This window comes from Hetaerina americana, unplaced genomic scaffold, assembly GCF_022747635.1.
Source record: "Hetaerina americana unplaced genomic scaffold, ioHetAmer1.1.p SCAF_3, whole genome shotgun sequence".
Classification (NCBI taxonomy): domain Eukaryota; kingdom Metazoa; phylum Arthropoda; class Insecta; order Odonata; family Calopterygidae; genus Hetaerina; species Hetaerina americana.
In genome coordinates, this window is record NW_027286874.1 from 6,810,810 (window position 1) to 6,882,898 (window position 72,089).

The window sequence follows — 72,089 nt, forward strand, 5'->3', positions numbered from 1 at the left end:
TTTAATCATTGTATTGATATGAACAAAAATTTAAAATGAAAAACTTTGCTACTCTGCCATTCACCAATACTTTAATTCCAATGAATGACTTGATTAGTGGTTTATGGATTTGATGTAAAAACCACACCTAATTATAACAATTTCTACACACCTTAGTCTTAAACTTTCTCATTTTTATGAGTACCAAATCATTCTCATTTCACACTACTTTATGCTTCTTTCACACTCACTGTGCACTTCCTCTACACTTAGGGAAGTAATTTCACACTCCATGAACTCTTCATGCACATATATCAGTACATTTTCCAGATTGAATTGTCGCCAGGGTTCTTCCCAGCCCTTGATTCAACCCACATTGTTTGTATTTTTTCCCTGATAAAGTTCATTTATGGCTTGAGTGATCCATAACAAACATTTTCACACAATTAGCACCAAGTAAACTTATCGAAAGAAACTTGAGAGTGCAAGTAAAAACCTCATAAGTAATCTCCTTAAAGTCATCTTTCAAACTAAAGCAGGCAAAGGGATGCTGTATCAGCTGTTCTGGTCAAGTGTACATTTGTGCTAATAAATGCATTTTAATTCATATGTTTGGGCTAAAAATATCAATTACCTTATGATTTCGATCCCCTGCATATTCTTACCCAGAAATATTGACATGTATTCATCTAGTTTTCCAAAAAAATTGGCCAGTTCTAAAATAGGGATTGGTGAATAACATTATTCAATTCAAATAATTAAAAAAAATGAAAACTCAATCTTAGGCTCTCTAGAAAACTACTGTGGAATCACATATTATACTTTATTTTATCAATTATATCTGGTCTCTTCTAAGCATGCCGAAACCAAATTCGCAAAAATGTGAAGAGATGATTTTATTCAGCCTCTAAAAATAATATTTCACATAACTACTTACTTGAAAGAAACGTCCGAAAGCCTATTAACTCCTGTAGGACTTTCCCAAAGTTGATAAAACTTGGAATTAGTTACAACAATCTCAAAAGCAACAAATAGTGTTAAGGAGGGGAAAATCTTGAATTGTCAAGAAAAATTTTGAAATACCCCAAAGAAAGAAATAACGATTCCATCAAGATGACTTATAGCTTCCCATTTTGACACTCCGGGTTTATAGATTACAGTAAATTGAATTAATATTAAAAATTAATTTGGAGAAATAACCACTTTTTGGTAGTGAGATAAATTTAAGATGAAATGAATATATTTTCCAAAATACCTCATTTGCATTAAACATCCTCAGTGGGAATATTCTTCGATCTTCTCAGATCCGAAAAGTAGTAGCGGACCAAAGTGCCATTTGCTGCAATGTTTGAGTGAAACCAATAATACGAAATGCATGCATACATGATCAACGGCAAATCAATCAGGAAGTGCTAGTTGCCAATCAATTCATTACAAAGTTGCTTTTTCCGTGTAATATGCACTTTATTCATCTAAAAATTGTCATTAAATGAAAATCATCCGTTAAATTGTCCGAATTTACCCTTGATGCTGCTGACAATCGTGAAAAATACTCTTAAAAACACCATTTATCATAAAAAAATATTCAACACACATAGTAATGGGTCAATAATAATTATAAAACGTACAGTTGCCAAAATAATTACTTAATACGTTTCTTTAACCAGTAAATGCGAAATCAGCAAAGCTCACCATCTCTCATCCTCTTCATTTTCCTGTGCTTATAACATTCGATTCTCCTCTGAAAATGAGAGACTTTCTCACTCAGATAACGGGCTCATAACTAATTATTATTTTGCAATAAATTATATTCCATAGATTCCGGAAAAATGAGCGCTCGGCTGGCACTTTCGAACCCTACCAAGAAAATACCGAATTGACAAAAATCAAACCGTCCGCGAATGGCGTCCTTTCCGCCGAACTTAACGGAATTAGCCGAATAGTAAAGATTACAAGAGACCATTTCGAAGAGGCCAATTCATGCTTTACCACACATAATATTGCATTTTTGATACTTTAATTAAGAGAAATGAAAGAATAAACGCAAAAATTATATTACGAAAACCAGGAAGTTATTTTGTCTCATTGAGACCATTCTGATATTTAAGGACCAGTCCTGGGATCTGAAGTTAAAAATAAGTTTCCTCTTTTAATCTTTGCAATTAAATGCGTCTATGAAAATATTAATGTGCGTGTCCAAGAAAATTCCTTTCAAATACCTGGTTTTAATTAATTAACAGGCGTTATGCGCGAAGTCAACTTTAGAATAGCATTTTAAGTAATGGTGGCTGCCGATAGATGGTTAAAAAAATCGAAACAAAAAATACTCAAGTCTCATGAAAAGTTGCTAAGGGTTATCTATAAAGTACCAACTCTAAATATTCATGAGAGTCATAGCTAAATAAATGTTCGGAGAGAAGCGGTTTCATTCTTAAAATCAACTTCTACATTCTGATGAATTAAATGAAAATAACTTTTCCACATTGCACTCTATTTGCTATCCGTGACATTTAAACGAAATTGGAAAGAGTTAACGGAAAGTTTTCATGAAGAGCAAACTCCGGTTATGTTTATCAATTAAAAACAGCTTGATGAAAATTTCTACGGATTAAAGACTCTCATAGACGTAGAGCCAAAATTTTTAATGAAAAATAAGTCCCAGATCATGGGTCATGTGTATTGAAATATCAAATATTATTCGTAGGTAAATGCATGTCTTCCACCAACAGAAAGGTCAAATAATCATGAAGGCGATGTAACTATCTAAATGTTTACATCACTTTCACAGGTCGCTACCCAAGGTAGTTTCCAGGATCCACATTTCTGTTGAACATTTTGGGAGTTCACCATCGATAATTCTTTAGCAGATATGCTATGTGAAGCAAACATATCTATTATTTGAATTTTAAGATTAGGTAGGTTTTACAATAATCAGTTATTGTGCAGAATCAGAAGATCTAGCATACTTTAATATATTCTTTTACTCTTTGCTAAGCCAGCAAGAAGTTCTCATTCACTATTGTTCAATTATTAACAAAATGGTTTCCAATGGATATGAAAATATGTAACTAGGAAGTATTATGGATGGTGGGCAGAATTATAAGGATGTTAAAAGAAGAACTGTTTCATGCAATGATGCCTTAACAAATAGGTGGGAGTTGACGACAGGCACACAGGACTCCTTGAGAGAAGATGTGAAGAAACACTTGCTGAAAACTTAAATTTGGAATTTAGTCTTGTACGGCTCAGACACTTAGTTTCTACAGCAAGAAGATAATGGTAGATTCGAGGCATTTGAATGGCGTCAGAGGGGATGACTGGATAAAATAACATGGGTATTGACAAATAAATGCTAGGCAAGGTGGGCGAATAGAGATGACTGTAGGGAGAAGTTCAACAAAGGTAGGGCAAATGGATGGATGCAGGAGACACTCTGAGGTGGCAGTAGGATGCTGGATACTGTGGCAGTTAGTGGAGGATACTGGGAGACTGATGGAGATTATATGCATTTTGGGTGGATTTAAGGGAGATAGTAAGTATGCAGAGCTAAAGAATGAGTTTCTTTAATCCAGAGTAGATATACATTTAAGGACATCTTGTGTTATGCAAGTTGGAGCTTACCTAACACTACTGAGTATGCGATGCCTAGGTCTATCTAAAACCTACCCTAAGCAGGTAAACTTCCCATAAATAAAAGGAAAATAACTAAATAAACTTAAAATTTTCACTGCTTGATCAGAATCTAGATATTGGTACAACTAGAAGTCAAAATATCGATTTGGTTATAGATGGCATCTTAGAACTATAACACAATTCTAAGGTCTTCTTAAGAACTTAAAACTTCTAGACATCGTTTAACAGAAAAAGTTTATGCATTAATAATGAACACAATGCTGTATACTTTGAGACAACGCACTCTTTTCCTTCCCAAAGGAACATATTTACATTCACGTAGAAAAGCCTTTAAAAAAAATTAATTTAAGAGGAATCATTCTGCAAATGAAAAATATGCATTTGAATGTCCCGTCATCACCACAAAGAGCAAGTAATGATTTCCCATACATAATCATACCCTGTGGGAGATTCCAAAACCAAACGTGAAAACAGTGGGAGTCAATATGACATTAATTCACATGCAAATAAATGTCCTGGGATCCAAAACATTACACACTTGCAATATGACTATGGTTTCATTAAATGCATCCCATTATTGCAATACTGCCACATATCAATATCATGCTTTCAAGTTCAACATATATTCTATGTAAGCCCCAAGATGAAAAGTTAGGAAAAATAAAAAAAAAGAGATGACATCATTGAGACTCATTTGGAGTCCAGAAAATAGTTTCAAATATTTATGCGGTAGATAAAATGGCATATGCCAAAGAGAAACTTCTTCTGTAGTGAATCAGACAATATTGGTGGCTTCCCTAGAACCAATGGAGGTAGCAAAAGGGCCAAATATTTGGAAATACATCTAATGTTCAAGCATTGAGTTATTAAAATATATAGAAGCACATACATAACCAATTATGGGCATGTACATCAAAGAGCTAATCATAATGTGGTATGGGGGATGGGATACACAGGGAACTCTTAAAACAGTTCACCTATTTAAGAAAGGTATCACAGGTTGGGGAAACTGATGAGGTAATTCAAAGAATTTGATACGGCAAAAAGTTTTTAAAAAGAGAAGGGAATTGATGACGTGGAGCATAATTAATGATGCAAAGAAACGACCTGTGAAAACTTTGATAGATGAGAGGCTTCAAAGATGTGGATGAATGAAAAAATGAAATGGAAGGGAACAAACAAGGAGTCTGAGCATTGTGGTGGAGGAGAGAATGCTGTTGGGAGAAATTCAAAGAAGGAAGGAAAAATGGATGCAGTGATGATGGAATCTTGACTGCAATCGAGGGGAGAATGTTGGGTCAACGAAGTTGAATACATGCATGTTGGATGGAATCAGGGGAGGCAGTAAGCATGAAGATTTTAGATGTTGGCTTATTGTAAAATACAATTTTTTCAGGGTGGTGCATAGAAATGTAGCAGTGCTTAGGCAATAAGATCCATTAAAAACCAAGTAAATTTCTCTTAGCAACATTAAATAGTTACATATGCTCATAATATTTCTGGGTGCGACTAAAGGGCAATACTGTCACAAATGAGATCATTAAATATCTGCATTGACTATTTTAAAGAACACTCAATATGGGTCATAGACCTTAATCCATGGCTTACATGATATTCAAGAGCCAATCACCTCGGGTAGGTACGAAGGAAAGATAAGTTTTTTATAAAAAATAATTAAACTTATCACAGAGTTAACAGTTTTATTTTATGAATGACTTATTGAAATGTTACAGTTAAATGTTTTTTCTAATTTTTTAAACCAATTTCATGTAGTTCCTTACATAATTTTTTTACCTTAATTCGTAACATGCTCTTTTCCATAGGTTTTATATGTATTTGCGTTACTTTTATATCTTTACTTAAATTTATGGGTTCCATATTCATATGTAAACCAAACATCTCCAGGCATATCAATGCATTGTACTGCACCACAAACCAACCTTTGGGTTCCTTAGTGTTGATCCACTGGGAGCCAGATGGGTCCCTAATTTTCACCAAGTTCCTTAAGAATTAAACCCCATAGATTGTACCACTTATACTCACAATATACACATTTGCAGAGGAACCTGATTCCGCAAACAGTTTATTGCCATGCACATATTTATCAATTGTATTTCAGCAACAATATCTGGATGGAAGGCTAAAATTGCTTACCATTTAGCAGAGACAGAAAAAATAAACAGACAAGTCTGTGTTAATGGTACAATATATGGAATACCTCATTACTCCATACTGGTACTCAACTATATTTGAACCCAATATACAATCCACTTTTGACCAAAATGTAACAAGAAACTGGAGCAAAATGCCATAAATTATATCAACCAGAAATTTACATAAAGCAGATCTAATAAGCCGAAGAATATAAGTTTTGATAATTCAGCAAACTTCCTTGGTATGCCAAGAGCATTCTAAAAGGATGAATGTTGCCCTATTGCAGAGAGCAATTGCATTGGTGCATTTTCAAGGTGCATGCAATAGCTCATGATCTGTGACAGTACATGGAACTAAACAAAAATTCATCAGACAGATGATAACAACATTGGGTTACTAATGAGTCCAGAGAGTCATCAAATGTTGTTAGACTTGAAGCTGATATCAGCCTACACATATTTGCATTGTATAAGTCTATTGCACTTCAGCAGTCCTGTGTGTACTAAGGGCAATGAGGGGTTTAGTGTGGGCATGTTACTAATAGTGTGCAAACGTTGTACACAGACCATGAGTAGTCAGTAAAAACAAAGGGCGCAAACGCTCCTGGCCACACAAAAGAAACTAAATTAACCTTCAAAAGGCTAAGGCACAAATCCACGCACAGGATTTCTATGCCTCTTCCATTCACCCTCTCCACAAAATGTTTCCCAGACCGAATTTGCTTAAGAGTATAGAACGGCACACATCCCCTGACTAACCATTTATCAGCCCCTTCCCTGATAGAATAATGGACAGAAAAATTTCCACGATGAAAACGTATTTATGGCCAATTCAAAAACTTCTTCAGAAACAACCATGGGAGGCAGTCGAGTTTATGACGAACACAATAGTATATAATAAAAATAAGGGTAAATAACACAAGTAAGGTTGACTAAACCAAAATAATTTGGATATATAGGGAACAAGAGTAATTGGCATTTACTGGTAAGACTGTAGGCCAACTTACGCCAATCGTTTGGTTGGAAATTAACGATGAAGATTCTTAAATACAAATGCATTAGAAACATTTTATTCAAAACAAACTTTCTTTCAAGACGTTACATTCTTTAAATATTAATCCTTGAGTAAATGTAAAAATAAGGGATGTAAGTCGTATTATGCATGTATGTGTAATTCTTGAATTTTTGAAATAACGGAGAATATTCATCAACTCCATACCTGTAAAAAGGTACTTGATATGCCACATGGTTAAACAGGTTAAATCTAGTCATTAGTTGGCACGTGAATATTTTGTGTTAGCACAGAAACCCACATTTAATGTCATTACATTCACATCGGTCGTTTATGATATAATGATTGATTCCATTCCGTTAATTCAATGCGTGTTAAGTTGAACTTTCGTATTCTTTTATGAAACAAATTCGCTCTGAGCACAATAAAGACATAAATACTTAAACATAGCAACGATGCATCTCACTAGCAAATAATTTATCACGCGTTCATGGCTGCCTTCACTTGCATGTGCTGAAACTGTTGCTGGAGTTTATTCAGGGATTCTCTATGCAGGTCCTGCTTCCTATCCAAGTCTTGCAAAAGGTCTTCTTGCCGCTTCCTTAACAAGTAAAAATAAAAGTTTGAGATCATAGAACCCATATTCAATCAAGCTGAAAACAATTGCTGCGCAAAACTTACAATTCTCCTTTTATGTAGTCCATTCGCTTGGAGACAGTTTGTTTCGATTCTTCTAAACTTTGTTTCACTAAGACCGGTCCAATTAACTTGAACACTTCTGCACCGGGCTTAAGCATGTCTAATTCCTGCAGAGAAACAATTACCTGTGTCAGTACATAACCTATATAAATCGATAAAGTAATAAAAATTCCATAATTACACACGTTCCGTACATCTTTCACCAATGTATTTTCGCTGAGTTGCCCATCAAGTTGTTGTCTGATAGAAACAGCACGTTGGTAATCTTGGGTGAGAAAGAAATTATGCTATTACTGTCATTATACAAGTCGCGGTAGCATTCACCTGAAAAATCGAAACAGGATTACATTTCAAAGTATACTGACCTTTTTGAACTTGCTTGAATTTATCTAATTCTAGTTGCATTTTCCTTTGCACCTCTTCCGCCATGATTTCTTACACAAAACAATAGATGAAGGTAAAAAAAACTTCATAAAGCAGTTGAAAGCGAAAATGAATAAAACAAAGTAAATACGAAATGCGCCTTTCTTATTACCTGCCGCTGTGTGTATAAACATAGGAAATGTATATCTTAAGCTGTTTAGCTCTGCGAATACAATCTCAAAGACTAATTATGTGCTCTAAAATATCTAATGTACACAGCAGAAACGTGGGTATTGGGTCAGTTTAATAAAAATTCCAGTATAGTTAATAATGTTTCAGTGAATCATGTTGTACTTTATACTCTCAATTTAGGCGTTTCCCCTATTCCGAAATATGAACTTCGGATCGAGAACTTCTTTTCAAAGACAAACCAGCTATGCAAAGGTTGGATATAATCAGACTGGCCGTAGTAAGGAAAAGAACTTGGGACCTATGGGATGGTTTTTGCTGGTAACCACCAATGATTTTTTTCGCAAATCATTGTGTGATAACCCTCTTCTTTGATCCCACAATCATGCTTAGATACTTTTATGTCGTGTATTATTATATCTGAGATCTTTTTTATCTGTAGACAGTTCCAATTTCCACATTTCTGCTTGGAACATGGCAAGTCAAGCGGCGAAAGTGGAAATTAAAGCTCATTGATGAGCTAATGTCTAAGACATCCGCTGATCCCACTACGATGCCCGAGGCGTGAGTTTCATGCGCATGATTCATGAGGACTATATAGCGTCGCCCGAAATACATGATCCGATTTTTTCGCAGAGTAGAAGAATTGAAAAGTATGGAGTATTGCCCAGTGAAGGTTCGTGGCACCTTTATACACGAGAAAGAACTTCTTATGGGTCCAAGATCATTCATAGAAAGCGCGGATAAAACTATAGCGGGAGAATCACCTACATTTGCTGCTACAAAAGGACAAGTTGGATGGCTGGTGATTACACCTTTTCAACTGAGTGATAGAAAGTAAATATGCATCTTTAGAAATAGATATCTTTTATAGAAGATCAATATGAGCAATAGGGTGGAGTGATCAGGAGCTGAATTATCCTTTGTTGTTCGAATAAAATCCTAGGTTTTGTATCTAACACCCAATGGTAGTTTAAGTCAAACAATTAGTACACCTGCCAAATATTTATTATAAAATGGTTCCCTGTTTCAAACAAAGGACTATATGTTAAGAGGAAAATAATGGCCAAACTATGTAATTCGCTCTCCCATGGACTACAACCTTGACGTGGTGGAAGGGCTTGTGCATTCCCATGACCCCTAGGACTGCTGGCAGGAGTAATAATAATTAATCCTGCTAGGGTCACCCATGCCAGATAGATCGACGGTAAGGAGCCTAACGAAAGGTAGTCCACGCAGCGTCTGTTCCTCAGTGAGGTGGCTGCAAAGGCATCTGACCCCAATGGAGTGACCATTGAGTGATGGTGTCACCTTAAAAACACTATTGAGGAAGGCAACGGGAAACCACCTCAATTATCATTCCCAAGAAAATTATGATGGACAGTTTAGTGAATATCAGTCCGGGCAACTATGGGACTAAGTGTAATCTAAGCCGTGTGTCGTGCCTGGCAGCGGGAGAGGCAAGGCTTCCACGGTCATCATCTCACGAAACCTTAGCAAAGAATAACAGACAACAGCAGGACAGAAGACTGAATTAGGTAGAATAGGAACTAGCAATGTTAGGACAATGTCGAGGACAGGGAAATAAGAAAATATAAAGAAAGAGATAGAAACAGGAAATAAAGACATTTTAGGTTTATGCAAGGTGAGATGGAAGGAAGGTGGGGATTATTGGAGTGATAGTTATAGAGTAATATACAACGGAGGGGATGACAGCCTACGAGGGGTTGCTATAATATTGAATAAAAAGGTAGGAAGAAGAGTAGTCAACATTGAGCAAGCAACAGATAGAATATTAATAGTAGAGATAAAAGCAGGACTGACAAAGTTGGTCTTTGTTCAGGTATACATGCCACCAAGCAATCATGAGGAGGAAGAAGTTGATAGGATGTACGATCAGTTTGAGGACATAATGACGTGTGTTTCTGATGGAAAACATTTGATGGTGATGGTGGATTGCCACGTGATGACAGGCAAAGGAAGAGATGGTGATGAGGTGGGAGACTACGATTTAGGCACAAGGAATGACCGCAGGGAGAACGCAACTGAGTTCAGCAGGAGACAAGAGTTAGTCATCCCCAACACTTGGTTTAGACACCACAAAAGATGTAGGTATGCATGGAAAATGCCAGGTGACTCACACAGGTATCAGCTAGATTATGGACATAAGTTAGCGGGGGTTCAGGTAGTGGAGGAAGGGTGGAGAGAAACCTAGTGTTAGCATTAGCTTACTCTAATGAAAGGCACAAAGAGGTCCACAGTTTAATGTCCCATGTGATAGTTGACATACTTCAATTGCTATCCACAAACCACCCACAGTACTGATTGGGATACCACTAAAAATTCTACTACCTCTGGGTTTTGAACTGGAGGTAGCGGAAGAATATTTATTTCTATTCCTTCCTCTTTGGTATTAAATTAAGGAAAATACAATCTTGTCTACCCTGTATCACCCATTACTTCATTCAAGGGCAGCTAGATCACTGGAAAAAGATTCTTTCACAATCAAACTTTTCCATGGTTTCATTAAGGGAATGTTACTTGAGTGAATACCCTTATTTATATATATATATAGTATATAGTATATATATATATATATATATATATATATATATATGTATATGTGTGTGTGTGTATATATGTATATATATATAATGTATGTGTGGGTCGCAGTAGTCCAGTGGGTAGAGCGTTGGGCTGCTGACCAGAGGGTCCCGGGCAAGGCACTCTGGGCACCTGTAGCTTCACCCAAGCTAAAGTGATTTTTCGGGTACCAGGTCTTCCTGGGAAACCATAACTGGCACAGGGAAAGGAACTGGCCCCCCTACCCTGATGTGTGAATTTTCACACGCCGTATAGGGTGTGTTAATACTGGGTGATCTCTACCATCACCTACTAAACCAACCTTCGGGTTGATTACTGTGTATATCATGTATAACACACAGCCCTAGTGGACACAGACAAAACATAGAAACACACAAAAAAGAGACTCACTAACTTTCGAATTTTCGGTGGTCGCAGCCACCTTCATCAAAGAAGAGAGTGATAGAACTGAAGAGAATACGAGGGCTGGAGCGATGGATGGAAGGGGAAGGTAGGAGAGAATTCGGAAGGGAAGGGTTTGGAGCGGCAGCGTTAGAAGGGTGGGAAAAACATAGAAGGTGATGGTGGCGGAGGGGGGATGAAAATATGTTTGGAGCAGGGTAATTAATATTTTTCGATGACGCACAAATATATAAAAACACATTTAGATTTTTAAACCATAGAGACACAAAGAAAGGACACTTACAATATGTTGTTTTGAAGTTTCGACGGCTCGGCTGTCGTCTTCAGAAATCAATTTCTGAAGATGACAGCCGAGCCGTCGAAACGTCAAAACAACATACTGTGAGTGTCCTTTCTTTGTGTCTCTATGGTTTAAAAATCTACATCTGTGGTTATATATATATATATATTAAATTTAATGCGATATTACATTTCTTTACATTACTTGTGTATTATTTCAAGAAAAAATATATGTATTTTAGTATTGCCATTATGGTGTGAGACTAGAGAGTGCATAAACAGGTTAACCAGTCCACACTATTTAAGGTAAATGACAAACAATGCATGATGACAAAATTAAATGGTTAAAGAAGCAGGCCTCTAAAAATATGATCAATAATGTTTGGCATGTCAATCTTTTGCATGGTTTAGGTTGACTCTGATGGCATAGTTTGTTTTTGGTTATTCACATTCATAATGCTTTGCTGGTGATTATCATATTTCAGTTGTAATTATATTTCTCCAGTTTAACAATTTTGGTGAATCGAGGTTGGGTACCAACTAAATATAAACGGGCAGAGACACGCCAGGAGGGTCAAATTGGTGGAGAAGTAGAGCTTGTTGGAATAGTGCGTGTTCATGAGGAAAGAACGCCTTTCATGCCACAGAACAATCCACGATCAAACTCCTGGTTCTACAGGTAAGTGCTTCGATATTGAGTGATATTTCCATGGATACCGTGTCTATTCACACATTACACTAGTAGAGGTTTAATGAAATTTTCTTCAGTTTTATAATTTTAAATTATGTATAGAAAGCATCCATTTGCAATATTTGTTCGTTGATTGAAATTCGTATTTATTTACACATAGGTTTCACAACAAATATTTTGAAGTAAACAATTGGTTAATTGGAAAAGTCTTTGTCTCTTAAGTTTTGGGCAATTATGTCAGAATTCTTTGAATTCCAGGAACTTAAACGAAATGTGTCAAGCGACTGGCAGTGATCATGTTTTCATTGATGCTACATCTTCAAGCACGGTGAGAGGAGGTCCAGTGGGTGGCCAAACATGCATCTCACTGCGAAATGAGCACCTTTCTTACATTTTCACATGGTATGTTTTCAGAATAAATTTTCTAATCCTTGCAGACGATTCGGAAGGTCAAGACGCTTCAGTTAGGGAAAAGCAAAAAAAATAACCCAAGAGTTGTCTTGATAATTGAGGGTAAAGCTTACGTAATATGTACTAAGCTCAAGGTGACTTTCAGGTCATGAATTGAAAAGGTAATAAGGGGGAATAGACCTTTCCCTGTGTGCCACCTACAGAATCGCAGGAAGATCACACCCAACTTGGGTGGAGCTGGGGATGCCCAGAGGCATCACCCAGATTTGAATCCTGACCCATATAGTATATACATATTATGAACATTGTATGTATATTATAAGCTATTTATATATATATTTGTTCATATGAATGCAGATACAAGGAAAAGTACCCTCCCCACTGTTCCTGTGTTGGTCTTCTATGTGTTCTTATCCCTTCTTATATCTGTGCCAATGATTTTGTTCCCTATTTGGTGGGTTTGAATGTGTATTTGGCCGATGTGGCTCATTTCTTTCTTCTGAATATAGGTGCCACAAAATGCTATTTTTCTTATTGTTAAAGCCGTTGTATGATTGCCTTCCCTACTATCCTTTCCTCTTGTGTCCTAGTCCATTTCTTCTTTGGTGAGTGACATAGCTCCCAAATGCCATTTGGCCAAAGAATCGGGGCAAGTGATTGCATTAACTCCCCCCAGATTTCAGTGTAATTTATGTTACCTTGATAGCTTAATGGTCCGAGCATTGGCCCAGCAAGTTGAAGATCCCGGTCAAGGAAACTTTTTTATGCTTATGATGTGCTTGATTCCACCTTCCCCAACTTTCTTATGCTTGTCTTTTATTTGTGCTCCTATCCCTATTCCTTACATCTGTATCCATGTGAATGAATGTGTGTTCGCCATGTGGTGGGTTTTGCCTTATGGCGAAACATATATATAAATTATATATATTAACTATATAGGCACTAGTATATTGCAGATTAAGTATAACAGGTTTTGAGATAAAATGCACATGCCAATATACTTGTATTATTTGAAAAATGTGAAATCATTTTTGACTATATGATTAAGATTTTATTTCATGGAACTTAAAACCTATCTTAATCTTTTACAATGGGAAATACACCTGCTTAAATGCTATGTCTCCAATCTTAGAGGTTCGATGTCTCTATTTCTTTTTGTATATCCACATCTTCTCCATGAGATGAAACTTGTACCTGATGATACCATAAGTTGGTACCTTAAAATAAATTCCGTGAAAAAGTAAAAAAATCCTTTAATATGGATATAAAATACTTCCTCAAATTCAAGCCTGAAACTGTAGAATATATGTATTTGAAAACTGGTGTGTGGGGAAAAATATAACATGTGCAATAGGTTTATCAAGATCCCAGTAGGCACATGGATTTTCCCTAGTACCCATAAGGCAAATAGAATTTAAAAAGGAAAAATATGAAAAGCATAATTATACCCTATTATTTCAATCCTGAAAGATTGGTTTACTGAAGCCCTCCATTCAGTGTTAATTCTCTCACCCCTGTTTGCTTATCTGCTTTATATACTTTTAAATCAGCCCTAGGGACTATCCTGGTATGTGTATTATTAATCATATCATTGTTAAATATTATTTGTGTGGATGTATTAAATATATTTTTTTTCCATTCAGGTACACACTGAGTGCGGTGACAGGATACTTGTGGCATCGACTCTACATTGCCAGGAAGCCACTTCTATGAATGCATTTCTCAGGAAACTTGCCTTTAAGTTTAAATTCTTCATTTTTCTCAAGAGTATATATAAATGGTTAATGGGTTATCAGTTAATTGAATCAGTTTCAAGTACAACATCTACATGATATATTAAACCAGTATGACTGCAATCCCTTTACATTTATAAAATGTAAATGTGATTTTTAATGCATATTCTGATTTCAGATATGTATCAACCAAATTGAGTCTGGAAGCCTTTAAGGTGTGGTCATTACATTACATTGAAGTATTAGCAGAACATCATAGTAATATTTCAGTTGAATAAATTTATTTATAGGGTGTAAATGAAAGTTTTACTTCATTGCTGTTAGAGAATATTTCACCTACATGAATATATCTGTAGTATTACAATATGGAATGCTGAATTTTTGGTGTCTCTTTACACCAGATTCATCAACAATGATAAGAACCAGTTTCTAGCAGCTCTTGTCAGACTGACCTTTTTCTATTGCCAAAATTTGCTGGTTTGATTTCTGTAATGAGTCAGCTCTTACTGCAACTTGCACAATGTAGGTTCTGCATACTGAAAGATGTTTTAAAATAAAGGCTTCACTATGGATGAGAATGTGCCTGCCCTTGAAGAAGTTCCTGAGAGGGACAATTACCCTCTTATTCTGAAGCTACAAGTCTCACATACAAAGACTTGGATAGTTCCTGATATTCTGCTTATGGTGCAGTTGGTTTGAACTTATTCAGTAATGGCAATTTTATTGACTTTCAGTCACACTGCTAGCAAAGGAGAAATTTCTGAATCGAGAATATGATGGTGGTGTAATTTACTCAAAACAATAAATGCATTTCTTTTAGAAGGATTTTCGTACATTTTTTCCTGATATTTTAGTTTAAAGTGGCACCAAAAGGCTGCTTTCATCCTTGTAAAGCTTGGAAAAACATCCGTTAAAAGAAAACAAAATATGTTGAATCTTGAACAGATTTTAGGCCATAATAGTGCTTTTAATCTATTTTAGTTTCGTGTTAACAATGGGTAACTATCACTTGGAACCAGAGTAATGTCAAAAGGAATCAGAATATGTAGAATATAATTTAAAATAAATGAAAGGGGTCAGTTCCTCAAAATTTTAGTTTTCCACGAGTACGTATTCAGAGGAATGTAGAGGTCTCACAAACTGAAGAGTATGCATGACTGTGAAGGATTTACAAATTGATTATACGCTATTTCCAGATCTACTAAGTCAATTAACTGATAAATTTGTGACATCCAATTGCTTTGTGCATCGTGGATATTAATCATACGATAGTTTTGCAATTCTTATAATAACTTTAAGCACATGCATTCCTTCGATCATGACATATGACACCATAGTTCTATTAAAATGAATACAATCATGCGCTATAAGATCGCCACACTTTTAACTAAAAACGTCATTGCCATCTTTCTCAGCATGCTGAGTGTCTAGTTGTTTGCCACTAGTCTACCTTAACACCCGGGATGTATAGATAGCTTTTTTTGGATCCTTGAGTCATTAATGGAGAGTTCGCAAATGGTCTAAAGCAAATACGAGAATCTCTTTTGACATCGATACCGAAAACGTGATCAAAATAAGTTTTCTCAAACTCGTATTACCACCGTCGGTGATTCATTCGAAGCGCTGGAATAAAACATATAGAGCCTCTTCGCTTAGGTCCTATCGACGTCGTATGAATGATGAATAAACTGCGTACATTAAGTACTAATAATAAACATGTAAATAATACTCGCTTCCTTTCTGCCTGACATTAAAATCAAATTATATTTTTTTACCGCAATTATAAGAGCCATTTACTGGAATACTTAGCCTTGAGAAGAATCGACCTTGAACTACCATCGGATTCTCCGTTTTATCTTAACGAGTCGCAACATTAAATAGACGTGAATGACATTCCCGAACGCCACTCATTTCACGGATCAATTGCAATCACTACGTCTAACATACCCTTGAAAAGATACGTGATATTTTTGCCTACACTACGAATTATAGGGAGGGATGGAGTCATCGAATGAGTGAGCTCCTTATTCACTGCACTGGCCCTGTGACGCCTGTGACCAAGCGTCGACACACGTAGGCGAGCGCTCAGTATAACCATCAATCGGTCAAGCGTGTACACGGTTAGGAAGAGTAGCCACGGCTGAGCTGAAGAAATGACAGACACGTTGGTAGAAAAGGTAAGGAAAAACATTTTTGTTTCAAAATATAATGTTTTGTCACGTATACTTATAATTTTTAAACTACAAATATTTCGAAAAAGGTACCTGTGTTCATCAAATTCAGATATAATACTTAAAGCAGCGGTGGAGCTTTACATGTGTCGGAAAATGATAGCAGAGAATCGTAGATTTTAACGTATAATCCCATTGAACGCTAGCCTTAAATTTTCTATGAAAAAACTAGAAAATCCCCAGTCATACCTTCATGTGTAGAATGAACTATTTTGGTCTTGCGTTATTCACCTTCCAAATTCTCATTGCGATTGAGACATCCGCTTAAGAAAAGAAGAAGCCAAGCGTTTAACTCCAAATTCATTGTGCAGCGTCAATTCATAGCTTTAGAAGGATTAACAGTAGGATAATGTTTCCGAGAATCGATGATTGAAGCAGAAAAACAATTACCTTAAAAGGTAAAATCCCTTGGCGCGGAAACAGCTGTGTTTGCGTAAAGAACGTACTTCCGAATCTTTCGCAACAGATGGCACCTGCATAGATGGAAATTGAGCTACGTTTAAACGTATCTTTATCTGTGAATAAAGCGTAAATGAATGCCCTACATGTTAATACACATATTGAGGACAAGCTTTGTCATTTTTTTTAACGTTTGCACCCAGTTTTCGTTTACAATTTGTTAATGCACGTGCTTTTATCACGGAAATTATAATTAACGATTCTTCGTCTGAACTTCGCTCACGACGGTTTTTGTCATCGGGGATATTGTTCCCCTAGCTCCTGCGGGATAGTTTGCCAAACTGGTGATCATCACTCAGAAATGTATTTGCAGTTGTGCTCCATTCACTGCCACGGAGAAATTTTATTTCTTCAATTATTGAAGTGTGACTAAATTAAGTCATCCGTTGACTTGATATGTATATTTTCCAAAGATGAAAAGAAACATATCGAGGATTCTAGGCATCAGATATTAATTGCAAGTCAATATAAACGAGTGAAATGATGATTAAGCTATGCATCCTATTTTTGTGGCTGATTGTATAACATATATACAACATTTTCAGTTAGTTGCTTGATATTTATTTACGCCTTAGGAATCTTTTAATTACGTCGAGTCGGACTTCAATTATCTAATTTTCATTTACATGGACAACGAAAAAATATTTCTGGTGTTTTGTAATGCTTATCATTTTATGTGTAGGGTTAAGGGCTTTACGTTAAGGGTTCATTTGTTATTTCCTAAATATATTTTTAGACAAAATAGTCACTGGTGACCATCACGAGGCTGTAGAGAAGTAGAGAGTATTCCATTTCCACCTGAAATTCTTTAACGGGGTCTCACAGCCTCGTGAAGGATTCCAGTCAGGATAGTGTGTGTGGTCCCTGACACAGATTAATTTTCCGTGAACCACCACAGAGGATATTCTGGTCGAGAGGTTGTGGTTGGTCCCTGACGTGGTTCCCGTTAAACCAACGCAACATTTGGTCTGACGAGAGTTGTGACTAATTATTACGGCCATTGGAGTTTCTTACCCCCTCTTATTTTAACTGAGAGGCCGTAGAGCTCATTATTTCTTGCTAAAATGATTTTTATTTAAACCATGGGTCCCTTCCTAAATCTACTGGAATTCAATGGAACCACATCTTAAAAATGTCAATAATAAATGACTCTCCAAATAACTGTGAGAAAATCATAGGGCTTCTCTCCAGGCAGAATATTTAAGTATTCCAATGTACCACCAAATTAGTGAAATAGTTGAGTACAAGATATCACCATTTTGCATTGTTTAAAATTCTTCTGGAAATCGTCAAATTTGAGAAAATGATTCACATGAACGTGGCAGTTAAGACTTTGAAAGATTTACCTTAAATGCCTTTTTTCATTTTCTAATCCGTTTGAATTTTTTTTCTTTGAATGATTCAAGTTCCTTCAAGATGGCTTTGTAGTTCTTGAAGACTTCCTCAGTAATGAAGACGTGGATGAGCTCAGAAAAGCTGGAGAGAAGTTAGCAGAGAACATTCCAGATAATCACACTCATGTATTCAAATCTGGAGATGATAAGGTATGTTTTTAATGTTAAATTAAGAGAAATGTTGATACCCAATCCATACGACCACCCTCTTAGATTCAGCCATCCCTCTTTAATTCCAACACTGCGACTGAAACATTATGAATATCACATGAATTCAGTTATTACAACTATAATATGAATGTATTCAGAGTCTGCTTTGAACATACCTGGTTCATGCTCAGTAGTCTGCACTATTATGTGACCCTGTCCCAATTTATGCTATCACGTAGAATGGAAAAGCAATGAGGTCTGAAGACAAATGCATCACTATGCCTCACATGAATCCATTAATTTTAGAAAGGATAATTTTATTTTCTAATTATTCTTATATCTGGGGCATCTTGCTAGTGTCAATTCCTGTTGTTTACCTGAAATATTTGGCATTTGGCCTTAGTATTTTTTTTAGTCCCCATAATTAAGTTTCATAAGTCCTGTAAGTGACTTGTAGAGGTATAGGGCTAGTCAAAATACAAATAGTATTCCAGAATGGTAGAAAAATGGTAACAAAGAAGTACCCAGTACCAACAATGCAAATGACTTAGATAAAAATGCACAACCCTTTGAAGGATAATGGCATTAGAAAATATTGACAACCAGTATATATCTTGACACATTACATGTATTATTTAATTGTTCTTGGCATTTTATTAGTAAATAAATTATTTGGTTGTCAACTTCATTCATATGCAAATAGTGCATAATTATTTGCCTATTAACAGATTTGGCATTTCAGGTGATGTTATTTACTGCCCTTTCATATTTGGCAAAGATGTCTTTACTATTTAATATGCTTGGAACTCATAGTATTTTTGTATAATCTCCCGATGTTTCTCCTTTTTAATTCAAAATAAATCAAGCATAGCATTGAGAAGTTGGTTTTAAATTTATCTGCATATTCATTTTAAGATATTTGGTGGATTATTAACATGAAATACAGTTTGATGGATTATTAACAATAACTACAGTCAGCTAAAACCTGAATCAACCATCTCTTGAGGTTTATCTCGCAAATATTTCCAGATTGATTTCCTATTTTATTTTTCAGAAGAGAGATGAATACTTTCTGGACAGTGCAGATCAAGTCAGTTATTTTTATGAAGCATCTGCAGTGGAAAACGGAAACATTTCCGCAACCCTGAATGGCGATTCCGGCAATGGGGAGACAGGTGGACCCAAGAATTTACTAAACAAGGTCGGTCACGCTCTACACAAGCACAATCCAGTTTTTCGACGGGCAGCTGCATCGACACCAGTGCGAGAGATCTGCTATCGCCTCGGTCTCAATGACCCAGTCATCACACAGAGCATGTATATTTACAAGAATCCCAAGATTGGAGGTGAAGGTGAGATATCTTGTACAAATAAATAAACTGAACTGGAATGGAGTGGACATGAGCTAGAGGACTATTTTCACTTTGATTTGGTTTAAAATTTCTTCCAAACGCTGTGGTTAAGCCAAAGGATTTTCCTAATTTATTAAGTAACAACAACTGTAAGTACTTATTCCCCCTGGTATCTGGGTTTTAAAGAGATTCTTTCAATTTGATATAATCTATAATTTCAAAAATCATTGATCCCATTTGCCAACAAAAGTTCACGTGGTCTCCTTGAAATAGTAAAACAAAAATTTATCTCAGCCCTCGTGCATTCCTTTTTTTTTTCAAAATTCATAAATCTAGAATTAGCAGCTTACCAATTTCACATAAAAATTACCCATTTCTTACCCAATTTTGAATTTATCCTATGCCTAGATATCAAATGTAAAATTTTGATCATCAGCAAACAACAGCTGAAGCAAAGTGAATCCCTCTCAGCCCAGCATGAACCCACCCACCAATTATGTACTTTGCAACCAAAATTTTCCCCCCGCCATCCATCCCCCTTCTATTCTCAACAACTTTGTAACAAACCTCTCTTCTTTCAATTTATCCACTAGAGAAATCACTCTCCTAAATGAAGGGCTACAATTCTCCTTCATACCAAGTCTAATTCTCTTTCAACCTAAATTTAATTTTTCTCAATAATCTAAGTGATACTTGGAATTCACGAGTAAATATCTACCCAAAGCAGAGTGACACACTACCCATAATTACATCTACATTAAAATTATAGATAACCTTGCATGCTTCCCACCCCAAAACATCTCCTCCAGTGCCCATTGCTAAGGTGGATAAAGACAATTCTGATGTAACTGGGGACAAAGCTAATAGTCCAAGATCTTTTTGATTCCAGTCCGTACATGAAAATTTGAAAAAGAATCCTAAATGAGATGGTCTCACAAACAGAGCAACGGTTAACTGTTGTCTTCAGCCTAAAGACTGATTAACACAATGCTGATTTCGGGATTGAATTCATGATACTTTAAGTAATGTAATTTAAAAGGGCATATTGTATTCAATGAATGAGTTGAATTCAATTTCTAGTGCTTAAATAATCCTCAAGACTACTGTAGAATACCAACAGTGGCATTGGGGAAAACACAAAACAAGGCATTCATCTAATTGCAAAAGTTGAAAGGAGAGTAGGATTGTTTAAAAGTGGTTCATCCAAGACTTATCACCAAGTTTGCATAAAAAAATATTCAACATCCTGATCAGTAACTGAATTAAAGATCATTTAAAGTGGCCTCAATGAACCCAAAATTAAAATTCTGTATTCTATTCCCAAAATTAATAAATCTCAATACATATTGCAACCTACTGCCCTGTAATCTGAAGTATTCAATGCTTGAAGACAGAAAGCTTAGCATCTTTTGAAATTCTTTTGGAGACAGTCAGAAAGGAGTAGCAGTGATATTGAACAAAAAATTAGAAAGATTAATAGCAAACATTAAACATGAATGATTGAACGATATTAGTAGATGTACTTTACACTTTTGGGCTTCACTTTGTGGAATTGTTTGATGTCCATATTAAAAGAGTTTGTTATTTTCCACATACTTTATTTCACAGTAAAATGCATTTCAGTGACTGATGATGAAACGCATTGTACTGTGAAATAAAGTCTGTGGAAAATTACAAATTCCATTATAGTAGAGGTAAAAGCACAACCAATGAATTGGTCATTATTCAGGTAAACGTACATTGACTACCTCTTCAGAAAGAGATAGTGTATGCAATCAATTAATGGAAATAATTGCAGATGTCCCAGAGAGGAAGCATTGAATTGGGGATTGGAATTAGGTGGTGGGTGAAGGGAGGGATGGAGCGAGGTAGGGGAGTTCAGTTAAGGAACAAGTAGTAGCAGTAATTTTTATAGGAGGCAACCAACAGCTGAGGTCATATGCACCATTAGGAATGAACAGGAAAGGATGAAGGGTTAAGAGAAACCTGGTATTGGCATTAGCCTACTCTTAATGAAAGGAGCCAAGGGGTACACAGCTTTAAATCCCATCCGATAGATGGCATTTAGGAACAAGGAATCACTAGGAATGGCATTTAGGAACAAATACCAAAGTGAGAAAATAAATTTCTGCAGAATGAATGATTTGGACCCAAATAACATTAGTTTTAAACACCAACAATAGCCATAGATACCGGGGCAAAATGCTGGAGTATTCAGAGAGATATCAGTTGGACTACATTATGGTTAGGCACAGATTAGAAACATTTGAGTCAATTTGCAGAGTTTCCTGGTAGCAGATGCAGATTCAGGGCATAATTTAATGCTAACTAAGTGCAGCATCACATTCTCGATGATAAAAAAGGGAAAACGATGAGAAAATGGAATTTAGAAAATTTTATAACTGGAATAAAAAGGAAGGAGCACCAGGAAGCAGTCAAAATATTTCTGCGCAAAGAGAATAGAATGGGTACAGAAGGGAAAAATGTAAACTTAAGGGATGGATGAGGTTCAAGTTGATTCAACCTGAAGATGCTCCTAGGAAATGGAGCAAAATTATTGTTACCTGAAACAATGCACAAGACATGTATTCCAGAGGAATTATGAATCCAGCAAGTAAATGTAATGGAAATTAAAAAAGGCTGAGTAAGTTAGGAACTGTTTTTAATGAAGATGGTGAAATAGTATGGACATGAGAGGGAGAAAAACAGTACTGTATGTTAGGCAAAGAAGCTTTTACAAAGGAGGAATTGATATCAAGGACCTCGAGGAAAAATTTAGAGAAAGAGATTAGTGAAAGCATGGATATGAAGCATTTAGAGTAGTATTAATAACATTACTTATAGTTAATCACTGCTTGGTCATTGAGGCACAAGAATAAACATAGATTTGAGAATTTTCTAATGAATAAAATTGCAGCGTAGATGTGAAGAAGAATGTAAAAAGTAAAATGGATTAAAAGAAAAACGTAGAGGTAATGGGCATGGTGAAAGGGGAGAAGAGATGACAGAAATTCAAAGGGAAAGGTGGAATCAGGGCATTTTGATTGGCAATGGAATTTTGAAGACAAGCGATTTGAGGGGAGAACAGAAGGCAGGAAGTGTGGGGCATTGAAGATGGGTTTTTGCAGAGTAGAGTATTATGTTGTGTCCTATTAGATGTGGCTCGTGGAAGCGTGTTGGTGGTCTGGGTGCCCATCAAAAACCTACCTTAACAGTTAGACCAACATTAATAATTATCATGATTTTTGTTGTGAAGTGCATTACTAACTTGTATTTTTCCAATACTGGCAGTGCTTCCACATCAAGATGCAACATACTTATATGCAGATCCACCATCCGCCCTCGTTGGCTTCTGGTTGGCCTTGGATGATGCCACCACTAAAAATGGCTGCCTGTGGTTTGCTTCTGGCTCACACAAATCTGGTGTTCACAGGCGATTGGTTCGCACCCAAGGAGATGGGACCGAATCAAATGGCGTGCAGCTGACCTACAATGCACCTGCTCCTTCATATCCATCATCAATATTCCGTCCTGTTCCTGTTAAGAAGGGTATGTAGGAAGGAACCAGGGCCATGCTTCCATTTTAAAACCTTCATACTTTGCAATGGAGTGCCTTAAATAAACATCGGCATGTTGTCATAAAGAGGGATTAGGCACTGCAGCAAAGTCAAAAGTAAATTGCAGTTTGAAAATCAGCCATTATATTCCCACTCACCCCTTTAGTGCAGTACTTGATTTCCTGTATTTGAATTAAATCATCATGTTGCTCTGATGAAATTTTTTCTTTCAATGAAATGCCATTTGGCCAACTTTTGTGCCACTTCAGTTTTTCCCTTCTTCATGATACGGTTAATTTACTTGAGGCATTCTTCAACCCATCTTCCTGGGACTTTGACTCTTGGTGCAACTTGTTGCATAATATTTTTGTGCAGCAATTTACTACTCTAGAATACTTTCTCGGAGTCAATGAAACACATCTCATTCATGAATGTAAAGCTGCTCTTCTACAGAGATAAATGGATAAAGGAAGATGAACCTGGGCTGTGTAAACTTCATACTTGCCATCAGTTGTTGCAGATGATCTTAATTTGTAGGAACGTGGTAGTCCAATGGGTAGAGCCCTGGACTACTGACTGGAGGTCCCAGATTCAATTCCAGGTGATACCTCTGGGCATGCTTAGCTTCAAACAATGCTGCATGAATTTTCGGGTACCAGATCTTCCTGTATTGGATTTCCTACATCACAGATGGGACAGAAAAAATAATTAGCCCCCTGTACTACCCTAGTGATGTGAGTTCCACATGCTGTTGGGCTTAGTACTAGATCAGCTCAACCCTCACCCATCAAACCTACCTTTGGCTTGATAACTATGGTTTTTGAATTGTGCTATCACGATGTGCATACCTTCTGGTGTAACAGCTGCCCTTCACAAATGATTCCAAGTAAATATTGTCCTTCGGTTGTAGTCGTGCTCCTCACATTTACAGAAAATGAAGCCATGATTTTTCTTTATATCTAAGATACATTTTAGGACCAATGCATGTGTTTTCAAATGTGAGCCTTCAGCTTCCTGATTTCAGAGTTGAACTTTCCAACCCTAGGGTTACCTATAACACTACTCTTTGAATAGAATAAATGAGTATAGAATTGATGATAATTTACATATCAGTACCATTTTGTAATAATTTAAGAGCAGTTATCACTGTGAATTATATAATGGTCTTCACAACATTAAAGATCAATTGCCAAAGTATCAATTTTGAAGAATCAATTTGATCTGCAGTATAAGTATTCAAAAATTGTTAATTCTGACTACCCATTATTATTTTAGTTTTAGGTAATTGAAAATATAAAACCAAAAGGAAATCTCTTGAAAACGTTGGCATTTTGCAATTACAATCTTCAGTTGCAAAATTTTTGACAAGTATTATAGCCACTTCATTTTCAAGAAAAGGCTGTTATTTCAGGTTCAAATAATAATAAATAAAAAAACAGTTACCCTTAATTGCTTCAGCCCATAGTTTTTGTTGGAACCCATATTTAGGATAAGTGTCTACCAAAGGTAGCTGGTAGCAGACACATGCATAATAATATATAATATTATATAAACATGAAATAATATATTAATGCATCATGCAAACGATCATATTAAGGAAATTCGCCCGAGGATTATAACTCTGATGTGGGCTGTAGCATAACTGGTTAAATGTGCACACACTAACAGTGTCAAAATTAGTAACAGCATTTCACTTACCTGTACTTCATTAAAATCACAGATGGTTTTTTTCAATTTTTATGAGCTTGCAACAGTTAAATGAATGGTGATAATCAATTATTTCAGTAACTGTCCCACTTATTAATAATTTATTGATCATTCAGCCAACATTATGTGAAATAGATCTCATCACACATTGTTACAAAATATACATTTTGTAAAATATTTATCATATAAAAAATTATATTAAGTACAAAGCCAGTAGATTCAATTATTACACAAAAACCATAAACTCAGTAATCAACCAGTCAGTTCGGTGGGTAATAGTAGAGATCACCCAGTCCTAAGCATGTGAAATTCACACATCAGGGTAGGGGGTCCAGTTCCTTTCCCTGTACTGGCTATGGTTTCCCAGGCATATCTGGTACCCATAAAATCACATAGCTTGGATTAAGCTGGGGGTGCCCACTGAGGCATGCCCAGGAATCGAACCTGGGCCCTATGGTCAGTAGTCGAACACTCTACCTCAGGACTACCACATCTCCCCATTTTCTAAAATACATGGAAATACGAACAAACACACAAAGTTTACAGTTGCTGAGACACACAGCCATCTTAATTTGTTTAACATTTAAAAGGTAACATTTATCAAAATATCAATTAACCCATAAAGACATGTTGGAAACTCTCTTCCAAGCTGTATAATGAGTTGAATTTTCATCAGTTCTTAAGAGATCTTCTTAGAGTTAGCCTCATTGGTTTTCTTTTGTATTTTCTGGTAGTTGAATGAAAACTTTGAGTAAGAACCTTCCAAGTTTTACAATGCAACAATTTTACAGTGTAATAATCAGTTGTCTTGACCAGGATTCGAAACCAGATCCCTTGATGTCTGGCCAAGAACTTGAGCCAGTTAAGCTATGAAAGCATCCTTTGAACTCAAAATTCGGATAAAAGCCTCGATAGCTTAACTGGCTCAAGTACTCGGTTAGACATTGAGGGATCTGGGGTCGAATCCTGGTCAAGGCAAATGATTTTTACACTCTGAAATTGTTGCATTGTAATGCATATTAGCGGATGACTTCATTAAAAGTTATCATTACAACATCTCCCGCAGTTTCTTGGAAGCTTCTAAGTTTTGTTTTATTAATCACATAGAATGGGACCGCTAAAACTCTTCTTTGTGTATTGTGTTATCTGCATGAATGCCTGCCCTTTTTGGCTAGGATGACTGCTTATCTTTTACATACATAAGTAATTCTAAGGTATAAACAATAGTTATGATTTCAGTCCTTAAAAAGTATAACTTGTAGTGTTCATCCCACTTAGTGCCAAAAGGGCTCCAAAGGTGAAGCAGTATATTTTTTTACTTATCGCATGTCCTCACAAAACTACCTATACATAATATAGCTTTGGAAATAACCACAATTTGCAATCATTAACACAAAAAGGGACTTGAGGTTTCAGTTTAATGATTGGACAGAGAACTCTGCACAGCTTAATCCAAATACTGTTGACGAGGTCATCCCAAGATAGTTTTCTGGCAAGATGAAACCCGAACAACTTTACAGATGGAGTTTACTCAATCCAAAAGAAAACTTACCAGTATCTAAAAACTAATTGTATCATTTCAAAAAGCTCATAATTCCTAAATCAGTCTGTCATCAGATATAACATCTGATTCTCAGCGCTTCCATCATATTCCCTGTGTTTGCACATTATCAGTTGCATAGGTACGTGGACCATAACTTAATAAAACTGATCTCATAATCCATATTTGTGTACTTTTTGTTTGTTATTGTAATTGTGGCAGAATTCGCTTTAGTTAGATCAAACATAATCATAACAGCAGACAGATTGCTCTCAAAGGCTTGACTTATATATTATGGTTTCAACTTCATTACCAGTTGACATACCTGGTTTGCAGACACAATGATTAGATGCTAGTATTGATTCAAATTGTCATATTGAAGTTAACAATGGTAAATTCAATTCAGAAGATCTGGCTGTCCAATCCTAGGAGGAAGTTTTAATATTTCCAATATTCAGTGATTTTTTTGTAAACTCAAGTACAACTCTGTAATCTAATCTCACTCACTGCGACCAAGTGTTCACTACTTCCAAATTTGAAAGTGCATTTTGAATTTCCACACTTCCACATCACACTGATAATCATTTTTTTCTCTCCATCAGGCACCTGCATAGTGATTCATGGGTTGGTGGTGCACAGGAGTGACGCAAATACATCAAGTGATCCACGCCACGCATTCACTTTCCACGTGCTTGATCAGCAGGGGAGCAAGTACTCTCCTGAGAATTGGCTACAACTTCCTGAGGGGGAGTCCTTTATGTCTTTGTATGGCAATAAGCAGAATTTACCCGTTTCTTGTTAACTTCCATCTTAGTCATTTAATCAACCAAAGAATTACTTTTAGCAATGCTTATATTCAATGTAAACCATTCATTTATCTCTACCATATCAGTTTTAGCTACTAGATTATACTTTCAAATATTTTCTTCACTCCTGGTCATCTTATGTGAGTTAACATTTTAACATGTGACATAAGTGGCCTCAATGCTGCTTATTTGAATTATGAAACAGTATGACCAGAGTTGTATAATTCACAGCCAAATAACCAAATTATATATGTACATTTTATTGCCACTGTTTTTTTATAACCCATTATGGCAACTATAATGTTAACCAAGTTAATAAATCACTTTAAATGAGAGAATAGATGTTTTATTAACAAAATGTCAACACACTTCTACGTACAGGCTAGCTACAAATACAAAAATAAATAGAAAAAAAGGCACAAGATTGAGCAAATGCAGGCTGCATTGAGAAGGTAACTTAATAATCACAGGTAACATTTTGAAAAGTCTCTTTTTACTTGATTGCATTCAATACCTTCAGGAGTATCATCTGAACCTCTTCGAACTGCCTCACCCCATTTAAAAGCACCATTCTGCAAAGGAATCATGAGCTTATCAGACAGCAACCAAGGCAGTTAAGCAATGTTAATGCAAAAATACTCAATATTGATGCACAAATACTAAAAAAAAAACCACCCAAGTTCCGGTTTAATAATGGTAGATCTTTTTAATAACAGAATGGGTTTAACATTCAATTTTAATAAGTAATTTGCTGAGTAAGTAATGGAAGCATTCTAGCAAAGAGCTAAAAATTTTACTGGCAATTTAATGTTTGAAAAAACATGCCAAATCAATTCTCAGAAGTAATCAATTTTTCTTACCTCATTAAGATTACCATTGTATTCGTTGTCTATTTATTAACCTTGGATGAATGATTTACCTGAGTTCTTACAATTAGTGCATTGGGGCATGGTCTACAACATCTAGATTCAATCAACTAATAATTTTCAGTAATGTTGTAGAATACGGCCTAATCTCCCGAAGCAGCAGTTCCCCATCAAAGGAAAGGAAGAATGAAAGACTCTGGTCCCACATGCCCTCTCCCAACTTAAGGATGAGGTAGATATCGGGAGAGAACGAAGGGTTCTGGGTGGCTGAATGAAAAGGGGAAGGTTGGAGGTTAGCAGTTATCTTCAGGGTAATAGTAATGGGCAAAGCTGAGTAGTCCGTGGGGTAGGAGAAGAGAGGGATCGGAACAAGGGTGAGGAGTAAGTCAAGAGAAGAACATCTCGAGGGGTGTATGCTAGGCATTACCCCTCTGCAAGAGGGGACAACAAGGAGATAGGAATGCCACTGAAATATGTAATTGATCATAATGATTACAATTTCTTTCTAATCGGACTGTTCAATAAACAGTTACAAAATGTTTATTGGCTTAACTTGTTGTGCAGAAATGTTATTTTATGTCATATTATTAGTTTAATGTGCACTCCATATGAGGTATCAGTGTCATTGATTTGACCCAGAGTCATGCCAGCACCTGCTATTGCAAGTTGAGACATGTTCAGTTCAAGTGTAAAAATAATGGAGCTCTGTTGCAATTAGATGCATGTTCAGTTCAACTATGGAATTAAACGAAGCTAACACATGATGAAGCAATGTTCCTCGTTGTAATTTTGCTTTCTCCTGAACACATTGCCAGCCAAGGCCTGTGTAATGATGCTACAGAAGGTTTATTGGGAGCCTTTTCCTCCTTATAGGAAAGCTAGAAGATAATTGAAATCATTTAAAGATGGAGACAATTTTTTTTAAAAGGAATGCAAACCCGGAGCTCCAAATAGCATAAGTGCACTCTCAGCTACATAGAGAATTTCATTGGGTGCAATCCAATCATTGTTAACAGAAAAACTGCACATGAGACTTGTTTGTGGCCGGTGGGTTCATGGATTGCTATAATAGAACAACAGGACATTCATGCACTGGTTTGTTGGTATTTGAAGTTGATCTTACAGGAGGATGAGGAGTTTCACCTGAAGATTATCACTGCACTACTTACACATTCATGTCCTTGCTTTGTTAACAATATTTATCAAAATCAACACTTAGTACATAAGTCTAGTACAATTACGATAACTATAAACCGCAAATACTTGTTTCACAAGCCAATCTCATAGCTACAATTATTTTGACACTTTCATGAAGTGTGATAACAGTGAACTGATTTTATTCATTTTAAGTTCATGTCATATCTAGACAGGCTACATGCTTAAGTGATATAATAAAATGGTAAATACTTTCAGATACTACTTTATATTTATAAGGATCACATATCTCAGTGAATAGATTTTATGCTAAATAATTAAGACATAAAATTTTGCTAGACTAATAATTTATGATGAAAACCATGTCCACCTACCACCATGTGGCATGTTAACTAAAATGACTTAACATTACTGATAGAAAATGGGGAACAAACAATCAATCACAGGAAAGATCCAGGGAGGATGGCGTGTACATGTATAGACTCCACCAATCCAGTCTTATAACTCTGAGGTGCCCCACATGTGCAACTCCCACACCTGAGACTAACACACAGACAATGATTTCATTACATTATCTGGTCAAGTTTTAATTATACCTGTGAATCACTTGAACTCAAGGATTCAACTGATTACAAAACACCTCGCCCCATACCCATAACCATGCATTTATAGTTCATTAGTCACACGTCTATTTTTGCCCTTTTTCACAGTCTTCCATGGACTAATATATGTTCTCACCTGAGGCCAAGCCATTTCAATAAGCTAGATAATTTTTTTAATTTTTAGTTAAAAAACTTATAGTTATTAAAAATCAAAGCGTTCAGTACCTTGAGGCATTATCTATGCAAAATATGAAGACTTTCTCACAGGTTAAGGCTTTGTCGGCAAGAACCTCGGATGGCACCATGGACTGAATAAATGAATGAAGACTTAAGATAGCTGGATGCTCCACTGACAGTTGAGTTTCAGCCGTTTCCAAAATTCTGGAAACAAACCATATTTGGAATTAGGCTTGCAATAGTAGTAGAAATAAAATAACCCCACCAAAAAATTATAAATTTTGAGAAGGGTTTCAGAATGGTATACATTACAATGTCATTACAGTCTCTCTTGGCTTCACTTTTTAAGCACCTGCTTTCTTTATTTTGTTATTATGAAGTTTCAATTCAATCCTTCCCACTGCAAATTCAAAAGGTGGTCCATTTTTTATTCAAACTTCAAAACAACTCTTGTAATTTATTCCAAAAAGTTTTTTTTACACTCAATTAACACAGAATAAAGTTAAATTTTCAATGTTACTTTTATCTCAAAACTAAGTATGCTGTTTTTGAAACACACTACCACTTTCGAACTTGGGATAGTAAACACTTCTGAAATAGATGGGCAGGGTCATCACACCATTGTAAATTAATAGTAATAGATTCCTCTATATAAATAATTCAAAATTTGAAAGAAGCCTTATGGTCATGAAAATGTTAGGAAATGGAGTATAAATGGCTTTGGCCATTATTGATCAAAAATTAAACTCATTCTCTCAAAGTAACATTTGAGTATTTTTGTTTTCTATGCAAGCATGTCCTGAAGAGATTCGTTAAATGGCAAGTATTACACATTCACACAATTTGACACTTTGATGTTTCTTTTCCATCGGTCAATTGCTTTAAAGGATTTTGAAAGCTTCACAGATCCATTTGACTTAGCATAGCATTGAGAGCAGGCCAAAGAGAGGACCAAGGCATTCTGCCAACTTGACAGTTGAGGAGTGGTCGCAATCAGGAGGAAATGGTTCAACTGCTGACTAAGCACTCTTATCCCTGAATGCGCCCCCTCACAACCAAGCAATGAAGCAGATACCTGACCGGCTGGAGAGCAAAGCCCTGACTGCACTGCCACAATCACCCAAGTTTAGAACGATTTGTGATGAAGAAGCCAAGAAAAAGTTGCTAGGATGAAAAAATTGGAAATTACTTCAACACAAAGTCTACAGTAGTAACTTACTTGGACAGACAGGTGACAATAGTGCGGACATAATGAAATGCCTCAGGCAGTCTTCCTTTTACTTCTTCTGGGGATGGAAAATTGTCTGGCTTCTCATAATGAACATCACGTTCAATGCCAAAAGTATCACAGACGACCCCACTGTGTATGAAACAAAAGAAAACATGCAATGGAGGCATGACAATTATGGTATAATGCATACAAGAAAATCCCCAACATGGTAGTATGCATAGTTAAAATCGAAGTTGTTTTCAACCACAGTTATCAACTCCCAAGTATTGTTTTGAAGGCAGGGCAAGTACGGGGTCCAGTTACTGGTTCAATAATGGCTGCCCACAAAATAACACATCTTGAATTTAGCTGAGAGTACCACAGCATTCATTTGAACCCAGCACCCTTCACTCAATAGCTGAATGCCCTACCCCACTGACCACCTATCTCCCCTAGTTACAAAGTCCATTTCACATTTTAATCAAAATCATTCATGAAATAATTTGATCGCTTTCCCATGCAGCATTGAAACGAGAACATAATTTCCATTGATTGTAAAACTAACTTGAGTAATTCCAAAGAAACTGCAGGAAAAGCCGCAAAAGTAACTTTTAACGGAGTCATCCGCTAATGTGCATTTCAATGAAACAATTTCAGAGAATGATTTTTACACTCTGAAATTGTTGCATTGAATAACTTGAGTTTTGAAGGAGTTGACGCCAGTAAGAATGCACTTGAAAATTTCCATTCACATGATTTACTGAGGAAAAATTTTATTTTATAATACTAGCTCAATGTGTGATTTATATCTGGTACTAGTTTAATTGTTTGGCAACAATCTGATCAAAAATATTCTTGTGATCACAAGTTATCGACATTGAACTCTCCCCCCTTAGGGGACTGTGGATTTCCCTAAGTGTGAAAAAAAATATTTTAACCAATAGTGATGCATTGTTTCACAAAAATGACACACATTCCATCAGCCATGATGCCAACAGTAATGAGGTCAGCATCATGTTAGCTGAATTCAAAATACATCACTTGCACTGATCAAAAGGAAACCTTGAAACTCAATTACAACCAGAAGAAAATCAATCACTCCTTATGCTGAACTTGATGATGGGGGAACAAAACAAAACATTTCATGGAAGTAATTAAAAAAATCAAAAATACAGAGGACCTATGGTAAAAATGAACATTTGAACTATTTAAACTTAAAAATATTCAGAGAAGAAATTTATTTCACGATAAAGCATGAGCCAATACTTTCGATTTATGCAACTTCAAAGCAGTGTCTCTCAATGGAGAGTCAAGTAATGAAAGGTCTAAGAAGAAGAACAGAGGCACCTACACCTAGGCATGGATTAGCAGTACCTTGAAATGATAGGCCGGGAAATTTTGTGAATGAAATGCGAAAAATATGTACAAATTTTTCCAGAACATTCTCCCAATTTCCCGTGCTTTTCTGAAGAGCAAAATTCCCGAAGTTTTCCAGGTTAGCTGAGGCCCTGTACATAACATTGTGAACTCCAGTTTATTCACTATCGTCCAAGGAAAAGTTTGATACTTTGAAGGAGTAGCTTCTATTTTGTTTGCATCCACCATTGCAACAAAATATTTCTGGTTTGAATAGCGAACTGAGTAGATGGCAAATCTTTCATTTCTTGTAAGCTTCAATCATTAAATACATTATTACTTCATGTAATTATTGATTGCGGCAAGCATAAACAATGAATAGAATGAATGTTTGAACATTCTTTGAGCTGGTTTCAATTAGGCCCACAGTAGCCATTGCTGCTATATGCAACCACTAACTAGCTTTGAAGGCTTGGAACTACCAATATTGCAAGTAGAGTTGATGTGGAATTTGATTTAACAAAATTCAATCATCTACAATTCAGCTTCTGAGGGCAAGTACGGCACCCTATCATCAAATATCATGTCTGTCATTCATCAGCTCTGCCCAATCATACACTCAACAATGCACATAATTATTCATTACCTAAAATAAATACCTGAAACACTCACCAAAAGGAATTGACCAGAGACCAAATGAATTGGAAGATTTCATAAACTTCGCAATGATCTGGTTGAGTGACAGGAACCTGAGGAACTTGAGTGGAAAGTTCAGAAGGAGACTGATCTCCTGACGCAGCTCCAGAATCACCTTTCTTGCATTCTTTCAAAGTTTTGGAGAGTGACTGGAAGAAAAATGTCATGACAATGGAACTCAAATATCAATGGATGCCCTCCCTCTTGGCCCTTTGCCAGACAAAGGCCCTCAGGTAATCACCGAACGAAAAAGATTCTGAAACTGAAGGAATACGTAGGAACACAGAAAATTTATTTAACACAACAAATTTCCTTATTTCTCATCCCATCTCCCTTCCTTTTCACCCAAAATATTGTCAGAAAAATTAAAGATTAAATTTATGGTCAAAAATATTAATACTAGGGAGTAAGTACAAGTAATACTTGTTTCTCTAGCTATATTTTACATGTTTAATTTCTAGGCATATGTCCTGATAATTAATTTTATTCAATCTGTAGAACTACTTAATGCGAGGGTTGTTCAATGAAGTGTTTATAAATTTCTATTCGCATAACTTATTGCGCATAAAATTAATTTTATGTCCAATTTTTTGCTTAAGGTGTAGTTTACACTACGTAAGCATGGAAGGGGTAGGAAAGGGTATGCATGTTGTACAGAATTAAGGTAGGATGGACATATGCCAACTGAATAAGGACATGTTGTAATGCTGGATAGACATCAGGCTGTGCTATGTTAGGGGAGACGTAAATATATATATTGTTTTACCATTTCATAGTCTATGTTCATCAACAACCTACCTTAAATAACTGAATACCAATAATAATAATAATTTGATTTCTCCCATTTTGTTGGTGCTATGTTATTATGTGAAATAAATTGTGTATTGTAGGGTGCATTGTAAATTTATGTGGTACCAATTTCATTTATTTTCCCCAGTAATGCATTAGCAGCAGCCATTGCAAGTTGAACCATCTTTCGGCTTGTCTACAGCATTAATGGAGGTGAAATGCAATGGGCAATGCATTGTATTGAAAATTTGCTTCTACCTGGACAATTCGCCAGCTGAGGCCTTTGCAGTGCAAAAGAGCGCAAGCGGAGAGTTGGTTCTTACCATTAGGGCAGCTAGAAGATGATTTGTAAGTGTTTGAAGAAGGGAGGCAATCAATTCCAAAGGCAGGGGTGCTATGTACTGCCCTTACAGCAAAAAACATTAATGCCAATGCTGTCCTCATGAGAGAAGTTCATCAAAAAACACTAAGAGAACACTATCAGAAAAATTGCATAAGCAGAAAAAAACCACAAGAGATGTGCTTGTGTGTGGTGATTTATTGAGACTGCTCATGCCTAAACAACAACAGGAGAGCCTACTAAATAAGGCAGCAGCATTTTCATTTCACATTGTGCCATTTTTTATTGTCTATGTACATACAATTGAATAACTTATTATTGGAAATGACAATTCTTATTATTTTTACATTTATAGTTGCACGTGCAACAATCTACCAGCCATTATTGATAAAGTTAACTTTGCTCTAAACCTGTTTATGGTTTTAAGATGATTTTATTTCATTCTGTGATATCAAATCCCCAGGGAGTTCATTTAAGTATTGCACTCTCTCAATTTGTAAAATATAATCCATGTATACTATACACATGGCATTCGTTCCATAAATGGCGATTTAATATGATTAGTATATTTTTTTACTATCAACCATTCCAGGCGTTTCAAGGATGAATTTTTTCCAAAAACACTTTATCAAAATTAACAATATATGTACATTTATGTTCATAAATTGATCATGGCAAACATAATAAATTGACAACAACCTGAATAATATTGCAAAACTTAATCTAATGCGCTAACACCAGTGGGTCATATATTCTAGCATACCAAAAAGAATAGGGGCAACCAGGGACAGTGGACAAAAGAAATTACATTATGAGAGACAATATAAGTCACACCGGTGAGAATAACCTCAGCATACAAAATTCTTCCCTTTATATGACTAAAACTGACTTACCATGAAAGAATTTTTGTATTCCACAGCCATAGCTTGATAGTTATCTGAAATTATTGTATCACACAGCCCAACTGCTAACTGCACCACCTTTTCTGCCTCCATAGGAGAAATGCCTGGAAAGAGAAATTAATCAAAATTTCAAACAAATAAAATTTGAAGGAATGTAAATACTCTTAGAGAAAAACTTTCCCAGAAAAGTTTTTAAACAATCCTCTTCTAATTATGCAGTTGTTTTGGAGTTAGTTGATGTCAACCATTCCCTCCACTGTGTCATTCTCTCTAGAGTGTGCTCTTTATTTAAAAAGAATATTTAGATGCAACAATTTCAGAGCGTAAAAATCATTCGCCTTAGAGACTATAAAACTGATTTTCATGAAGATTTCATGCTCATAAATGTCCTATATTGCTGTGGATATAGAATGAGTCATTATTAATCAGAATGAGCACAATTCAAAGATTGGTTAGTATGGGCATACCTTGTTTAGTAATAGGATTGGATTCCTGAAATACATATCATTAAGTTAATATTTGTTAATTGGTCATCATGTAATATTTAGTCTTATGATAAAATGACTGATGCATTCCTTGAAAATAGCTACACACTGATATGGATTTTTATAAACATTGTTCATGATCTATGAATGCATCAGTAACAGTTTAATAGCAGCTAGAGAATCAATTGAGCACACAGTAGATACATTTATTTCCCATTGTAAACAAATGAAACCATTTTTTGCTCATTCCCAATCAAATTTTTAGGTCATGGTTGGCTTGATGTCTCGCATAATAAGATCAAAGTTTAAATTGCTATTATTTTTCCCAAATCAATTATCAAGGACTTTTGTTGGATTATCAAAATATGACTTGAGACTTAATCACACCACTTTTCATCAATAAAGTTGCGCTACCTTAAAGTGCACAATCTTTTAAAAAGGAATGATCCAAAGGAAGAGCCATCTATTGTCAAGTAGCCAGGGGTGAAATGAAGCAAGAATTTTTACTACAACTTCAGCAAAACTCATGATGTAGCTTTGTCACCCAATATTAAAATTAATGCATTTACCCTTGGAGGAGAAGTTCAAACATGAAACAAAGTAAAATTCTATTGATGAACATATAAAATATGCAAACATCTATCGAGGCATACACAATGTGGGCAAATATCACATCTCATTCCAAGGGAAACCTTTTACATAGCCCACTAAATATAGAAGGGTTTTCACTATGCGACTCTTAATATTATCTCAGTTGATAAAAAATTTAATTTTATGAACAAAATGTCTTAATTTCTTGGAATGCCTACAGAAGACGTTAAACAAACTCATAAGAAGTCACTTATAAGGCATTGTCACATAATTTGCGGGAAGTACCAATAACTGAAAAAGTATGTAGTTCAATGAATATTAGAGGTGTTTCAATTTTCACCATATTTTTTCATTAAATACCTAAATTAAACACACTCAATTGGTTTTAAAATATTGCAGCTCTGAAATGCTCACATTCTGTTGCTATGAATGGTAGCATTTAATTATCAGGGCAGGTGCTGTGACTATGCACGTGTGTCCCAAATGGATATATTGTGAGATTAACAAATTCGAATGGCGGGAATATCGTTACCATGGTCCACTAGGGCAAGGTATGGAGTTGAGTGAGAGAGAAGGTGATTTTAGCCACCTAAACATTACCATCATACCACTTATTTCTTTCTTGTAAAATTAGAGTAACACGATAAAAATAAGAAAATTAAATCCTAGTGAAAAATAATGAAACAAAATCAATTTGAAAATTAAATAAAAGAGGGGAAAATGTCACTATCACCTACTAAAAGCAGTAGCAAACATCCCCAACTAAATTAATATGCAAACTTATCCTAGGTCAAATTCTTGGCAGATGGAAAATAAATCACCACTACCCACCTCATTGACAAAGTAAATTTCTGACTGAATTATCAACTACTTGCACTGAGTGAAATATGTATCTAGCAAAATGTTGAGACAGACCACACTGCGGCAATGGAATACCTAGTCATCACAACAGCATGTACATCCTATCAAATACTTATCATATTTACCATACCATATAATTGTTTTTTAAAATAATTAGTGAGTGAATTAGTCTTACAATTTAGTAAAGAAGCAAAAAAAGACTACATAGTGTGCATTTTGGAAATATACATAAGTAGTTTAGAAATTTCATAGAGTGAAAATCGTTTCCCTTAATCAGGTCTTGATCCCGGAGAATATAAATGATAGCTTAGGTGCTTTGACCAAACAAGCTGCTGAAGTGTCCTCCAATACCATGAATTTCTAATCAAGGAATTTGCCTTTGAATTCCGATCAACGCAATTGATTTGTACACTGAAATTTCTGCATTCTGGTACACTCCATCCATGACTCCGTTAAAGTAACTATTGTGGCATCTCCTGCAGTTCTTTGTAAATGTATACATCAAGATATTTTAAGAAGCATTTACCAGCCATCAGAGGGAATAGGACTTCAAAGAGTCCTTGGTATCATTTGATTTAATGTTTCCACTTTTAAATTGGATAATTAGTAACAGAGCAAGGTATCCAATATAAAAAAACTCCATGACTTTGAAAAAATTTTTTTTGCCAATATCCATGGTTTTTGTTTCACGATAAGACAATAAATACTAGAAAAAGACACGACATCAAACATTTCAAAATACATAAAGTGAGGAGAATAAAACACCGGCTTAACATTCTTATGTTTTACTTCTAAATCTTTCCTTAAGAAGAGCTTACACTCTTTATTAAAAATTCATTCAAATTATTGGTGAACAATTGAGTACAAACATGGAAACAACATACCTGTACTTGATTCTTCAGTTTTAAATGCCACCATTAAATCCGCTACTGCTTTCTGACCAGATTTACTCATTACAAAGCCAAAGACTGCTTGCCAATGCTTGGATATGTTTTTCAAAGAATCTTGAAGAGTCCAGGGTGGTTTAATCAGAATGATTTTGAGCCAAACTTCTTTGAAAACCCTCTTCATTTCAGTCTCAATAAACTAAACGAAAAAGAACAATGAACTAAAGCAACATCAAGGCAAAAACATAATCTTAGGCACATTCAGAGATAAAAAGTTCAAACAGCTTTAATAGAAAATTACTTTCGATAGCACAGTCTGTTTCCAGAGAAGACAAATTCCAGAGAGGGAGACCGGTAGATTAGAACACATCTAAGGTGTAAACAATGACTACAGCACCCTTCTCCATATTAACATATGGAACTGATGAAAGATTAAACAGCATACATATTTACACATTGTTAAGCACACTAGCTGATCACAGATTTCTAATTTATCAGTCTTAGTTTATCAATTGATTTTTGATCAATCAGTCAAATCATACACATTATGTTTCATTAGGTTGTATGTGTTAAGCATTATAAGGTAATCATTGTGACTCTATGCTTTCAGTATCACTAAAACTTGAAGAGTTTCAAGGTTTTCAAAGAAGTCTTATGTGATAGAAAATATGGCATCATTATATTCCTGTGGTTACATAAGATACTGCCCAATTCTAAGGGCATAGTTTTTAATGCAAAAAAATTCCTTCTAACGGCTATAGCACACTGCAGGACTCCACAAAATGTCGATAGCAGCACGGAAAATATTAATTTTATACTAACGATTCTTTAAAAATGAAGAATGTACAGAGGCTGATAAATTGGATATTGAAATGCTGTGGTTCCAAGTTAGATGGAAAGGGGGATTCACCCAGGAATTCTTCCCCCCACCTCGTGAAGAAAATGAATGGAAACCAAGGAGTCAAGACATTGGGATACATAGTAACTGCTACTCTATCTAATGTTTTTATTCCATTCCTTCACTGTGGTTTGCTGGACCCTTCTAAAGAATTGTTTCACAGAAATCTTAATAGGTGGTAAATGAAATTGATGAGAAAAAACAAGGAAAAATAAATTACCAAATGGGCCACTGAGTTAAATGTGTCCTAGTACTAACTGGGATGAAATGATCACAGTATAGGAAAATATTTGCTGTCAATATACCAGATAGCAGTTCTGAAACACTTTTGAAATTATTGAACACCATGTGAAAAAAGGATCTGCAACTTATATAGTTGGTTGAAAGTACATGGAAATATGACAGGATCATTTGACCTAAAACATAGTACTGTGAATCATAATGGAGCATCTAAGGGCACAGTTATAGGCAGAAGTGCACAAATGAAAACCATTGAGGCTATGAACATCTTAACATGGTTATATCAATATTTATATGCACATTACATTATCAAAATTGTGATAAAACATCTGCCACTTTGCTGATTTTTTCCTAGACTTTCCATTAAGAATCTGAATAATTCCACACTTTTTCCCGACCACCCATGCTCACATAATAATGTGAGCCCTGATAAGCCTTGGCCTTTCCTTGCAGGTAGGTCCATAAACTGCCTTGAAAAAATCATCCTCCTGGATTAGTGAACAGACAAGCTCTACCCCCCCAGTCTTTACTTCACAAGATGTAAAGCAAATTTGGATTATAGCTAATCAAATTCTGGTCCACCATGCCTTGAGCCTTTGCTGACATTCCCTACACTCTTATCTGATAGATGTCAATCTCCTTGAAAAATGTTAAGATTAAATAATTACTGGATATTAGGTATATTCCACATTTCCCCCCTACTTTCCCTAAAAACCTTTGTGATACATCATATTCTTTTTTAAATGATGGCTCTCCACTATGTACCTGCCAAGACTGGGAACATTTGCGTGATATAATAAATTTAAGAATTGAGACTTGAAATTCAGTCGATAAAAATTTGGAACAATACCCTCATAGTTGCAGAAATTACTCAGCCATAAGAATGAAAATTACAGAAGAGCCTCAATTTATTCACCAGAGTAGCCACAGAAATGGAAAAAATGGACACTCACCTTGGATAAAAAATCTTGAAGCAGGCCTTTAAATTTCAATAATGTTTTATCACACTGCTTTTCAGCCTCTGTTCGTGACGAGCTTACCCCTATGGAAATCAATAAGAGTGTAATCACACAGCAATTAAAGGATGGATTTTTTTGCAATCACACAAATGAGATTCAGAAACAGAGAAATTTAATAAATATCAAAAGACAGATCTTATTGAGGAAAATAATTTCTTATTTAGAGAGAGACACCTTTCATTCTTATTCAGATGAATTGACTTCCATTTGAAATCATGACCACATTTTTAGGTTTTAATTTCCACTTATTAAATGATTTTACTTTCAATAGTAAAAAAGGATCAATTGTGAAGCACGAAATACTTTTAATGCATCACCATTTGATCCATTTGCTCAGCACTCCAATAGCTTTAATTCCAAAGGCGGAACTAGGTGTTATAGGCATAACTGCATACACAACCGAAGGTACATGAGAAAAACATATTTATATAATGGGAAAACGACACCATGCCATTCACAATTTCTTCAGTAAAACATCACCCAACTAGGGAGTACGTATTAAAAAGGCACTCAGTGATATAAAAAAGTTAAAAGAATGATTTACAAGATTAGGTTTATCAAGAAAAGTGGTAATTGGTCATGGAGAGGAAACTGAGCTTTTTAAATCAACCTATAGGTGCAGGTCATCCACTCCTGTCCTTTACCATCCATGTTCCAATGGGATGGACGGGCATATGGCAGATGCATATAATCAAAAATTATTTCCATTCCTTGGTGCAGATAAAGGAGGATAGAAGTATCATGGGAATGTTGCTCAAACTTTTAGCTTCACATTGAACAACTCCTCAACTACATCTGTCACCAGAGTTTAAATCTTGTCCAACCACCAAAATCAGACTTCCCTATCCTTGCTGTGACCCAATAAGAAATCAAAGATATCCCATGATAATACTAATATGTCCAGTAAATACGCAAACTAAGTCCATAAAAACTTTATGTTGCAAAATTTAGTCTACACAGAATTTGTCCTCTTTAAAGTACTCTCCATTTGTTGCTATGCACTTATTCCATCTTCTTTTCCACTGTTTGAAGCACACTTGGAAGTTCTCGGCAGTTAGGCTTTTAAGCTGTATCGTCGTTTCTTGCTTTATTGTGTCCACATGTTCCCAGTGATGTTCCCTCACCACATTTTTGCATTTTGGGAGTAGGAAAATGTCGCAGGGGTCAGGATCTGGCAAATAAGGAGGATGATCAAGGATGGTGATTGAATTTTTTTCCAGAAACTGGTGAACAATTGCTGAATGTGCAGGTGCATTGCCATGGTGATGAATCCATCCATCATGTTAAAATAGTGTGCACTGTTGGTTTTCCTAAATTCATTTCGTCAGCTATCATTTGGACAGTTTTTCGACGATCGGTAAGGACAAGGGACCACACACGATCAATGTTGTCATCCACACAGGTGGTTGAAGGTCTTCCCAGCCTTGCATCATCCGTGGCGTCTTATTGGCCATCTTTAAAATGCTTTATCTCCGTGAAAATGGATGCTTTCTTCAGAGTGTGATCACCATAAACAGCTGTCAACATTTCAGTAATTTCTTGATAACTTTCACCGCTTTTCACCAAAAAACTTGATGCTGATTCATTGCTCTGTGATAACATCAATTTCCATTTTTGACAAACAGTAAAAACAAGGACAACAGAAACTAACATAACTGGCACCATACGCACAGCTCGACGATCCGCCAAGCACAGATGGCTCATTGGGTCTCAGGCAACTAGCGTCGCTAGTGGGCGGGGCTATAGTCCGCGTCATGGCCGCCAGATTGCACGGGTTTGCGCATTTATTGCACATACCACATACACAACAATCTTCATTGTAAAATCCCAAAAAGGGAGAATTAGATTGATTACTGAAAGGGTTGTGCAGTGCTTAGGGAGATCAATTTCTTGAGGATTTATTGGTTACTGACATGTACAGGAAGGTCCATGCACATCAAATAGCACGTGAATCACATGGATGAAGTTTGCCATCCAAAAGAAAGGGTGAACAAAATTTACGATAGGATTGGGAGTTTGCTTCAGGAGACGTTATAACAGGGCAACCAGTACATGATTTGTGAGGAATTAGACCCAGTAAGCATATATACAACTGATAGCACACGTATGAATCATATTTATATAATTGGCGAAAGAGGCAAATCTATTCAAAATTTCTTCAAATGCATAAAAAATTAACATTCAGGTGGCACTGTTAGCATGCTGAAGCATGGTTGCTAGGGTCGCTGGTTCATTATTTCTTTTCGGTTTCTCTTCTTCTGCATTATTCTTACTTATTTTCAGTTTACTATGAGGTAGAGCTGCATTTTTTTTTCAATTTCAACTTTATTTAAACTTTCCAAAATCAAATGGAAGAATAAAAATACCACTGGTGATAGTATATTTATTTTTCTTTTAATGTTTCCTTCCTTGGATCTTTTTACACCTTATAGGTGGGTTACTCAAATAAGTCATCAGGAAAAATAGAAAAATTATTCTGGGTAGATAGCTTTCATTTTTCAACATAATCTCCTTTAAGCTCGATGCTCTGCGACTACTTTTCTCCAACACTTTTTAGCCATCCAAAAAGTAGAATTTTGGAAGGTCCTCAAAATGGACATGAGTTGGTGGTGATTTCCTAGTTTGATATGAATCAGGTTTCGCACAGACATTGAAATCAGTTTGGAAATGAAATTCAATGGAGCCAAAATCTGGTGAATATGGTAGAAATTTGTCAAAATAATTCAAACTTCAATTCCATGATTTTCACAATCAAAACTGACCAGGTGTGCATCCCTGAATTATCTCGATGGAAGAGAATTATTTCTTAGCCAAATTAGGACTCTTTTCTTGATTTATTTGCTAAATTGGTGCAATAATGATGCATAATATTCTCCATTTATTTTGTACCATTTCTGCAAGATATCAATGCAGATTATTCTGTCGGTATCAAAAAATACCATGGTCATCACTTTGTTGGTCGATTTCACTGGCTTTGCCTTCTTCGGAACCTTTAGAAACCCACTGTTTTGACTGTTCCTTTGTCTCTGGAGTGTAGAAGTGTATCCATGTTTCGTCCACAGTTATGTACTGATACAGAAACCCACCAGGATTGCTACAGAAAAGGACCAAACCAGCCTCCAAATAAATCACGTGATTGCATTTATTCTCCTCTGAGAGCAAATGAGACACCCATCTTGCTGAGATTTTTCTCACACCAATTTTTTGAGTAAAGTTGAAAATACTGTACCTCATGATATGCCTGAGGCCTCCATTATTTTGAAAACTTTGATTCTTTGATCACTCAAAACCATATCATGGATTTTGTCAATCATTTCAGAGGAAGTCACTCCCTATGGACGTTCCAAAAGATGTTCATCATTTGTGGACGTATGGCCATGTTTAAACTCTATTGCCCAATTGTAAACAGTTGCAAACACAGTGCCATCCAACTTGGCATTGATCTCTCTCACTGTTCTCTTAAATAGAAGAGATTTATAACTGCACAAAACATTTTTTGTGATTTTTCTAAATAAAAGTTTGTGGCTTCAATTGACTAAAACAAATGAAACCAAGTGACAGATATAGTTGAAACTCATACTTCAGTCTGGTGAGAGATTAGGTTACTGAAGAAACACCGGTTCCGATACTACGAGTGCCATCACTTGGATTTTCTAAGAAGTAATTGAATGACCCACGTATTTGATTGAGTTCCTGTGGCTTCATTTTATTCTCTTTGTTGACAATTGTAATAGCAACAACCAAGTCACTCATAGTTCTTGCTATGAAGTGCCCAACAAAATTCTGCTTCCCCACAGATGTACTTCATACTTCATGTTGCAAAACAATGAAGTGAAAATCTTCATGCATTCCAGGTCAGAATATGAATGCCTATAATTGGGTGTATTCAAGATTTTCATGTAGCTTACGGAAATATTCCAGCTGAGTTTCATGAGATCCCCCACTCTTGATCCTGGCCCTCCCCTCATCAGGAGCATAACATACATAATACCCAAATTACACTATAAATTACCATGCACATTAGAGTATGTGCGTATTGAAAAAATATGAACAAACATAGCTAAAGAAAATATTATGTATTTCCCTTCTCTAGTTATGTTCATGGCAAACTCCCAGGAAGCAAAAGGGAGATAATATTAAACAGGTAACTAAATCAAACCAAAATATGAATTTATTTTTATAAACTGCATGTACTCAAATAACACAAAAATAATACAATACTATGAAATAAATCCCTGCATTCAGAGGGGGCAAAATTAAGATTACCATGAATGAGAACTTTATCCATCTGGTCCCTTCCATAAGATAGAATTCCAGTTGCCATTGCCTTGTTGCAAAAGTTTACATCATTTGAAAGGAGGATCTGGAAGAGAAGAAATAAAAGACTTTGAAAGAAAAAAATTCTTCCACTGTTTTCAGAGATATAATAGACAAAATATTTATCATCTAAAATATATGATCCAGAATTACTGACATACAAGTCCGAGTTTGAAGTTAAAATAATGATCTGCAACTATTAAAACAAATTCTTGGAAAAACAACTGATTAGAAGCCAACTATCTCATCATAATTGATACCTTCCTGTGTATGAAAATGGGAGTCAATTTAAGGTGAATATATAACTTCACATTAACTCTAAAAATAAAAAGCTGAGAATGAATCATTTTGTGTATGCTCCTCGATAAATTGCAATCCCTAGGTGTTCAAACCGGACTTAAGCATTGGCTGGTATCAATAGATCCCAATATCCATCTTGCAGAACCAACTAAGTCAACAATTATGGTAAGTCAACTTTGGATGGTGATCCACAACATTTTACAACTAAACACTCACCACTCTCTTTCCTTTTTCCTGCAGCTGCAAGCAACAGTTCAGGATGCTATCATCTGGAACATGTATTTCAATTTGGTGCTCCTTATCATCCAAAGCTGATTGACCTTCCAGTTGTAGGAAGAAAACAAATGACCATGAAATGTATTTTTATAAGCCATGTATATCATACTTAGTCATGTAAACATAATTAGTCCATTTGATTTATTAATGTATTCGTTTTGTTAAAAGCTTTGGCCCTCACATGCCTTACGAAGTTACAAAACCACATACTTCCGAGTAACAGGGATTGAAACGCTCTCTAACAGCATATATAACCCATACACAGAAGAGCATTTATACCCATTTGCTAAAATGCATTTTTTCTGGGTTCCCAGAACTGTTCTACACATTCAATAGCAAAATCTACCCCTTAATATGCACCACCGACTGCTTATAATACTCATTTATTTTCATCCCTTCTGCATCTACAACCCTGTCTAGATGAATGTCCACTCCCCTCTGTTGGCAGAGGGGATCATACAGGAAACAGATTAAAATAGCTTGTCTTCATCATTACCACATACTATATAATGGACTTAAACGCACTTAATAATTCATTTGATTTTGCCTATCTTGTAACAACTATAAATTGTAGGTAATTGGAATGATTTGTGCAAAAAAACATAATAAATTAAAATATGAGGTTGTGGAATTGGTCCTAGCTGAATTTTATCAACAAGCAAATGGAAAAATTAATAACATAACTTTTCTTTATAAATTACTGCATAACAAGATTGATTCCTTAGAACTCCTAAGGGCAATATCTTTCCGAGTACCTTCACATAACACAAGGTATGAAGCACTCTTTGAAATTAGACATCATGCACTAAACTACACTTACTACTCGCCTATTAACCAGATTACGAGAGATGCCAACAGTTGTGATTATATTCACCAACTTTTTATCTCACCAGGATCCCTTAAACAAATGTTCTTAAAAATATCCGAAGAATTTTAGAATGCTAATTATTGCTACGTGGATGTTAACATCAACTTTATGCAATTTGTACCCGATTGTAATTGTGGAACCAATATATGTTTTTTGCATTTCTTTATATAAAGGGCTAATCCTGTTAAACAAATAAATAAATATAAGCTACCTCAAAATTAGTCAATTATGAGGTATATGCAGTAGAAATTGCCATTATGCTAAAAGATGCAAATAAATTAGGCAGGAGAAAAATGGCTGTATAGATTTAAAAACTGCTATGGTTTGTTACATTAAAGACGAAACACTACATTTAAAGAAGGAAGCCAAGTTTTTTTTATTGAGCACCTGAGGCATTGGGATTTGAACTAAGAAACCAGGTTGATTAGGAGCTTCAGAGGCTAGTCAAGGTAAGAATCTTACATCTTGTCGAGTTGGATTCATGGGCAATACAAATAGTCTGTTCCTGTGGCTGCAAATGATTGTAATGTGAGTGTACGCAAAGAACTTGATGATTACATTTATCCTTCAGTTGGAGAAGATCAATACCCCTTACCATTTACGGAGGAAATTTTTACTTAATTTCAAGGGTTAGAAGTTCTCAACTACTACCAATTCACATACCTTCCAACATTATTTATTATTATTTGCCATTAATTTAATATTTACATCAGTTTCCTACCTCTTGGTGTGTCGAGGTATTTCATGATTACATTAATGCAGGTGCAATGCTAAATGAATTTTTCAATGTTATTTGCTATTAAAATGTACCTGATATTGGTGATGGTTTTCATGAGCTTATATACGTGCTAGTATTAACTAATATTGGCAAAAATACTTCGTGTTTACATTTGCTCCGATAAAAATTGAGCACCATGTTTTGCGGAAAATGGTGTAAATCACTTATGAAAGGTGGTTCCTATGTTAATTGCACTGTGTGTGATAAAAATACACATTTCTCCTGTTCTGGACTATCTGAAAGTACTTGGAGGAATATGCCTAAGAAGAAGAAACAGGAGTGGAGATGTCCTGACTGCCGGCTATCACAGTCAACGTGTGATGATGAAGCTACTACACAGAAAACGATCACAACCAGTGGTCAACGAACAAACCTAGGTCTAGCCAATATGGAACAGGAAGAATGGGACATAAACAATGGAGATATATATGGGTGTTGAAAAATAAGTCAACGATTTGATTCCATTGATAAAACTGTAAGTGATATGTCTAAGAGACTATCTTTTATGCGTGAATAATATGACAAAGTATGAGAAAATATAAAAGAGGTTAAGGACCTAATAGACATAATCAACAATTTAAAGGAGGAAATAAATAATGAAACATGCAAGTTAGTGATTTACCAAATAGGGTTAATGAACTTGAACAAAATCTTATGGGGAACAAGGTGGAAGTTGTGGGTCTTGGGTTGAATAACACTAATATCTCACCAATCTCGGTTGTGGAAAAGATTGCCAAAGAAATTGCCATAGAAGACCACTGTGAAAACGTAGTTTATGCTGCATTTCACATTAAGATCAAGTCTGCCGATAAAAAGACAAAACTAGTGGTGTCCTTCAAAACAAAAACATAAAAGAGAAATGGGTTGCCAAAAGGAAAATTTTTTATAACAGTGGGAAATCTTCTGACAAAATATTTATTAATGAGGCACTAACTGGATATTATAAAAACTTGCTATGGAAAGCAAAAGAAAAGGGAAAGGGGAATAAATTACAGGTAAATTTGGGAAAAATTTTAGCGAAGAGGTCAGAAACCTCTGAGACCATCAGGAAAAGGTCAGAGGAGGATCTTGGATGGTTCTACGACATTATTTTGTGAAATCTAAACTATTAATGGATTGGTTTTCAATGGTTAAAAATCTAAATATTCATTGTGTTTCATATGACATTCCCCTTTCCTCCTCTTTCATATAAAATTTTATTTTCAACTACGCACCTAAACATAAGATCCTTGAGAAAAAATTGGTGTGAATTAAATATAATTCTAAACCATTTGCAAGTATATCTCCAGTTTGATATTGTGATTCTTATTGAGGTGAACATAAGTGAAACAGAAAATGCATTTTATCAACAGAAAGGATATGAAAATTATCAAAAATTGAGGACCAAAACAAGAGTTGGTGGTATTATATTATTTGTAAACAACAAACTTCCTTTCAATGAAAAAAATTACTCTCACATGCATGTGAGCTATTGTATGGTGAACTGGCATTGCACAATATTTGCGTTTCTTTAATGAGTATATATAGACCACCACATTTAAGTATAAAAGATTTTGTAGAATTTGTAAATTCTTTCGTTAAAATGAAGGTCTGAAGGAATTTACTATTATAGGAGATATAAATATCAATCTTTCGAATAAAAATAATAATGATGTGATTATTTATAGAAAAATGATGGCCACTAAAGGGTTCTAGGAGGTCATAACTGGATATACTAAGGAATTTGTTGTGGAAGACTATCTTTGTCAAAGCACCCTAGATCACATTTATTACAGAGGTAAATACGTAGACAAGGTATGATTTTTGAAACAAATATATCGGATCACTACATAGTAGCTGGTGGATTTGAAGCTGGCAAAACTAAATAGTGGATTGCAAAATATGATAATTAGATCAAATAAGTAATATGTGCTCAATCTGTTACTAGGTTACTATCCCAGTGTAATTGGGGTGAATTGACATTGAACTCAGAGCCTATCTCACTCTATGAGGCTACTGTAAATGTAATGTAGGACATATATAATAAATCTTAAAAAAATACTAAAATGAGAAGCATGAAACTACAGAAGGAGTGGATGATAAATAATCTGCTAGCAATGATAACAAATAGGGATAATTTGTTTAAACAATGGAAAAACTCATCTTCTATTAAAATATATAGAATGAACTACCAGAAATATAGGAACTATTTAAACAATGAAATAAGGAAAGCTACAAATAAATTTTATTCAGATCAAATTAATGAAAATAAGGGTAGTATGAGGAAAATATGGAGTACTGTAAACAGTTTAACAGGATGAAAAATCAAGAGCAATACAGATGAAGACCTAATAAGATATTTTGGTCATATAAATTTCATTAAACAGATTACTTCTAGATTCTTTAAACATTTTAACCAAAGAAATAACTTCCCTGAAAGATAATTGTAAAACTCCACTGAGTTCCGCAAATATGAAGAACCAAGTAAACAGCATAGTAATAAATTTAGCAACAGAAGATGACATACATAAGATTATTAAGAAAATGTATATGAAACTTATGGGGCATGGTGGTACTAGAATAATCCACCTGAAAAGGTCCCCTTAATATAATACCAGTATTAAAGAATATTGTAAATCATTCAATATGCAATGCAAAAATTCCTAAAGGTTTAAAAAAAGCTGTAATAAGACCTATTTATTATGACTTTCGTGAAAGGCATGGCCCTCTATGGTTCCAAGATTTGAAACATTAAAAAAGTGGACCAGCAAAGATTAGAAGCCTTTGAAACATGGTGCTGGAGGTGAATGCTGAAGATTAGATGGAAAGACAAAGTAACGAACGAGGAAATATACAGAAGAGCAGAAGAGGATATGACCATATGGAGAACTCTACAGCAAAGAAGTAATAGATCGATTGGACACACATTGAGGCACAAAGGATTGATTAGGAATATAACAGAAGGAAAAATAGACGGGAAGATTCCACCAGGAAGACCAAGAGACATGTACATAGGACAAATTAAGAAGGACGTAAAACAGAGAGGGTATCAAGGGCATTGACATTAAATAGAGTAGAATGGGGGGCCGCAGTAAACCAATCCTAGGATTGAAATCCTGAGAGTGATGAAATGACACAATCAAGTGCTGTCATTTCTGTGAGTTGATATTGTATGCTGATGATGCAGTACTCATATCGAAGCATAAGGAACTAAAAGCAGCTATTCAGGGCATGAAACTTGACTTAAATAATATCAGTAAATGGGTACATGATTATAATCTCGTTATCAATGAGAAAAAATCCGAAGTCATGTTTGTGAAACACAATATCTCTGACACCATAGATATTCAATTCAGCTTCATTCACATTATTGCCTACATTACCCCACCAACAACTGTAATTGCCCCATGCTGAAACAAGTAAATAAATATAATTACTAGAGGGGGTTATCATTAATCAAAATATTAACTTTGGTTTACACATTTCAAAAATAAACAAAAAATTAAATTACATCCTCCGTCAAGTTCACTACATTACTAGTTCTGTAAGTTTGAATGTCATCAAGATAGTGTATTCTGCACTGGTTGAGAGTATTTTAAGATATGGTTTAGCCATCTGGGGATTCAGTGGTTCTACAAAAATTAATATAGTAAAAACTAAACAGCAAAAAATCCTAGAGAAAATGTCAGAGGCTAGATCAAAAAATACAAATATTCAAAATGGAAGAAATATCTTCCAAAAATTAGGAATTCTGTCAGTGGACAGGCTGTATAGATATGTCATCATAATAGGAAAATATGTTTATGACAAATATAAAATACCTGATTTAAATAAAAAGAAATTACCATTAAGGGACAATATTAAGGGTATAACAAAAAAATTCATACAAATCAAGGTAGAAGAAAATTTGAGGTTACAGTGCCTCTTAATTTTTAATGAAATACCCGACGATTTAAGAATAATACCATCAGTAAATGCAGTGAAAGGGAGAATAAAAGACTGGCTATTATGCAGAATGGTTTAGGGCTTGGAACGAAACTTGACACAATATATGTAGCTTTATAATTGCATACACGTTAAGCCATCATTTTTGGTTATATAGCACCTGCTGTCAAGCCAGAACTGACTGGCTTAGCAGGACCAGAATGAGTATTCCATTTATAAATTTTTAATTTATACTACTATTGTATATTATGAAGATCATACCACTGCGGTATATGATAAAGATTTTCTGTTATTGTAAGTTGCATTGATTGTCTGTAATTCTTGGTAAATATAAAAAAAACAATGAAGATTGAAGGCTCAGGGACCATGAACCAATGACACACAAATGGTGTGTTCATGACATGATAATTCATTTGTATACATTCAAATCCCAATCAGTGATCTTTCAGGTTCCCAATGAAACAGGAAAAAACACACTCTTGAGGCAACTCTCATTCTTCAAAAGGGATGGGTTAATCATATACTTTAGACACATTTAGCATTCATTCCTTACCTTTGACCCGAGGATGATGGGAACTGAAGCAACCATTGATGAAGTGGACTGCAGATCTGGCTTTGATTTCCAATGCAGGATGGACTATGCACTGTTTGCGACCTTTCTTGAAAGCATCCAGCTCCCTCAATACCATCCAAGGAATCACGAGTATTGGAGACCCCAGAGCTGTCGTGTAGAGAGAATTGAAAACGAATAAATGGTCACTTTGTTAGAAGATGTGCCAAGCTTCAAAGCACCAGCTAATTGATAGGATAGTGCCTTAAAGCAACATGGTACCTACATTCAAAACTGGTAAAGAAGAAAAAAGCCCTCCAAAGCAAACAATTGTGAACTTGTGCATTTAATTTTATTTGTAACAAATGAATTATGGGCATGTATACACACAATTCTATATTTATAAAAAGTGATTTATACTATTCCATTTTAATGATACTGGAATGGAAAATTAATTACAAATTCTTGTTTCCAAGGCACATAGGTAACATTATTAATCATGGAATAATGAGAAGAAAGTCGTATTAATTAATTCCATTGAATATATTCCTATGGACAACGGCAATAAGCAGTGCACCACAATGTCACAGGAAAATTAATAATTATTTACCATAATAATTTAAATAATTAAATACATGCATTTAATGCATTCTTTAAATTATCTTAACTTAATGCATTACAATACATTAAAATATCATTCAATTATAAAATGGAAATATGTACCTGATATTTGTGAATTAATAGTGCACACCAATGTATTAAATAAATTAAATGAATAAAAAATACACTAAGAAATAATTATTTTTTAAAAATTGCGCCTTCTATTCAACTGAAGAATACCTTGAGAACTGATTAATTTCATTAAAGACTGCCAATGATATTGTATTATTGTTATTGTCTTCTAATACTAATATATTATGTGATGCTTGGCATATTACATTCTTAAATGAGACAAGTTCTATGATGGCATAAAGCTAACCATTATGAAATAAACCCATCCAAAGTTTGGAATTATTTTTTATAAAACTTGTACATACCTCATGTGTGGCATTCAATATAATTACACTATCATCAATGCATACATTATCTACCAACATACAACATTACTGCTTAATCATAATTAAGGCACCACCTCCTCTCCTTCCCTTAACAGAAAAAACAACGACTACCAACTTTTAAGTCTCGAAATACCCGACCCCCATCTAAAACTTTCCCTCCCTATCCTCTGTCCTAAGGATTAATATTCCATAGCTGTATGGGTAACTTGTACCTGATGATGCCGCAAGTCAGTGAAACGTGTTGCACCTTAAAATAAAGTAAGTGGTAAATTACAAACTCATTTTATATGGACATCAAACAATTCCACAGAGCGAAGCCTGAAGGTGTAAAGTATATCTACTAACACCCACTCTCAGGATTTAAGTTCCTCAGGCACAAATACTTTGACCTACTCTAAAGCAAAAAGATTTTTGCACCATGGAGACAATGCCAATATGAAATTACTTTGGGGCACAACAGAATAACAATGCATTCATCATGTAATTTACCCTTTAGGACTCATTTTAAATGACTTTCCATGAGGCTGTATTTTTTAAACGTATTGTATTTAAATATTCAATTCTAAATTATCCATTAAAAGCAACCGTTTATGCTTAACTGAATTGACATGATTAATAATCATACTATTGTGGGTATTTTATGCTTTATACATGCTACTGCATTTTCTGTCGGATAAGTCGGTGACACTAAAATGGCCAATGTCTGACTAAACGTAAGCATGGGTGTACATAAAGACATAGGCCACTGTTATCAAAGATGAACAACAATTTGCAAACACAAATCCAAGAGAAAAATGTTGCATAAAATTAAAAAGTAACAAGTTCATATCCGGTTTCCTTTAGAATTTCAAGTGTGCTTGCATGTTTCAATGATATCCAATGTCTGCACCATCATACTGTGTAGATTAGATAAATAAAAAAATTGCAATTACACACACATACAAGCCAGTCACCATGGAGAAGATTTGTGTATAACTTGTGCATGCAAATTGTGATGCATACAACTGCCACCACCAAGTGAGTAGTACTAGTCATTAGGGGAGACAACCAAAATCTGAGATCATTTGCAGCATTAGGGATAGGTGGGGGTAATTTGGTGGAGTTAGGGCAATCAGGGAATGGGGGATGATGGGTGGAGGGAAACCTAGCATCAGTATTGACCTCCTCTTATTAAAAGGTGCCAAGGGGTCACACAATTAAACATCCCATTCAAAGGATGACATAATCACTTGGAATAATTTCTTCACATTGCACTCCAAGTAGGGATTGGGATACCACTGAAATAACTGGCCACCTCCAGAATTCGAACCAAAGCCATTAGCCACTGCACCACCCTCATCCACCAAGTGAATGAATGGCTGGTAGCTACTACTAAATACTGTGGCAGGCTCTAATTTATGAAAATTCATACTAAATGAAAATAGATATTTCTTCTACTATTTTTTTTCTTGTTCATGCGCAATGAATTTCATAATTCAAAATCTTCAGGCACAATACAACTTCAAGGTTACCTTGACTGAGCATTTATATAAATTACCAGAGTAAGGAAAGGGGGGGCCACGGTGGGAATAGGGAAGAGAGTGGACAAGCATTGCTTTTTCAAGGGAGGGCAGTGGCCGTCATCAATTGTATAAGGCATTTTCTAGGAGGAAGTGATCAAAGGTTAGGGTTACAAGTGGCAAATAGTTGAAGAAAGCCAAAGCAGTAATTCAATGAGTTTCCTTTCTTATACTGTGAGGTTATCTCAAACTTCTCTAATGCTTCTGTCTGCCTTTAGACTCCAGGTATAAGATTTCTATAATAAATGAGGAGCTGTATGAGTTCTTCACCAGATGCCTCACTATGAAGGACCCTTAGATTCTAACGTATTTGTTCTTTAGGTTAGTTAAGTAACTTGCCCCAGTGTGTCCAATATATTCCTTATCACAAAAATCTCACTTCAATCTGTGCACTTCTCTTTTAAGCACTGCATCAATTTTGTCTCTCGTGTAACATAGTAATTTGGATAAGTTCATCAGAGTATAAAATGGTATATAAAATTTATCTTCGGGGGAAAGGTTAGCAACCAAATAAAAGATTTTCCCGCAAAAGGTAATTTACACCGCTTGGTTGAGCCGGTACATAGTAGAGGGATTTGAGGTGATGTCAGCAATAACATTAATACCACCTCACATTACTATCACTTCGGGGATTCCTAAAAAATACTCCACCAACACAACCTCTACATTGTATTGCACCTGAATAGATGATTTGAATGTTGCAATGCATTCATGTTAACCATAAAAAGAATAGTGAAAAAATACAGTATCTGTTCTCATTTACCACAGTAGCAATTACAATGTATCACTACTCAAAATCCTAGTATTATTTCAACGTACACACTATTCTCGGCCCAGGCATAAAAGCTTACTTAGGCTGCCCATGAAGTAATAGATATCATCAAAAAGGCATTTTTCTCTGGCACTTTGGTCAGTACCACACCATTTGGAAACCTACCAGAAGGTCGACCTGTTTTGCTAATAATTAAACCACTATGATAGGCCTGTTTTTACATGCCTTTGATCCTCTGCTAACTGATCATTGCGCATCATATCCTATGGTTTACACACTGATGCAAAACGTCTCACCAAAAAGACTCCCAAAACCATCCTGGTCAGAACAATGCCTTATGATACAATTGATAACTTCAATTTCCTATCAACCAATATTTATTAATATAGTATTCTCACTTGTGTTGATGGTAAGAGGGTTTTTCCAAAATTTTTTTAACTTCTTGCTGATATTGCTTTGAGCATTCATCTCTCAGAAATATTCATTGGAAAAGAAATCTTGAAGGTCATACCTGTCTACTTATCATAGACTTTCAAAAATAATTGCATATGGTCATCACAAATCAGTAAGGAATTAGAATTTGAAAAATAACTATGTAAATTTAAAAAAGGATTACCAACAAGAGCAAAGCCAGATCCAACAAAGAGCAATGACAAATTCATTGAACATAATCAAAATAAATTTAAAAGGCTGGTCTGTCATTAAGAGGGAAACAGAACAAGTAAATATTATGATATTCCCATTGATTTCCACAATATGAATATATACTTAATTAACTGTTTGGATAATATTCCATTTTCACATTAATAATGTATCATTTCATTTGAACATGGTCTCTCCGGGTGATATATGTAATTGGACTAGCCAGAATGATCGAGAACACAAAAAGCAATGATATATTAATCTTTCAAATGACCTCGAGAAATGTATTTTCACTTAATTGTTCATCCTCTCTGTGGTACCTTCTACTGTCATTGTAATCCTTCTTATTAGCTATTAACAAATCAGTATTTTCTCAGTTATTAAAAAATATTGAAACTTAAGACATACTCACAAATTCTGTAACACTCATGACCAGCATGGCTTTCATCCTGGAGAGTCTACAACATAGGTTGTTGACTATGTAACTAAAAAAGGTGATCAAAATGATTGAAGAAAAGCTCAAGTTTGTCAATCAGCATCCAAAGCCTTTCCCCAGTATTTGTGTAGACTATTGACATTCTCCATAAACTACCGCATTAATACAGCTTTCATGAGTTAGAACTATAATTCACGCCTTCTAAAATGACAACTCATTAACAGTTTTAATGTCAATGGCAACAATCCTGGCTTTTAAACTTTTAAGTTTTTCTCCGAGTTGGTACTTGAGCCACTTCTGTTCTTTGTATTAATAAATGACCCATTTGTAAATATATTTTCAGACTTCATTCAATGTGCTCATGATATTTTTGTATAACTGTAGTGATACCAATGAGGTAACAAGCATGTCTCCTGTCATCACGGCACAAGCTGCCTGGATGTAAGACATGGTATGCTGCTGATAGTTTACAAATGAATGTTAAAAAATGCACCACATTCTTTACAGTCTCCAACCTACAGTTAATGAGACTGTATAATTACTTGGTTTTATTTGGACTCAAATTTTAATTGGAGCAGGGATATAATCACCATTAGAAGAAAGCTCTCTGGAGCTCTACTTTTGCTGAGAAAAATCAAATTGTGTGTAAGTGGATGTATCTTGTTTCAGCATATTACACTTAATCTCAATTCCATCTTACTTAAGGGTTGAGGCTATAATGGAATGCCTCGGGGATGTAAATAAAGTTGTCCTACTTCAGAAAAAGGTGGTGAGACTGCTAACTAACTCAGGTCCCTTGAACACAACAGACAACTCTGGACAACTAAACATTATGACTGCACATACTCAATAATATGCTGTATTTCAAAGAAAATATGTGGCTATCCAACAAGAGCAAACATACATGGTTACGGCACAGGAACTTAGTATTGTATGGATGCTCACTCACCGCAGTTTGACCAAATTGTGCAAACTGTACATCTAGGTATTAGATTCGATAGTAAGTCACTGAATTCTGCTATACTAGCAAGCAATAAATTTTGAGTGGCACTGGAGAGATAGGTGTCTACCAGACCATTGTCCTCCGTAGAAGAATAATATGAACTAGATTTTGTGTGTTGCAAGGTAGATAAACTGCAAGGGCAAATTTTGACATACATGATATTTGCATTAACCTCCAATACTGACAAAAGTAATCACATATAACTATACCTTTGATGGATAAAAATTAGCATTATTATTTTTAGTTACTGCATATTTGAAAAGTCTTGAAGTGATCACCTTTGTACTCTCTCGTACTTAGTTCCATCACATATTTCAGATGTGAAATCAGTATGTTTGTGTCCAAAACAATCAAGCAACCCTCAGTGTAATCTTCGGAGACATCCAGGCAATTTGTATCCATGTCCTCAATGGGGTCACTGAGATTTCCAAAGTCTTGGTAGCATTCCCTATGTACTTTTATCTGAAAAAGTCATTGGCACAAGAAATATTATAAATAAAGACATATCCTGAAATCAGTAGAATATATCATTTTTGTTTAAAATCCCCACATTCTCACATTATGCAAAACTTTCTCATCTTCAATGTCCTCCCAGTCCATGTTAACATCATCTTCATTAGCGTCATGTTGAGAGCGAGAACATTCACTGTAATCCTTATTGCTGGAGGTGATAGTGGACGCTTGATAAGAACTGGAACATTTAAAGTTGATGATTGGAGGTGGGTAGAATCTTGAAGATGTAAGAGGCACCGTTGGCACTCTGCCATGGCTTGGTCGACTATTATGAACCACCAGACTAGATTCTAACTTACTTCCTTTTTTAGCAAGGATGCATGACTGGGGGTTGGTGTTGCCTCCCCTCAAATAATTTTGATTGACTCGTGCCCAGGTATCATTTTTTGTTTCCTCCTTTATATCACGCACTTTATTAGGATGTGCTCTGTTATAACGACTTATAAGAGCAGCTTGGGAGAGATCTTTTTTTAAATTTGTAGATGGTATGTTAACGGACGCACTTCTCTTTCGGCTGGTATTTGGTCTCATATTTCCAGACTTTAATATTTTACCTTCACAAACAATGTCATTACAACTTCTGGACGTTGAAGGTAATGGAACAGAGACATTTCCTCTCGTATGATTTCCTGCATTTCGGTTCACATTTAACTTATTAATTTCTGATGGAGTTGCAAGTTTACTGGGAAAAAATGGATTATCTTTGTTTCCTAACTTTTGAGCAGCAAAGTTTTTTCCCGATGAGATATTATTAAGTCGCGAATTGAAGGATGAAGAAATACTTCCTACTTGAGTGGTATTGATGATTTTTAGTGTATCTACCGATTCGGAGTCACGAGATGGTGGGTTTTCAACTGCTTGTCGTGTATTTACAGCATTATTTTTGGACCGTGTCCTATTTTTCTTATTACTTGTATGCACCACTGTGGGCATACCATCCTCTCTCTTCTTTGGGCTCTTGTGCAATGCATTGGTCTCAAGTAAAGATGATCTTGTTTTTATAACGAAGCTCAGTTTTTTTGCACTATTTAGAGGAGAACCAAACATATTTTGGCCTACTTTAGAAACAGTCCCCGACGTAGATGGCGAATTTCCAGAATTAACCATTGAACTTCTTGGGGTGGATACCTATGCAGCAAGAAACATTGATGATATCCCATTATTTCCTTCGTTTATACAAATAGTACTCAGTTAAAACCATGAAATTACGTGTATAAATGATGAACAAAATAATCGATAACGTATGTCAATTCACCTCTTGAGTATGGCCACACTTGGCGATATTTCTTGATCCTTGTTTATTGAAACATGGAAGTTGACTCTTGACACCGAATGGGGTCAATTGTTCATAAAAATCGGAATCATTAATATCCAAATCCTTTGAAAATTCTTTCTTTTTCTTTGAGTTGTTCCGTTTTCTTCTGGAAGAAGACATGACTTCATTGATTTACGAAGAAATACTCAAATGAACACTCGTTCCTTGGCTGTTGTTTCTTCGTCAGTCGAATCAAATAAAAACGTGACTAACGATTTTCTTTATCGTTTGTCGTTTCTTCAGGCTAGCGCGGGCTTGCAACTGTACTGGTAAGTTGGAGAATTTTGAGTTGGTGTCTAAACAAAATTACCTGGAAATACCATAAAGCACATCATCAGTCGTAGTGTTTAAAGTGTTTTGGCTCCAACCTGAGGCGCCATGCGATAACCCTCTTCTTTTTCAAAGCATTAAGTATTTGCTTCGTAAATCGCGCTCAGCCTAGTAGTAGTTTTAGGGTAGGCGACCGACAGCTGAGGTCATTTGCGCCATAGGAAAGGATGAATGGTGGAGAGGAAACCGGCGTCGGCATATGCCTACTCTTTACGAAAGTCGCCAAAGTGTCCGCATCTTAACGTCCCATCCGACGGACGGCGCGCTCACTCAAAAGTGCCCTCCACCGTGCACCACAAGGAGGGAACGGGATACCACTGAAAAATATCTGCCGCCGCCGAGATTCGAACCCGGGCCTTCTGGATGGGAAGTCAGTACGTTAGCTACCACATCATTTTGTTCCTCCGTACTCAGTCTTCCTAATGCTGTTCCCGGAGTGTGTTTTACAATTATCTGAGATGTTCTATAATTATATCCGCACTAATCAGGGCGTCCATAATTTTTCCTTCTCTTGCTCTTAGACGAAATTCCTTGTCAGAAATTTGATCCATCCATTTTATCTTTGTCATTCTTATGTATTACGACGCATGTAATGTTTCCAATCCTTTCTTTTTTGCTGCCGTTTATTGTCCATGAATTACTATTGGTAAAAAATACACATCAGATACACACATTTTTAAAGAGGTGCTTTCTTCCAGCTGTTGATCCTGTTTTCTGATTGAATTCCTTCCCATTGGAAGTGTAGACCAGCACTCCCTACCAGTGTTATCACTTATTGCCAACGACCAGGGTATTCCATTCATCATGGTCACTATTTTAGGGTTAACTTAATTAAAGTAAGGTCTAAATTCACATAACTTATTATCCACATCCTAGTTTGCACTCTTAATGGGCATGGTAGTTTTAGGCAGAGGTTCGAGGAGAAAGTCCAATAAGGCAAAATTTAATCCAGAGTGGTGAAGGTATGTCATAATTATTTTTGGGTGTTCAGAAAAGGGCCAAGGTAGGCCATTCATCTTATTTCCCTCATTCTCTACACATTGAATTTTCTCTAAATGGCATTTATCATCAATATTTAGTTAGAGACAAAGTAAAATTAAATCATGGCGTATGTACTAACCCAGTAGGTTTAACCTGTGTTTCCAAATTAACCAATAGCTGGAGTGTATAAAAGATTGCAGGGCTTCCTAAAAAAATATATATATATATATATATATATATATATATATATATATATATATATATATGGTCCCTATTACTGATGATAAATAAAAACAACCTATGCATATAAATAGGAATTTAGCAATGTTCAGGCATTAAAAACACTTCTTGTATCAGTGGTCCATCCAATTAATGAGAATTGTAGTTGCCTGTTTCCCAAATTATGGGAGTCTGTAGCAATAGGTCCTCCTCATGGACTTATCTTGATATGGTGGAAAGGCTTGGGTGTTCTGATGAGCTCTTGAGCTGTGCTGGTTGGAACAATGATATTTCCTGGTAGGGTTATTCATGCCGCATAGGTTGAAAGTGGTAGCCAGGCAAGATTCGTGTAGGGTTTGCTCTCCAATAAGGTGTCCACAAAGGCATCTGATGCCAGTGGGACAGCCATTTGAGTGATGGTGTCTCATTAAAAACACTTAAAGAAGGTGTATGGAAAAGTTTAAGTCTGATATTTTGCTGTAGTGGCATGAGTATGAGTCCATCAAGTATCAATTTGATCTGAGTTGACTGATTAACCTTATTCTTGTAGCCCAACTAGGATCTCTAACCTTGGACATGATGTAGGTATGTTGAACAATATTTCATTTTCTAATTGAAATCCATAATTATAATATTAGTTTGCTGATATTTTATTCAATATTATTTCAACATCAATCCTAATATTACAGATGGCAAAAGAAGTATTCATCGGGAAGGCTACACAAAAATAGCCCTATATATTCAATTATATAATGAATTTAATAATTCTATTCTTTGAGTGTTCAACTTGAGGAAATTTGTTACCAATTTGGAGGGATTTAAGAGTGTCCCATGAGTGATCACTTGAGAATCTCAGATTTCACTTTGCTGATACACGATATAAGGTTCATTCTCTCCTTTGGGGTACAGTCAAATGCCTAAGATGTTTCATTTCTGGTTGTAATTTTGTAGAAATTAATATAAACATTAATTGCCAATGACTTTTGTCCGTCATTTTTCAAATTGACATTACATTGTTATTAGCTCTTAACTCACTGGCAAAATTAAGTAAGTGTTGATGGTCAATGCTACATAATATATTCTTAAGCAAATTTTAATATTTGTGAAATGTTTTTACTCAACAAATGATAGCCTGATAGATCTGTTTCTGGTAACTTCCTTTGCATGAAGTGTCAGCAAAGCTAATTTAAAACCAGTATCAGGATGAATGGAAAACAAATCAGCTCCGACCCACTAGGCCATGGTTTTACAGTATGGCGATCTATCCTGAGATAGATATAGTGGATAATGATAAAATATATTCCTGTTGTTAATATCACGTATTATGGAGGTTTAAAGTTTGTATGTTACTTCATAAATTCAAAACAATTATCAATATTGATGGGAAACGAAATAAAACGACCTGGAACTAGATCTGAAAAGGTGGGGAATTTTTTCATCACATTCAGCAACCGCCATCATGTTTTTCTCTTTGTAAATATCACATGATGTTTTAACGTATGTTATTAGTATGCTTTATTTGAGGATAAATTACAAACATGCACATTATATGATGATTTTATGTCCGATTTGGTACCAACTAATGATGATTTGTTAAAATGAAAAAGACCAACATGTAGGCACATAATGAAATTTAATTATTATCTCTTTTATTTACAAAATATACAATAAATATCACAACTATAATTAATGACTGATTTATTCTGTGCATTTCACTCCACTTCCATTCCTTCATAACGAACCGGCATCTTCATGCCGAATCCTGAGGAATTGACTAAAACAAGTGACTACGTAATATCTTGGATTTCCTTCAATTGGCGGTCTTTGGTAGGGGAAGACCCCAGTCACAATTTTTTGACTTTTAGGCCACATATAACATTGCCACCTCAATGCAATCATGACTAGATTGACAATTCTTGCAATAGGGCACATCACTCACTTCCTAGCACGTGAGCTAGCTGCATGGCAGTCTAAAACATGAACACATGACACCAATGGCTCGACATTCCCCACTGCTAAGTCTTGAATAGTGGCATGCTCCTAAACACAAGGTACCTAAAAATGAATGCTATTCATTCCACACTTCCAAACCTCGACAAATTATGAATAGGTCAATCAAGCATTGATTAAGTATGACTGAGAATTTTGATCTGATCCCCCTTCCTCCCACACACTTACCCAAACCCTTACAGAGGCAGCTTTTTTCTGATGAGAACTAAACTACAAGTATGGAAGGTGACTCTTTTAATTCCGTCCCATGCTTAAGATCAATAATATGAAAGGAATCAGCTGATTGAGGCAATGAGACTATACTTTATAAAATGCAGTGACTGAGCAGTTTCCTTCAAACCTGATTAGGTAAGAACAAGGTCACTGCCACATTTCATCAGCCCATCACACTTACAATTAAGAGCTTGAGAGAATACTCTTGTATGGCAACCAAAAGGCTCATTTTCAACCATTTTTCATCTAATTTTTTCAAAATTAGCTATTAGGAGCATGTAGGAAGAAGGTTTCAAGTTTGTTTCAGGTTCATTTCGGAAGCTGTACTCCAAATAGCAATCATTTTGATGATTGTAAAAAAATGTCAATATTTTCTATAAAATATGAAGTTATGACATGTCTCAAAGCAAACCAAAAAACCAAATTTTGCACAAAAAATATTAGTACATACCTGATGAATTAGCAAAATCAATTCAATAACTGGGATGGTTGAAAAAAAAGAATATGGACCATTTGTGATAGTGAGATAGACTTAACGATGCATGGCAATGAATGATCTTTAAAAAGATGTCCTACACCTTGACATATTTTACCCGTATTTGTAGAGAGGTCATTTCTTGAGAAAAACTTGAGATAAAATTATTTTCTTAATAATGGGATATCATTGAGTAGCTATCATTTTATATTTAGAGCATTGTGTCCATTATAGTATACCTTTGCTTCTGACCTCCGTGAGTACCTATTCAGGAATAATTCTCTCTATCTCTCTCACACAAGCAGAAACAATTGTCAGTGAATTGACACATTTTGAATACTCAGTATGTTTCCGATACTGGTTGTAATTAGGGAAGAGAGTGAAAAACTTCTCCAATGTGATTTGTCTTCTCCAGAACTAGGCACTATTTAAAAGAGGCATGGATGTAGTTCCTGCCATGATATAATACCTAGCCAAGGTATTAACATGTAACAGCAATAGGGGTCCATGAAATTCCACACATGTAAATCATGCTCAAGACACCTTAATTTGGCATATTTTTGCTGCGTATGCTGTATCATTGATCAGCATGCATGGAAGTGACACTAGAATAGGTCCCATGTAAAATATTCCTGATTTCACAATAATTGTGCTCCCCTAAAGATAAGAGTTATCCTTAGACCATAGCTTTCATACATCAGAATAATCTCAATAGGAAAGGGTGTCCAAGGACATATACTTCTAACACAGAACATGTCCTTTTGAAACTCTCTGAGAAATCTTTGTGCTATGCAGTATGCTTTATGCCCACAATTCATGCCATTGCAATGAAAAGGCAACTCTCTGACAAGTCCTCGAATGGAACACATTCTCATGAGAAAGCAATTTACGAGAACTTTTAACTCACAGAATAACTGGGAAACAGTCCGAGGATTGCTCTTGGTAAATAAATATAGCTCTGGAACTGGCATTCCCATTTCTCTCTTTCCATTCTTCTTCCATCCTCTCTCTGCACTCCCTGCCAATCATTTTAAATATATTCTCAGTCTGATATGAAATAGATTCTCCTTTCATGAAAGTTCTCTAGGTGCCACCTCACGCTCCACTGCTTCCCTTGGTGGCAGCACTTCCTTGACTGTGAGGATTCCTTGACATCTCCTCCTTTGGTGTGCCTCTTCCGTGGCCTATGGCATGCACTTTCGAACCCTGAGGGCACTTCCCGTTCATTCCTCCCCGTCGAACTTTCATGACTGAATGAGCCACGGCTATCCACTCATTTCTTGTTCCATCGAACCAAGTCAGTCCAAGTCCATAACGGCCATTGAGGTTGGCATGCTGACAGTGGGAGAACCACCAGCCACCCTCATAACTTGCGGCACAATCTGTGGAACTGGAGTCACGGTCTGAGTCCTTGGCACTGAATTGCATTCCATTCTGGTAATCCAGGGCATCGCCAGCATCACCATGGTATCCACTGGCAGAGAGCCTGTATCCGTCACTCTCATTTGATACCAGGAAGGTGGAGTACTCTGCATACCATGCTCGCCCATAGATATCAATCATGTCAACTCGAAGTGATGTGCAGTTGTCTCCATGAGTGATGCGGTGTAAGGCTTCATTTCCAATCCAAAACTCACCTAAGAAATGCAAGTGAAATCTAATTAATACCAGAATTTACATCAGGGCACACACCCATATGCATAGTATGCTGTTGCACAATTCTTTTTGCATGTTCTCTATAATTCATCTTATTCTTAAGTAGGCATTTAAATATTTATGTGTCTAATAATGTATAAATTATTTAACAATATTTAGATTCTTGAATTAATTGATAATTTTTACCAAAGTGAAAGAATTGTAACTAGCATTATTAAATTGAAGTGAAACATCCTCCATGAAATTTTGGTAGAAACAAGATATATCTTACTGGAGATGAAAGAGGAGAGATAGGTTTCAAGATAAGGTTTTGAGATATTTATGATTGGGTATCATTTCAGCTCAGGAAACTCATTCACATACACGTAAGATAAAAAGCCAGCATATAGATCCTGTACCATTAAGGCCTCAATTCAAATGTATCCACCTTTCTTCTTCCTTTGTAAGTAACTGTTGTGCAAGCATACCAGGAAGTGAAATGGTTCGCTCCTTACTATCTGGCTGAGCATAGGTTGAGGGTGTAGAATGCAAATATGCAAATAAACTTTCCTCAGATGTGAGAGGATGCCGATGCACTCTCAATGATATTTTTGTAAGCACATATCATGTTCATCATTAGCTTTATCAAATTAACTATGACTTTCCTATCTGTGTTGATATGAAAGCTATATTAGAAGAATAGTGTTTATTTATTGGATGTTTATTTGTCTGAAGAAAAAACTTCATAAATCAACTTGTTATACAAAAATCATTTCACCCCCGAGTTTCAAGTTACATGGAATAAGGGGCTATCAGGTTGCCATTCATTGCAAAGAATTTGGTGATTGCCACCGAATTCATTATGATTAACGATGCCATGCCCTGTTAATTAAGGAGGAACCTAATAATAGGATGAATGCTTGTAAATGTAATTACTGTATTGTGTAGTCAATATACTTGGTTATAAGCATAAAAACCAATGCAAACATACCAGCTGGAGATCCAAAGCCTTCTTGATATTCCTTCCAACTTCGATTAAAATCTCTGTGTCCATTAATCCTTCTCTGTATCACAGTCCAGCCTCCGCCATGGGTATCTTGGTCACAGTAGGCTAAGAGAGGTGAAGGGAGGACCTCCTTGGATGAAGACCCATCCTCTGGGGGTCCAGAATGGTCCTCCACATCAATGCTTGCCAGGGGATGGAGCAAGTAGAGCCCACTGGGGCCAGTCACTTGGGAGCACTCTGAAAGGGAATGATGCAACACATGAAATTCATACAATACTGATATCAACAGACTACTTGCTATTCTTTAGCCCAAAAAAATTAACTCAAGGATCACGCAACTGGATCCAGTGTATGGTTCCATACATGGTGTCAGTAGAATGTGGTGGCAAATATTTAAGAAGATTATGGTACTAAGTACCTCTATATGACAAGCCCCAAACTGCATTAGGAAAGGTAAACACTTACACACAAACCAATCTGATGGCATTAAAATGTGCAGGGGACTAGAGAAGAAGGAGTAAAGGGAAAATGGTTTGCTGGAGAGGGTGAAAATGGACCACCAAAAATAAAAACGAAATAAGGTTTTCCTCTCTTCCTGGGCCACAATGGACTTCTATTATTGTGGGTTCTTGTCCATACCAGAGACTAAGCAATACTTTCTTGTTGGTCATCCTGGGATCCATTTTTCAGGAGGCATCTGTGAATATCAACTACCTTTCCTTTGTCCATTTTATCGGCATGCGATATTCCTAGCAAAATAAGCCCACTATGTCGGGGCCATGAAATTTGAATTTGACTCTTTATATTTATGACATTTTTTTCTTTCCGAGTACCTGTAGGTTCTTTTTAGTTAGACAGTTTTAATTCAGATAATCATATGCATATCTGTGTTGGACAAAAGTGAGAATACAGATAAACCGCTTGTTCTGATAGGAAGTGGGAATTCAGCATCATTCAAAACTGTCCCACATTTCCAGGGATATGTGACACAGGAAATGCCTAATATTGAAAATACCAAAAAGTTAAATGAAAAACAATAGTTCTTTGGTATCTATTTTGAATTATAACATTCCCAAGGCTGTTAAAGTGCTCAAAAGACCCTCCCCAACATGTGACCATTATGGTTGGTATAGGTCATTTGAAGTTTTCCTGGGCAAATTTAATCAGAGAATATGTTTAATGAAAGTATAAATACTTCATAGGTAAGGCTGCATTTGCAGAAAACAGTAAGGTTTTGGAAGACACAAAAGGTCCAAAGATAATTTTGGATATGACTGGTCATATAGTAAGTGTGAAAATAAATTATAGTTTGGTCAACACTTAGGCAAAAACTTAGGGAAATGCAAAGTGAGAAGTTCATGAATCATGATGTTTCTGATGAGCCAGAGATCTCTGTGATCACTACTGCATTAACATTTACCTTTTGGAAGTTGTTCCACCACATGCAAGTAGTCCTTCTGTATGCTTGTGAGCCTCTGGAACAAGTCTGGTAGATCACTACTATTGAAAGGTGTAGCATTGTGATGATCTCCACGGTGGTGAGTGTCATCCACCTCACCATACTTCAACTATCAAGAAAAGATAAATGAATTATACTTCTGATAATTTAACAAAGTGAGTCCTAAATTTTCATTTGTGTAAGAATGAAAATTCAACCATGCTATCTTCCCTTTGTTTGATATGAAATGCAAGTGAAATGATGAGCATTGTATTCCAGAGACGGGTATTTAAAATCACCTAATTAGCATTGATTATAAATTACTGCTCACAGATCTTAAGGTTTACTATTATTGGCAGAGTTAATTTTTAGGGGTATTATGCTGGAATAGACTTTTAATGATAAGAGAATGAGTAATCATGAGGCTTGGGAGTATTAGGAACAAGGAGGAAGAACTGTATGGTTCACATTGAAATACAATCATTTCTGAAGTCAAGGAGTACATAAGTATCATACTTTTCAATAGCTGTCCAAAAATATACCCCTACACAGTAGACTATATCCTTGTTATAATAATAAGTATCGAAAAATTTTAAACCATCCAATTCTTTTGTTTGCATTGCCCATCATAAAACATCCCTAATTATCTTGTGACATCACCAAGAAGCCAACTCTCACATTACTCTCAGGGATCTCTCTTTACTTGAGGGCTGTTGGTCTACAAATATTAAATGTGTGCTACATGCATTCCATTACCTTATTGATTCTCTCAGGGAAATCATTAGCCAGGGAATCCTCCAGCAATCTGATCTGTGAAGCCAGTGCCTGTTCGCCAGCTTCCATGCGGCTGGTCATGTTCATCAGCTGGGCCTGAACCACACCCAGTGCACCCACTTCCCCCCTCTCCTTCTCTTGGAGTACCTCCAACGTCTCGCGCATGGCCTTAATGGCCTCCTGTCCCCCCTCCTGCTCCTCCTTGGCCGCCCGAGCGGATGCCAGCGCCTGCGCCATCCCAAACTCCAGCTTGGAGATTTCCCTCTGCAGCTCAGGCAAGCTTTGGTCCACCTTGTCCTCCACTGCCTGCACTGATTCCAGCAACTGCAATGTTGATAGGTGTAGCTTGTCCAGTGCTGCCGTCTGACGACTGCTGTTGAAGGCTATTGACTTCGCTGATACCCTTTGTACTTCCTCCATGCCGGCCACCTTGTCTTCAAGCTGCCGGATGAGTGACTGCAGGGCACATGTGCTAAGTGCAATTTCATGGTTTCCCTCTCTGCATAGGTGCTCAGAACTTTCCAGTTTCTTTATGGCACGGTTGGAGACAACTTTTGTCGCCTTCTCCAATTTTCTGACTCGTTTTTCAAGGTGAACTTGGGCAGTAAATATCTGCTTGTCTGTCTTTCGCAAATTATAAAGCTGCTTATTAATGTGTCCCAGGTGTCTCACTCTGTGGCCATCTGATCCTATTGAGGAGAGAAGTAGATTCGATTATGGCGTGATCCATTAAGAGCTCTTTATACTAGCAATGCAAAGTAGTATCCCTATATTTTGAGGAACATTTCTCAAACAATTTACTACTCTTTAGACCAGTGTCACATGACCAAAATGAGATTATAATTAACACAACGTATTATTTGAGAAGTTTTATGGGCCATAATGGGATCATTATTAGGACAATCGAAAAATTACCAAAGAAATGCTTTGGTCAAAATGAGAAGATGTTATTTAGAATAGGCTTTCAAGACTAAAGAAAGTGACACAAGGTAGCAATAATTTGGGTGCATGCAGATCATACAGATCTCTAAGATTTAAACTGAATCTTAACCGTTTTTCTTTTAAATACAAAACACATTCATTGCACAATGGAAGTTAAGGATTTTATGAATATTCTTTTACCTTGGACATCAGCTTTCTGATCATTCTCAGCATCCAAGACTTTCTCCATCTGAAATATGAAAAATAAGAAATGAGTCTAATTTAAGATCCATAGATCTAAGAAAAAAATCATAATTTCATTGGAAATATCTATCATTTTCAGTGACTTAAACTGATTTATACTTGAAGATGTAGCAGCTTAAGTACTTCATGGAACTAAATGCCAAACTCATCATTAGGAGGTAGGTACCTGCTAAGTCGAGTTATTTATTGCAATTGAGTAAATTTTCTTTACATTTCACTGGTACTTATTTTTTTTACACTAGTATGTATTGATTTCCTTTTAACCTATTTCCAGAGCTTTTTTCCAATTTATTAACTTAATGACTGTTATATACTGATGATGCTTACCATAAAGTTTTTCTCAGTTGCAGAAGACTGCATTGACTTTGAAAAATCAACCCACTCAGACTGCAAGGCCTTCATCTGGAAATATAAATGGGTAAGTCAGCATTACATTCCTTGTGAGAAGTTCTGTGTTAAAAACCATCAATGAACAAAGTTCATCATGTTGCTGAAATTGGATTGATTAATATGCATGGCATTAAGTTAGATTCACTGCAACTGATAGTAGTTCTGGTTTTAAGGTTGAAGCTAATCAAATATATTTGTCTGTGCTTGTTCTGTTAATATTGACTCATAATAACAGGGACTACTTGATATCCCATGTCTTCCAATGGCACATAAACATATCTAAATAAATGTTATTTTCTAGAGTATTTTTACTTTTTTTTTAGAGTAGTAGGAAATTTGTAAAAAATGAAAAAAGAATATTCTTTCTACGATATGAACATGATCCAAATCCATTACTCTTTGGGAACATTACAACTTCTAAATGTTCCATCCCTCATGATGAGTATCCTTATGGAATTTTTTAAACCGAAATCCATGTTTATTTATGGGATTTTTTCTTTTAATCCAGAGGTAAACGTTGGGAAAGTTTTCCATTCTAAAATAAGTACAGCACTTGTATCACCAAGCGTCCAAATGCGATATTTTGCCCAGTTCCTATCGTGAAATAAACGTAGGCTACACAGGCCACCTCGTTTGTTTTGAACTACCGGTCACCCTGTGAGAAATCACGCCCAAACTCTCTTTAGACTACTTGAGTCTCGAAATCTTAGCCGTGGCTTGGGAAGGAAGGAGGGCAGAAAGCGAAGTGAACCAATGGGTAGCAAGAAATACCCCCACGTCCGCCTAAGCCAGGCCACGGACGGCTGACAGGTTTAGAACATGCGCCCATGCCCCCACTCTTTTGTAGTCCGAAACGTCCGCCCGGGCAATAAGTACACCTTCGCCCGTCCCATCAAGAGGGGTTAGCCTATTGGGTGGGGGCGATGAAGGACTGGAGGAGGAGAATGGATAATGGAAATATGGGCCCGCTCCCATTGTTGCGTCACACTGCTTCTTTCGGCTCCCTTTCGACCCTTTATTTTGCCCTCCCCCCTTTCCGGGCTGCTGGCTCCTACACGCGCGGGTTCTTTGCTGGAAAAGGTTGGAATGTGGCCAACAATTGACTTGAGGAGCGGTTTCACCACAAGATGCCCTCGAGTTTCCGGAAATAATCCTCGTGAGCGCCGACTTAAACGTCGTCTGAATAATGCAATCAATGGACGTCGTCAGTAGGTTGAATCCCGAGTAGTTAGCTTGAAAAAGGCATAAATTCGGTGTTTTTCGTTCCATACGCTACGTAAGGTAAAACATACTTAATCAATACCAGATTTTAAAATTAAAACCGTCGTCAATATCCTGTCACCTGTGGTCCTTGGATTTGCTTCTAGGGAGGCATGGGTGGGAAACTTCTCCATCCAAAATATTCGGGTTCACTTTCAAACCTACGGCTGATGGTCAATAATTCTAATGCCCCATGTCTTCGAGTTTGCCAATTATTCTAGCATCTGCCCTCTGATTATGCACCATGGAAAATGATTTTAACTGTCCAGTTACTGGCTCTATTAAATCAATCAATTGGCATTAAAATGCTTTTTTCGACAAGCCTTTTTTATTTTATTCTAGCAATGGAATGATAATAATTTGAATTCGTCGTGTTTAGAAGATTGAACTAAGATTTGAATGGTCACATAGGTACTTGAATAATCCGAGATGCGTGCATGGGAACACGGCGAAAAAAATAGTAGCCCTTCAATTGATAGAACCAAAGTAGGAACCACTGGTCCCTCAATGTTCAGCCTTTTTTGTTTCATATTTTCCATAAACCAATGCATCCAAAATCTTCAACACTAAACACTGTTAGGTGCGGTAGTTAGGGTTGGTTGGTGAATTTATCTTACTCATTATATCTTATTAACTCAGATGACAAATGAAATTTAAACGGGTGGCTCGGGAGAGGGGGGCAGTTTATTTTTCTATGCCAATTACGGCTTCCCGCAGAGCTTATGCACCCAGAAAATTTCTCATCTTTGGGGTGGGTATGGGTGTTCGGAAGCATTACTCGCATTTGAACCAGGAACCGTTTATAGTCCGAATCCACTTGCAAAGCTACTAATGACTATCAATTAGTACGAGATTTATGTCCTCTTTACGTGTCGGTGTGTACAACTTGATGATAACCAGTTGAAATTTTGTATTTGCGGGAAATGAATTGTGACGAGCAGAGGGATGCATGGTCCCTGGTTAATTATCTTCTCATGACATGCAGGCCACTGCTCCGAGTTCTGCTACTCTTGGCATGCGACATAAACCTCCCGGTATTTTGATCCTCCTGAGTGCTTAGGTATGCTGGCTCCCTTGACAGGGGGGATCCCTGTCTTGTATCCCTCTATCCATTCATTCGATAGCCAGACCTTTTTTTTGCTCCTGAAACCCTCCGGCCTTCCACGTTGGGGGCGGCTCATTAACCCAAGGTTGCCAAGTTGAATGTTAACGAAAATTCATCAACCGGTTGTTATCCCCAAAACTGTACGAATCACTGGATGAAATCGCCTAGCGTATTTTAAAAGAGGAGGACGTTGTGATGCGGTCAATCCTCCTTCATAATCATCGACGGTCGAATCTATCAAATTTTATTCTGTAGTATCTGTTTTTTGTAAAGTTCCAGCGGCTAAGGTGTGGCCAGTTAAGAACTAGTGCCACTTTTCTTATTTTCATTCTGGCCACC

The 72,089-nt window shown here is 36.0% G+C and overlaps 5 protein-coding genes across 6 annotated transcripts in view; 2 read left to right on the plus strand and 3 right to left on the minus strand.

Annotated features, from left to right (window-relative positions):
- Window positions 1-5,298: 5,298 nt before the first annotated feature.
- On the minus strand, window positions 5,299-7,922 carry Pfdn6 (prefoldin 6). The gene is made up of 4 exons (XM_071588209.1): window positions 7,842-7,922; window positions 7,671-7,741; window positions 7,459-7,583; window positions 5,299-7,378 (listed from the first exon to the last, which is right to left on the minus strand). The coding sequence occupies exons 1-4, from the start codon at window positions 7,903-7,905 to the stop codon at window positions 7,258-7,260; spliced, it is 381 nt and encodes a 126-aa protein (XP_071444310.1). The 5' UTR covers window positions 7,906-7,922; the 3' UTR covers window positions 5,299-7,257.
- An 80-nt stretch (window positions 7,923-8,002) lies between these two features.
- Window positions 8,003-14,950, plus strand: Surf1 (surfeit locus protein 1). Of its 2 annotated transcripts, XM_071587437.1 has the most exons (7): window positions 8,003-8,125; window positions 8,212-8,349; window positions 8,471-8,592; window positions 8,665-8,865; window positions 11,819-11,992; window positions 12,263-12,406; window positions 14,059-14,950. In XM_071587437.1, the coding sequence occupies exons 1-7, from the start codon at window positions 8,039-8,041 to the stop codon at window positions 14,126-14,128; spliced, it is 936 nt and encodes a 311-aa protein (XP_071443538.1). In that variant the 5' UTR covers window positions 8,003-8,038; the 3' UTR covers window positions 14,129-14,950. The 2 variants fall into 2 exon arrangements, with proteins under 2 accessions (XP_071443538.1, XP_071443539.1); XM_071587438.1 differs by lacking the exon at window positions 11,819-11,992.
- Window positions 14,951-16,016: 1,066 nt separating this feature from the next.
- Window positions 16,017-27,674, plus strand: LOC139690021 (phytanoyl-CoA dioxygenase domain-containing protein 1-like). The gene is made up of 5 exons (XM_071587200.1): window positions 16,017-16,325; window positions 18,245-18,382; window positions 19,437-19,734; window positions 23,026-23,283; window positions 27,141-27,674. Exons 1-5 carry the CDS (start codon window positions 16,302-16,304, stop codon window positions 27,338-27,340), a joined length of 918 nt encoding a protein of 305 aa, XP_071443301.1. The 5' UTR covers window positions 16,017-16,301; the 3' UTR covers window positions 27,341-27,674.
- Swt1 (Swt1 RNA endoribonuclease) lies at window positions 27,662-58,913 on the minus strand. Its single transcript, XM_071587199.1, has 13 exons — window positions 58,670-58,913; window positions 57,460-58,542; window positions 57,180-57,363; window positions 51,435-51,602; window positions 45,252-45,355; window positions 44,685-44,781; window positions 40,353-40,441; window positions 38,259-38,460; window positions 35,429-35,541; window positions 33,383-33,555; window positions 31,364-31,504; window positions 30,193-30,348; window positions 27,662-27,916 (listed from the first exon to the last, which is right to left on the minus strand). Exons 1-13 carry the CDS (start codon window positions 58,847-58,849, stop codon window positions 27,838-27,840), a joined length of 2,769 nt encoding a protein of 922 aa, XP_071443300.1. The 5' UTR covers window positions 58,850-58,913; the 3' UTR covers window positions 27,662-27,837.
- Window positions 58,914-64,052: 5,139 nt separating this feature from the next.
- The window catches only part of sca (scabrous), a 20,892-nt gene continuing 12,855 nt past the window's right edge, over window positions 64,053-72,089 (minus strand). The window contains exons 4-9 of the mRNA XM_071588798.1: window positions 69,323-69,397; window positions 68,933-68,981; window positions 67,793-68,499; window positions 67,019-67,166; window positions 65,584-65,835; window positions 64,053-64,594 (exon numbers count right to left, since the gene is read on the minus strand). Of these exons, the coding sequence (XP_071444899.1) occupies window positions 64,053-64,594; window positions 65,584-65,835; window positions 67,019-67,166; window positions 67,793-68,499; window positions 68,933-68,981; window positions 69,323-69,397 (1,773 nt within the window). The remainder of the gene's footprint in view (window positions 64,595-65,583; window positions 65,836-67,018; window positions 67,167-67,792; window positions 68,500-68,932; window positions 68,982-69,322; window positions 69,398-72,089) is intronic.

Coding starts and splice junctions, on each gene's coding strand:
- Pfdn6 (XM_071588209.1), bottom strand. CDS start 7,905: ATGGCGGAAGAGGTGCAAAGGAAAATGCAACTAGAATTAGATAAATTC. Junction 7,742..7,841: donor ATTCAAGCAAGTTCAAAAAG/GTCAGTATACTT, acceptor TTCTCACCCAAG/ATTACCAACGTGCTGTTTCT. Junction 7,379..7,458: donor GACTACATAAAAGGAGAATT/GTAAGTTTTGCG, acceptor TTACTTGTTAAG/GAAGCGGCAAGAAGACCTTT.
- Surf1 (XM_071587437.1), top strand. CDS start 8,039: ATGTATATCTTAAGCTGTTTAGCTCTGCGAATACAATCTCAAAGACTA. Junction 8,866..11,818: donor TTTCAACTGAGTGATAGAAA/GTAAATATGCAT, acceptor ATATTTCTCCAG/TTTAACAATTTTGGTGAATC. Junction 12,407..14,058: donor CTTTCTTACATTTTCACATG/GTATGTTTTCAG, acceptor TTTTCCATTCAG/GTACACACTGAGTGCGGTGA.
- LOC139690021 (XM_071587200.1), top strand. CDS start 16,302: ATGACAGACACGTTGGTAGAAAAG. Junction 18,383..19,436: donor TCAAATCTGGAGATGATAAG/GTATGTTTTTAA, acceptor TTTATTTTTCAG/AAGAGAGATGAATACTTTCT. Junction 23,284..27,140: donor TCCTGTTCCTGTTAAGAAGG/GTATGTAGGAAG, acceptor TCTCTCCATCAG/GCACCTGCATAGTGATTCAT.
- Swt1 (XM_071587199.1), bottom strand. CDS start 58,849: ATGTCTTCTTCCAGAAGAAAACGGAACAACTCAAAGAAAAAGAAAGAA. Junction 44,782..45,251: donor AGGAAAAAGGAAAGAGAGTG/GTGAGTGTTTAG, acceptor CTTCTCTTCCAG/ATCCTCCTTTCAAATGATGT. Junction 30,349..31,363: donor ATTGTCACCTGTCTGTCCAA/GTAAGTTACTAC, acceptor GTTTGTTTCCAG/AATTTTGGAAACGGCTGAAA.